The 72,089-nt window shown below is 31.4% G+C and overlaps 3 protein-coding genes, 1 long non-coding RNA gene and 1 pseudogene across 4 annotated transcripts; 3 read left to right on the plus strand and 2 right to left on the minus strand.

The window, feature by feature from the left end:
- The first annotated feature begins 12,548 nt into the window (after positions 1-12,548).
- Positions 12,549-17,522, plus strand: LOC142221329 (UDP-glucosyltransferase 2-like). Its single transcript, XM_075291037.1, has 2 exons — positions 12,549-12,830; positions 16,191-17,522. Exons 1-2 carry the CDS (start codon positions 12,587-12,589, stop codon positions 17,507-17,509), a joined length of 1,563 nt encoding a protein of 520 aa, XP_075147152.1. The 5' UTR covers positions 12,549-12,586; the 3' UTR covers positions 17,510-17,522.
- Positions 17,523-21,099: 3,577 nt separating this feature from the next.
- Positions 21,100-22,839, plus strand: LOC142221336 (UDP-glycosyltransferase UGT5-like). The gene is made up of 2 exons (XM_075291048.1): positions 21,100-21,435; positions 21,507-22,839. Exons 1-2 carry the CDS (start codon positions 21,192-21,194, stop codon positions 22,823-22,825), a joined length of 1,563 nt encoding a protein of 520 aa, XP_075147163.1. The 5' UTR covers positions 21,100-21,191; the 3' UTR covers positions 22,826-22,839.
- Positions 22,840-30,721: 7,882 nt separating this feature from the next.
- On the minus strand, positions 30,722-32,959 carry LOC142235977 (UDP-glucosyltransferase 2-like). Its single transcript, XM_075307231.1, has 3 exons — positions 32,605-32,959; positions 31,337-32,548; positions 30,722-30,942 (listed from the first exon to the last, which is right to left on the minus strand). Exons 1-3 carry the CDS (start codon positions 32,852-32,854, stop codon positions 30,722-30,724), a joined length of 1,683 nt encoding a protein of 560 aa, XP_075163346.1. The 5' UTR covers positions 32,855-32,959.
- A 5,256-nt stretch (positions 32,960-38,215) lies between these two features.
- On the plus strand, positions 38,216-47,051 carry LOC142235984 (UDP-glucosyltransferase 2-like; annotated as a pseudogene).
- Positions 47,052-48,368: 1,317 nt separating this feature from the next.
- Positions 48,369-48,826, minus strand: LOC142219673 (uncharacterized). Its single transcript, XR_012717698.1, has 2 exons — positions 48,743-48,826; positions 48,369-48,672 (listed from the first exon to the last, which is right to left on the minus strand). It is a non-coding gene; the product is annotated as an uncharacterized LOC142219673 (long non-coding RNA).
- Between the last annotated feature and the right edge of the window lie 23,263 nt (positions 48,827-72,089).

A 72,089-nucleotide genomic window follows, 5' to 3' on the forward strand; every position in this document is an offset into this window, starting at 1 on the left:
ACATTTTGTCTAAATTTTATTTATATAGAAAATGTTGTTAAAATTTTATTTCTATAGAAAATTTAGTCAACATTTTATTTCTATAGAATGTTTTGTTAAAATTTTATTTCTTTAGAACATTTTGTCAAAATTTTATTTCTATAGAAAATTTTGCCAAAAATTTATTTCTATAGAAAATTTTCTCAAAATTTAATTTCTATAGCAAATTTTGTCAAAATTTTATTTCTATAGAAAGTTTTGTCAAAATTTTACTTCTATAGAAAAGTTTGTCAAAATTTTATTTTGTCCAAATCTATAGAAAATTTTCTCAAAATTTTATTTCTATAGAAAAGTTTGTCAAAATTTTATTTCTACAGAAAATTTCGTCAAAATTTTATTTCTATATAAAATTTTGTCAAAATTTTATTTCTATATAAAATTTTGTCAAAATTTTATTTCCATAGAAAATTTTGTCAACATTTTTTTCTAAATAAAGTTTTGTCAAAATTTTATTTCCATAGAAAATTTTTTCAACATTTTTTTCTATAGAAAATTTTCTCAAAATTTTATTTCTTTGGAAAATTTTGTCAAATTTTCATTTCTATAGAAAATTTTCTCAAAATGTTATTTCTATAGAAAATGTTCTCAAAAGTTTATTTCCATAGACATTTTTTTCAAAATTTTATTTCTATAGAAAATTTTATCAAAACTTTTTTTCTATATAAAATTTTGTCAAAATTTTATTTGCATAGAAAATTATGTCAACATTTTTTTCTATAGAAAATTTTGTCAAATTTTTATATCTATGGAAAATTTTGTCAAAATTTTATTTCTATGGAAAATTTTGTCAAAATTTTATTTCTATAGAATGTTTTGTTAAAATTTTATTTCTTTAGAACATTTTGTCAAAATTTTATTTCTATAGAAAATTTTGCCAAAAATTTATTTCTATAGAAAATTTTCTCAAAATTTAATTTCTATAGCAAATTTTGTCAAAATTTTATTTCTATAGAAAGTTTTGTCAAAATTTTACTTCTATAGAAAAGTTTGTCAAAATTTTATTTTGTCCAAATCTATAGAAAATTTTGTCAAAATTTTATTTCTATAGAAAAGTTTGTCAAAATTTTATTTCTACAGAAAATTTCGTCAAAATTTTATTTCTATATAAAATTTTGTCAAAATTTTATTTCTATATAAAATTTTGTCAAAATTTTATTTCCATAGAAAATTTTGTCAACATTTTTTTCTAAATAAAGTTTTGTCAAAATTTTATTTCCATAGAAAATTTTTTCAACATTTTTATACCCTTCACCACTACTGTGGTACAGGGTATAATAAGTTTGTGCATTTGTATGTAACGCCAAGAAAGAAAAGTCTGAGACCCATCGTTTAGCATACCGATCGTCTTAGAATTAAATTCTGAGTCGATTTAGCGATGTCCGTCTGTCTGTCTGTCCGTCTGTCTGTCTGTTGATGTATTTTTGTGTGCAAAGTACAGCTCGCAATTTTAGTCCGATTGTCCTAAAATTTGGTATCGGGTCCTGTTTCGGCTCAAAGACGATCCCTATTGATTTTGCAAAAAAATCGGTTCGGATTTAGATATAGCTGCCATATATATTTTTCACCGATCTGGTCATAATTGGCGTGTATATCAACCGATCTTCCTCAAATTCCGTACATCCGAATATTTTATGAGTCTCGAAAAACTTGCAAAATATCAGCCAAATCGGTTCAGATTTAGATATAGCTCCCATATATAGCTTTCGCCCGATTTACACTCATTTGCCCACAGAGGCCAATTTTTTGCTCCGATTTAGTTGAAATTTTGCACAGGGAGTAGAATTAGTATTATAGCTATGCGTGCCAAATTTGGTTGAATTCGGTTCAGATTTAGATATAGCTCCCATATATAGCTTTCGCCCGATTTACACTCATATGACCACAGAGGCCAATTTTTTGCTCCGATTTAGTTGAAATTTTACACAGGGAGTGGAATTAGCATTGTAGCTATGCGTGCCAAATTTGGTTGAAATCGGTTCAGATTTAGATATATCTCCCATATATAGCTTTCGCCCGATTTACACTCATATGACCACAGAGGCCAATTTTTAACTCCGATTTAGTTGAAATTTTGCACAGAGAGTATAATTAGCATTGTTGCTATGCGTGCCAAATTTGGTTGAAATCGGTTCAGATTTAGATATAGCTCCCATATATATGTTTTTCTGGTTTCGACAAAAATGGTCAAAATACCAACAATTTCCTTGTAAAATCGCCACTGCTTAGTCGCAAAGTTGTAAAAATGACTCTAATTTTCCTAAGCTTCTAATACATATATATCGAGCGATAAATCATAAATAAACTTTTGCAAAGTTTCCTTAAAATTGCTTCAGATTTAAATGTTTACCATATTTTTTACTAACATTGTGTTCACCCTAGTGCATTAGCCGACTTAAATTTTGAGTCTATAGGTTTTGTAGAAGTCTATCAAATTCTGTCCAGATCGAGTGATATTTAAATGTATGTATTTGGGACAAACCTTTATATATAGCCCCAACGTATTTGACGGATGTGATATGGTATCGAAAATTTAGATCTACAAAGTGGTGCAGGGTATAATATAGTCGGCCCCGCCCGACTTTAGACTTTCCTTACTTGTTTTCTATAGAAAATTTTCTCAAAATTTTATTTCTTTGGAAAATTTTGTCAAATTTTCATTTCTATAGAAAATTTTCTCAAAATAGAAAATGTTCTCAAAAGTTTATTTCCATAGACATTTTTTTCAAAATTTTATTTCTATAGAAAATTTTATCAAAACTTTTTTTCTATATAAAATTTTGTCAAAATTTTATTTGCATAGAAAATTGTGTCAACATTTTTTTCTATAGAAAATTTTGTCAAATTTTTATATCTATGGAAAATTTTGTCAAAATTTTATTTCTATGGAAAATTTTGTCTATATTTTATTTATATAGAATGTTTTGTTAAAATTTTATTTCTATAGAAATTCCATAGAAAATTTTGTTTCTTTAAAATGTTTTTGTTAAAATTTTATTTCTTTAGAACATATTGTCATAATTTTATTTCTATTGAAAATTTTGCCAAAAATTTATTTCTATAGAAAATTTTGTCAAAATTTGTTTCTACAGAAAAATATCTCAAAATTGTATTTTTATGTTATAGATGTATCAGGAACACTTAGACTATTCAGTCCATTGTGATACCACATTGGTGAACTTCTCTCTTATCACTGAGTGCTGCCCGATTCCATGTTAAGCTCAATGACAAGGGGCCTCCTTTTTATAGCCGAGTCCGAACGGCGTTTCACATTGCAGTGAAACCACTTAGAGAAGCTTTGAAACCCTCAGAAATGTCACCAGCATTACTGAGGTGGGAAATCCACCGCTGAAAAACTTTTTGGTGTTCGGTCGTAGCAAAAATTTTGTCAATTTTTTTTTCAATCGAAAATTTTCTCAAAATTTAATTTTTATAGAAAATTTTGTCAAAATTGTACTTCTATAAAAAATTTTAAAGTACCTCTTGAGAGGAATTATTATAAAAATCTACCAAAGCATCAAGAATTCTACTATTCTGCCAAACAATAAAAAATCTACCATTTTTTGTAGAATTCTACCAACCGTGGTATGAGGTTTTCGTGGGTTTCTAGAAACCGTATTTTCTATCCACTTTGTCTGAAATTGGAAATCTAGGGGTTTTTAGAACCGCAAATAGGTATGTCGAAAATGGTGCTTATCGGTTCATGTTTTGGTATAGCCCCCATATTGATTGATCTTATGATTTTACTTCTTGGGCTTCTAGAAACCTACACGCTCACAAAAAATCGCTTCTGTAACATATACTCCCAAACATATTTTGCTTCAAGCATATATATTTTTGGGTATTGCCCAAACATTTATATGTTTGATTCTTTCCAATATATAATATGTTTGAAAGCATATTGGTCTAAACAATATATGTTTGGGTAGTCTAAGTTCCAAACATTTTGTATTTTTGCATCCAAATTCAATAATGTTGTCTTCCAAAAAACAATATGTAATTATGTGAACATATAATATGTTTGGAAGCATTTTGCACCCAAAAATATTATATGCTTAAAAAAATTCTCCCAAACAATATTGTGCTCAAAATTTTATTTATTTATTTATATATTTACAATCATAATGAATTATGAAAATAAACAGGTAATATAGGTGCTAACAACATAGGTTTTCGACCTGAATGCTCAAAATTTTGTTTCTGCCCAATTGTATATTCCCCCACATCTTTCTCACTTCCACGCGATTCTTTAGTTCTTAGCACCTTTTTCTGTAATACAAACATTGTAGAAGAAATTATTCAATTGTATGATTTTTTTATTTTAATTTTACCTTTTGCCGGACGGGGATTCGAACAGCGGACCACACAGTTTGTAAGGATCAAAGAAGTAGCTGATCAATTGCCCAAGGAAAAATAAAATTTTAATTTTGTAATAACAAGCAACAACCACCAACTTAATTCAATATCGCTCCCTGTTAAATAGCGCTCCAAGCTACTAAACACATATATGTTTATAGGCTATTTCTAAATTAATATATGTTTGCATCCAAGCATATTATATTTACAAAAATTTTATGTCCCAAACATAATATGTTCTAACATATTAACATATATGTCCCAAACATGTTATGCTAGTTTATGAACATTATATGCTTGCACTCAAAAATATTGTGTTTAAAAATTTGTGTTCCAAACATATAATGTTTATAGCCAAACATATGAAAAACAGTCTTTTTCATCCGTGTATATTCTCTATCCGATTTGCCTGAAAGTGGAAATCTGGAAGTATTTTAGAACTATAAATTGGTGTGCTGAATATGGAGTGCATCGGTCCATGTCTTATATGGTATAGGCCCCATATAGACTGATCTCCTGATTTTGTTCTTGGGCTTCTAGAAACCGTAGTTTTTATTCAATTTCCCTGAAATTTGAAATCTAGAGGTTTTTAGGACCAGAAATAGGTTTGCCGAAAATGGTCCATATCGGTCCATGTTTTGATATAGTATCTATACGCTTTCCTTGAAATTGAAAATCTAGAGGTAATTGAGGACCATAAATAGGCGAAATTAGGAATATGGTGAGTATCGGGCCGTGTTTTGGTTCTTGGGCTTCGAATTTACTTCGTGGGCTTCTAGAAAACGTAGTTTCTATCCAATTCTCCTGAAATTTGAAATCTAGAGGTTTTTTTAGGACCACACCATTTGGTCTAGATTATGTAGAATTAGGTGTGTAACGGTGCATGGTTTTGGCATAGCACTAGGGTTTTTTTCCCGGACTTTTTCCATTCCCGGGAAAGCGGGATTTTTTTTTTCGAATTTCCCGGCTTCCCTGTCAAGGGGAAACTTGCTTCGATGTGGAATATAGTTAGACATTTAAATAAATTGGAAATTAAAGCTACGGTTATAACATATATTGGTTGTGTTCCTTTACGTACTACTAGTTACTACTTTTACTAGAAACCGTTCCTCAACCCCAAAAAATAGTAAAAGTTGTAAACAATTTTAAGAGAACAATGTCAAAATGCATGTCTCTTTTAAAATTTTTTTACTACAAGTTACTCGACAAATTCTTTCGAGTAAAAGTTGTAGATATGTCATGGCAAAAATAATTATTTGTTTTCAAATTTTCCAAACTAAAGTAGTTCCAAATCGCTTGTTTTTGGAAATAAATCTGTAACTTTTTAATGGATTAAGATATCATCATAATTTTTTATTTGTGCCAAAGCTGAAATGTTTTTCTCTATATTTAGAGGTTTGTAGGTCCCTAGTGGATTCACGGGCTGGTCTATAGACGTTGGAAGTTGGACACATTTGCGAGATAGGGCCTTACAATTTATTTTTTTTTTTGCAAAATTTGAACAAAGTGGGGTCTGCATTTTGAGTCTAGAAGGAAAATTTTGGAGGAGAATTTTGTGCACCTTTGTGCTTTAGATTTAACGTGTAGACTCCACAATTTGGAATTTCAAAACAATGCCGAACCAATACCACTTGTTTCGAAAAAAGTACCAAAACATTGACCGACTCACACCAAATTCGGCACACCCTTTAATGGACTAAAAGTACCTCTACGTTTTGAATTTCATCCAAATCGGATGAAAGTTTTAATGTCTATGTCATGAAGACCCCAATTCGGGGGTCGGTTCATATGGAAGCAAAATCGAAACTTAGGCCGAAGTAGTCCCATCTTCAAAATTGACCTGCATGTAGAAAAAAGGTGTCTGTTAAAATTTCAGCACTATAGGTTCATTATTGAAGGAAGTAGCCTGATTACAACAGATAGCCAGACAGAGAGACATCGTCTTATAATTTCTCCCTGATCAAGACTATATATACTTTCTATAGTCAGAATTCGTTATTTGTATGTGTTACAAACGGAATGAAAAACCCCACCTTATAAGATACTGATAATATGCGCTATTACTCTACTTTATGGCCCAGAGTCTTACTTTGATTAAAAATTTTGCAAAAGGAGTACTTTTTATAACAAAGTAAAAACCATAGCTTCTTTCCATCGTAATAAGGATTTCAAAGTTTCCTGCAAAAAATCTGCCATTTGTCAAAAACAAATTTCGATATAAAAGTATTTAATTTACCTACATGTTTTGAAAATATTTATTCAAATCACAATGTTTCTTTTGTTTTTTATTTGACATTTTTACAATTTTTACTATATTTTCGTTCCTGTACATTTAACAAATATAGAAATCTGAGAGGATTTTCAATATTTCTCTCTTTTACTACTTTTTACAACGAGTAAAGTAAAGGAACACACCTATTATGTATATTATAAAGGGTGGTTAAAATTTCAAGGGCCGATGTTGATTTTGAATAAAACACAAACTATTTAGGAAATTATTGTAATTTTATTTTATTGTGATATATTGGTATTACTCAATTATGTATGGAACAAAATATAGGCCAAATGGGCTGCGCGACCTCGGTGGTACACCTTCATCCAAATTTTCGATGACGCTGAGGCATAATGGAGGTTCTATGCCGTTAATATGCCGAATTATCTCAACGTTTAGCTCTTGAATTGTTGCTGGCTTATTGACGTACACCTATTCTTTCAAATAACCCCAAAGAAAAAAGTCCAACGGTGTCAAATCACATGATCTTGGCGGCCAATTGACATCGCCATTACGTGAGATAACACGGCCATTGAATTTGTTGCGCAAAAGAGCCATTGTTTCGTTAGCTGAGTGGCAAGTGGCACCGTCCTGCTGAAACCACATATCGTCCACATCCATATCTTCCAATTCGGGCAATAAAAAGTTCGTTATCATCTCACGATAGCGAACACCATTCACAGTAACTGCCTGACCGGCCTCATTTTGGAAAAAATACGATGATGCCGCCAGCCCATAAACCGCACCAAACACTCACTCTTTGTGGGTGTATTGGTTTTTCGATAATCACTCTTGGATTCTCATTCGCCCAAATGCGGCACCTCTGTTTATTGACGAATCCACTGAGGTGAAAATGTGCCTCATCACTGAAGATGATTTTCTTCGAAACTTGATCATCCACCGTTGCCATTTCTTGGAACCATTCTGCCCATTCACGACGTCCATGGTTCAAATTGAGTAAGTCTGAAATAGAGAAATGTCAAATAAAATTCGGAAAAAAAACTTGGCGTTTAGGTGTGGTTCACATTCAACATCTTACAATTACAATTCACATTCAACACCTTACAATTTAACCACCCTTTACTAAAATAAGAAATATTTTGTAATAACAAAATGCAAAAAGCTTTTACAATGGTCACAATGGACAATCTCTTCCGATATAGGGGGATTTTTTTGTAACTTGTATGGAAATGAAAGAAACTTATTTTCATATCACAATCGTAGAACCGAGTCACTATATGCACATTTTCGGTCAACATTCACAGAAGGATTACACCATCTATATTTATATAAATTAAAGTAACTATTATAATAAAAGTTGCCATTTTACTATTTCGTAAACACAAGTTATATTTTCTTCTCTACTTAGCCTAAATTATACCCCATTCACATGAGCCTCAAAATCTACTCAAAATGGACTTGATGTCCTTATCTATAAAGAAAATGACAGTTGAAGATAGTTAAAGAAGATTTTGAAAGTGTAATGAGAATGATGATTTACCCAATGGTACTAAAAATAATGTTTTTGTAGTATTTACCCCTCAATTTTATATAAAGTGCTGCAATGAAAATTTCCCGGGAATTCCCGCACTTAATTCCGGGAAAAGCAGGAGCGAAAAAATAGGAATTTTCCGGGAATTCCCGGAAACCCTACAAAGCAACTAACAGCTTGGCTGATAAGTCCCCGGTCTAAAGGGTGATACGGTCAAAATTTGGTCAATATAAACTTGACGTATTTCTTTCAATTTTGCATTTAAAAAACCTGAACATCCCTCATTTTGAAGGTGTGTGTGTGTAGAATGTTGTTCCTATTTTGATTTTGGAATTCACTCTTCAGTTGTCAAAATGCCGTCCAAGCAAGAAGAGCAGCGTATCAAAATTTTGCTCGCGCATCGCGAAAATTCGAGCTACTCGCACGCAAAGCTGGCAAAATCGCAAAAAGTTGCCAAATCAACCGTTACAAATGTAATTAAAGTGTTTGGGGAACGTTTGTCGACAGCCAGGAAGTCTGGATCGGAGGGAAATCGAAAACCGGAAGTCGCTGAGACGACAAAGAGAGTTGCCGGTAGTTTCAAGCGAAACCCTAACCTCTCTCTTCGAGATGCCGCAAATAAGCTGGGTGTATAGTCTACAACCGTGCATCGAACCAAAAAACGAGCCGGACTATCGACTTATAAGAAGGTAGTGACTCCAAATCGCGATGATAAACAAAATACGACGGCCAAAGCGCGATCCCGGAGGCTGTACACGACGATGCTGACGAAGTTTGACTGCGTGGTAGTGGACGACGACACTTACATCAAAGCCGACTACAAGCAGCTTCCGGGACAGGAGTTTTATACGGCAAAAGGAAGGGGAAAGGTAGCAGATATTTTCAAGCACATAAAACTCTCAAAGTTCGCAAAGAAATATCTGGTTTGGCAAGCCATCTGTACCTGTGGCTTTAAAAGCAGCATTTTCATAGCTTCCGGGACTGTCAACCAAGAAATTTACGTGAAAGAGTGTTTGAATAAACGTCTGCTGCCTTTCCTGAAGAAACACGCTTGTTCCGTACTGTTTTGGCCGGATTTGGCATCTTGCCATTACGGTAAAAAGGCCATGGAGTGGTACGCCGCCAACAACGTGCAGGTGGTTCCCAAGGACAAGAACCCTCCCAACACGCCAGAGCTCTGCCCAATTGAGAAATACTGGGCTATTGTCAAGCGGAACCTAAAGAAGACCAAAAAAAAAACTGCTAAGGACGAGCAGCAGTTCAAGGCAAACTGGCTTTCTGCAGCGAAGAAGGTGGACAAGGTGGCTGTACAAAATCTGATGGCAGGTGTCAAGCGTGAGGCCCGGCAATTCGAAAACCTAACTGAATATTTTTCCTGAATTTTATACTAATTGAACTTGAAAAAGAAATTTAATTTGATTTTTTTAATAAACGATTTCACCGATTTACACGCGTTTTCCCTTGACCAAATTTTGACCGTATCACCCTTTAACATAGAAAAACACATTTTTTTTATTCAACATAGTTCCCTTCAAGAGCGATACAACGATTATAACGACCTTCCAATTTTTTGATACCATTTTAGTAGTACTCCTTCGGTTTTGCCTAAAAATAGCCTCAGTTTCGGCGAACACCTCTTCATTGCAACCAAATTTTGTTCCCTGCGAGCATACTTTTGAGGTCTGAGAACAAGAAAAAGTCGCTGGGGGCCAGATCTGGAGAAAACGTTGGGTGGGGAAGCAATTCGAAGACCAATTCATGAATTTTTGCCATCGTTCTCAATGACTTGTGGCACGGTGCGTTGTCTTGGTGGAACAACACTTTTTTCTTCTTCATATGGGGCCGTTTTGCCGCGATTTCGACCTTCAAACGCTCCAATAACGCCATATAATAGTCATTGTTGATGGTTTTTCCCTTCTCAAGATAATCGATAAAAATTATTCCATGCGCATCCCAAAAAACAGAGGCCATTACTTTGCCAGCGGACTTTTGAGTCTTTCCACGCTTCGGAGACGGTTCACCGGTCGCTGTCCACTCAGCCGACTGTCGATTGGACTCAGGAGTGTAGTGATGGAGCCATGTTTCATCCATTGTCACATATCGACAGAAAAACTCGGGTGTATTACGAGTTAACAGCTGCAAACACCGTTCAGAATCATCAACACGTTGTTGTTTTTAGTCAAATGTGAGCTCGCACAGAGCTTCCGAATATCCAAATATTGATGTATGATATGACCAACACGTTCCTTTGATATCTGTAAGGCCTCTGCTATCTCGATCAACTTAATTTTACGGTCATTCAAAATCATTTGGTGGATTTTTTTGATGTTTTCATCGGTAACCACCTCCTTCGGGCGTCCACTGCATTCACCGTCCTCCGTGCTCATTTCACCACGCTTGAATTTTGCATACCAATCAATTATTGTTGATTTCCCTGGGGCAGAGTCCGGAAACTCATTATCAAGCCAAGTTTTTGCTTTCACCGTATTTTTTTCCCTTCAGAAAACAGTATTTTATCAAAACACGAAATTCCTTTTTTACCATTTTTTCACAATAACAAAAGTTGATTCACAAAAGACGCTCTATCTCACAAACTAATTGACTTACAGACGTCAAATTTTGACACGAATTATTTGAAGGTTGGTACTATATAAAAATAATATGCATTTAATACTAGCGACGCCATCTATGTCAGACCGGGAACTTATCAGCCTACCTGTTATATAGACTGATCTCCCAAATTTAACTTCTTTGGCTTATATAAACCGTAGTTTTTATCCAATTTGCCTGCAAATGTAATGGGTTTAGTTTTTACTTCTTCTAATGGGGGTAAAAATCTACAGATTTTAGATTTCACATCAAGACGTTATTTCATAATTTTCTTGCACACTTACACGAGATATTTATGATTTTATAAATCCAGAATCTGATCTAATCTTCATAGGTAGAATCTTTTAATTTATCTCCGGGAAGCGTACTGGTTGAATTTGATCTGCTTGGGAGAATATCTATCACCAAACCTCCCTGAAATTCTATGTAATATCTAGTAACTCGCTACGACGAGGAGTTTTCAAAGGAAACTATTATCTTTGATTCATGGTAGTGGGTATTTATGGGCCGAATATACTTGTTAGTACACTTTTTGGAATCGACGCATAAATGCCAGTATTACGGTAATGAACAATAGCACGAGAATCAAACTATTTATTCACATTTGAATGCTGATAAGCTGTTGTCATTTGTTAGACGAGCGGACTAGAAATAATACCCAAAACAAGTGGGTTGCAATACATATCAGCCACACTGTAATATTGTTTTATGGGGTAATGACTATAGTGTAGACTACTATAAAGTCTGTTAATTTTTCATTTGTTTAAGAATCCCCCATTGCACCCCACATTATTAATATTGACATCCTCTGAGTGACAGTTTTTAATAACGCAACAATATTTTGTCCATATTAAAATCATTTTCATATTTCCTTTTATAAATTTACATCACATTTTAAAATCAAACATAAATTATGCCATGTTAAAAATTGAATTTCAAACCAATAACGTTGTAATGTTCTGAATATTTTGATGTACGTATGTATGTTATATGGAAAATAAATATTATGAACAGTTTTATTGAGGCTGAATAATTTTTGTCAGCCATAAGCCTTCGATGTATTTCCAATCAAAATGCTTTTATAATATATGACATAAAATTCATATTTATTGATATGTAAATCGAATATTAAAATAAATCCGACATTGGAATATGATGGGAATGTGGTCAGTGTGTAGTAATTTTAATCTTTAGGAAAATACGTTTCATTTTTAAGTATTATAAAAAAAACAATAATATTGAAAAATTGTATTTCTTAAAATTTCTCACAATTCAACTTGTTATTCAATATTGAGAATGTCCATTTAAGTTTATTTAATTTGTAGCCTAATATAAATTTTTTATTGACAACTTGATAAGATTTAATATATTTCATATCTTCTTAATCGTTTGAAATACTATTTGATTTCAATTTATTACAAACGTGTAGCCATAGTCAATATGCCACCCAAATGCCAAATTATGTAGTTTAACATTTTCATACCATTTTCAGAGAGATCGCATTACTATTTAATGCAATAACAATTCTCATCGTTTCAGAGAGTAATGCGATAAGAGTTACAAACTTTTGGCCTCTTTTTTTCTTGTTATGATAATAAAAGCTGTTAGTTGTTGTAATTCATTTTCAGTTTTATCTTTATCAATAGAAACAAATCTATCAATAGTACTCAAACAATATTAAAACCATAAATCTCTCTCTCTCTTTCTTGCTCTCTCCAAGAGATAAGTAATAACAGTGAGTACACAAAACAATTGCAATGGAGAATAGTTTAACAGAAGCAGTTGAACTCTAAGCACATAGCAGTATAGTTATCTCCACAATGAAATTAACTGTTATTCAGTTACTTGTTGCTGTAGTTACTATTGCATGCTCTACACAGGGAGCAAAAATTCTTTCTGTATTCCCCTTTCCCGGTCCATCACAATACATTTTTATTTCACCACTTCTGAAGGCTTTGGCAGAAAGAGGTCATGAAGTTACTTCAGTTTCGACATTTCCACAAACGAAGCCCTTGAAAAACTTTCGTGATGTTGCGGTTATGGAAAATAGTCATGTTTTAGAAGGTAAGTTAAGCAAGAAGTGAAATGAAGAGATCGGCTATAAGACGATTGTACCAAACCATAGACAGCTATATATCATATTCGGCACTCATCAGTGTATAGGATAGAAGCATAAGACAGGTAATTACAATTTTTGTTTTTATTTTATCATCCACACAAACACAAGCAACCAATTTTTTTATGATTTTTAATGCATTCTAACGCTTGACCTAAACTATTTTGGAAATTCGCAATATTTTTTTTTATTGAATTTAGCCTTTTTTGTCAAAATTTAAATTCTTTGTACAATTCTATTAATTCTTACTATATCCTAGCAAACACATTTGGAAGTTGTTCCACAAGTATTTCTTTAAAGCGTATCCCGGGACTCCCTTTCGATTTTTTCCACTTCAGAAGCAGTTCTTTTTGACAAGTCCATCCCATCCCAGGATGCGCTTTAACCTGGGATCCCATATCGATTTTTTCCACCTCAGATGCAGTCCTTTTGGACAGGTACAAGCTATTTGATGTGAAAATTTTTGTCAATTAAATGCCACAAAAAAAGATAAATTAATAAAGTAAAAAAATAACAATATTATAAAAAATTAAATTTGACTCCCGTTGGAATTTGAACCTGTGCCATTTGACTTTTTCACTTCCATGGAAGTTCTTTTGAGAAGATTTTGCAAATTACGATAATTTTTAATTTTTGGTTAATTTTTGAAGGAAAAAATATATTTATACAAAAATATGTGCCGAAAATAACAAAATAAAAACGATGTATAACATCAAAAATTAATTTTTTAGAAAAATATTTAATAAAAAATTGCCGCTGGCGAGATTTTAGAGAGAGATTTATGATAATAAAAAGCATCTCAGCAAGTAGTCAGAATGTCATGCCGTGGTGTCATATTACGATCATATTAAAAACAGCGTTTTGTTATGGTGCCAACAGACCCAGATTCAACCCCTAGTGGAAGCGAAGAAATTTTTCAATTTGCAAAAATTAAATAATAAGAAAATAAAAGTTTAACAACAAATACTGCTAAAAATAAAAAGTGAAATTGGAGAAAATAGAGAGAGAGAGAAAACCAAAAGTTTTTAGTTTTTTTTTTTTTTAATTTCTTCATCCAAATGAATTTTCAGGACACAACTTCTAAGGCAATGCAAAAGACCTACAAATGGAGTACTTCCGTCCATGACAAACCCATGTAAAATTCATTAGAGATGATTCAAGTTATAAACAAGTATATACGGCCGTAAGTTCGGCCAGGCCGAGTCTTATGTACCCTCTACCATGGATAGAAACTAGTACTAAATACTGTCATCCACAATCGAAGCCAAAGTAGGGTTGCGGTAATACTTGCCGATGCCAAGGTATTTTAAAACTTCTTAACACCGTCTTCTCAATTGTAAGTTAGTCCATACGGGGTATATATTAAACAAAACAAGTATATACGGCCGTAAGTTCGGTCAGGCCGAATCTTATGTACCCTCCACCATGGATTGCATAGAAACTTCTACGAAAAAAGACTTTTGGCATGACTGTTAAATATCATACACTACCACCACGTACCAAATTTCAACCAGATCGGATGAATTTTGCTTCTCCAAACGGTTTATGTGGGGGCTATATATAATTGTGGCCTGATATGAACTAATTCATGTATGGTTGTTGGATACCATATACTAACATCACGTACCGAATTTCAACCGATTTGGATGAATTTTGCTCTTCCAAGGGGCTCCGGAAGTCAAATCTGGGGATCGGTTTATATGGGGCCTATATATAATTAGGGACCGATTTCGACCAATTTTTGCATGGGTGTTTGAAGCCATATATTAACACCACGTACCAAATTTCAACAGAATCAGATGAATGTTGGTCTTCCAAGAGGCTCCGGAGTTCAAATCTGCCGATCGGTTTATATGGGGGCTATATATAATTATGGACCTATGTGGACCATTTTTTGCATGGTCATTAGAGACCATATACTAACACTATGTACCAAATTTCAGTCGGGTTGGATGAAATTTGCTCTCTTAGAGGCTCCGCATGCCAAATCGGGGAATCGGTTTATATGGGGGCTATATATAATTATTGACCGATGTAGACCAATTTTTGCATAGTTGTTAGGGACCATATTCTTACACCATGTATCAAATTTTATCGGGGTCGGATGAAATTTGCTTTTCATAGAGCCTCCGCAAGCCAAATCGGGGGATCGGTTTATATGGGGGCTATATATAATTATGGACCGATGTGGACCAATTTTTGCACAGTTGTTAGAGATCATATGCTGACACAATGTACCAAATTTCACTCGGATCGGATAAAATTTGCTTCTCTTAGAGTCCCCGCAAGCCAAATTGGGGGCTATACGTAAAAGTGGACCGATATGGCCCATTTGCAATACCATCAACGACAACTACTTGTGCCAAGTTTCAAGCCGATAGTTTGTTTCGTTCGGAAGTTAGCGTGATTTCAACAGACGGACGGACGGACATGCTCAGATCGACTCAGAACGACCCAGAATATATATACTTTATGGGGTCTTAGAGCAATATTTCGATGTGTTACAAACGGTATGACAAAGTTAATATACCCCCATCCTATGGTGGAGGGTATAAAACCTTATTTATAACTGTAGCCCCCATATAGACCGGTGTCATAGTTTAACTTCTTCGGCTTTTAGGCCCCTTATATTCCCTCCGATATATCTAAAATGGAAGCCGCAAGTTTTGTTTGATTTGCTTCAAATTTGAAATCTACAGATATTCTAGGCCTCTGAAGAGATATGCCAAATTTGGTATATATCGGTTCAAGTTTTGAAAGAGACTCTATGTCTCTGTCTGTTGAAGACGCAGTTTTAATAAAGCCCTCATATAGACCAAACTCCCGATTTGACATTTTCAAGGCATGGAAGGCATGGACTTTTGAACTTTAGAGATATTTTGGATCCATAAAGAGATATGCTAAATTTGGTATATGTCGTTACATGTTTTGGAAGAGCCTCCATATAGACCGATCTCCCGATCCCCATATGGAATGATCGATTTAGTTCAATATTTCTACTGAATTTAGATTTAGAATCTGAAGACAATTTACGATTCATAAGATTTTCTTGGACGCTTAGATGGTAATTTAATATGTAAAATCTTCGAGGAATTTTCAAAAAATTTATTTATTTGCATATTTATTATAATTAAAAATTACCATAAAAAAAGATTTAAGCACTAGCAATTGAAGCTGTCGGCTATAAACAAAATTATATGCATTTCACGGTGGTGGAATGTTCCCACTATGGACTGAATATATTTTATGAATTTTATATATATTTTATATTATAACTAATTATTTTTCTTTAAATTATTTATTTTCAGATATATTGGGTGAAGCCAATGCAGGTAAATCGTTATCGTTTTTCGAGGAAATCACAGCATTTGCCAATATCGGAAAAACCTTAATGCCAAACGTTTTCACGAATAAGGAATTTAAGAAAATTATGGAGACGGAAAAATTCGATTTACTGATTGTGGAAATTCTTGGTACTGAGGCTTTTTTGGGTTTGGGTGAATATTTCAAGGTTCCCATAATTGGAGTCTCAACTTTTGGAACTGCAAATTTCATAGACTATCTTGTGGGTAATCCTTTGCCCGTATCCTATATACCACACATGAGTTTATCTTATGGAAATCATATGACACTGAAAGAACGAACGATCAATGTCTTGACGGAAATTTTGGATAGGCTATGCTTTAATTATATCGTATTGCCCGAGCAAGAGAATCTCTATAGAAAGTATTTTCCAAGAGCCCAATTGAGTTTGGATGAGGCTCGTAAAAATGTCTCTTTGGTGTTGTTGAATGATCACTTCACATTGCGAGCTCCCCGACCATATGTTCCCAATATGATTGAAGTGGGTGGTTTACATATCAAACAGAAACCGGATGCCTTGTCTGAAGATTTGCAAGAATATTTGGATAATGCCAAAGATGGAGCTATTTACTTTTCAATGGGTTCCAATTTGAAGAGTAAAGATTTACCAGAGGAAACTTTAAAAACGATTTTGAAGACCTTCAGAGGACTGAAAATGAAAATTCTTTGGAAATTTGAAACTGACGATCTGCCCAATAAGCCTTATAATGTTCTTATACGCAAATGGTTTAATCAGCCTTCAATTTTGGCTCATCCCAATGTTAAACTTTTTATAACACATGGTGGTTATTTGAGTACCACAGAAACCATATTCCATGGAAAACCTATTCTGGGTATACCGGTAATCGGTGATCAACATATGAATGTTAAAAATGCCGTAAAATCTGGTTATGCTTTAGCCCTTGCCCTAAAGGATGTTACAGAGGACAATTTCAAATTATCGATTGAAGAGCTATGGAATAATCCCAAGTATACAGTAACTGCCAAGCGATTATCCAAACGTTTCAGAGATCAACCTTTGACACCACTTGAGACGGCCTTGTATTGGGTGGAATATGTTTTGAGTCATGATGGTGCACCGCATATGCGAAATGCTGGCCAATATCTAACTTTTGTGGAATATCATAATTTAGATGTTTTGCTTTTACTTGCAGTGGGAGTAATCTTTTTGTTTATACTTGTGATTGGAATTGCATGTTTGTTGAAGAAGCTAATTTGTAAATCTACAAAATCACTCAAACATTCAAAAATAAAGAAACATTAAATTGTGAAGCTAATTTTTTGTAATTTTTGTATTGGAAAAGCAGCGAAAGTGAAAGGAGAAAGATACTCGTATATTAGGTAATCGAAAAATTATTTTCGTGGCTAATATCTAATACATAAAAGTAAAGAGTATGTTTTTATACCCTCCACCATATGATGGGAGGTATATTACTTTGTCATTCCGTTTGTAACACATCAAAATATTGCTCTAAGACCCCATAAAGTATATACATATTGTGGGTCGTGGTGATATTCTGAGTCGATCTAAGCATGTCCGTCCGTCCGTTCGTCTTTTGAAATCACGCTAACTTCCGAACGAAACAAGTTATCGACTTGAAACTTGGCAAGTAGTTGTTATTGATGTAGGTCGGATGGTATTGCAAATGGGCCATATCGGAACACTTTTACGTATAGCTCCCATATAAAACGACGCTCTGATTTGCAGCCTCTTGGAGGACCAAAATTCATCCGATCCGGTTGAAATTTGGTACATTATGTCAGTATATGGTCTCTCACAACCATGCAAAAATTGGTCCATATCGGTCCATAATTATATTTAGGCCCCATATAAATCGATCCCCAGATTTGGCTTTTGGTCTTTATAAATCGATCCCCCCATAAATCGGCCCCATATAAATCGATCCCCAGATTTGGCTTTTGGTCTTTAAAAAACATGCAAAAATTGGTCCACATCGGTCCATAATTATATAAAGGGTGATACGGTCAAAATTTGGTCTATATAAACTTGACGCATTTCTTTCAATTTTGCATTTAAAAAACCTGAACACCCCTCATTTTGAAGGTGTGTGTGTAGAATGTTGCTCCTATTTTGATTTTGGAATTCACTCTTCAGTTGTCAAAATGCCGTCCAAGCAAGAAGAGCAGCGTATCAAAATTTTGCTCGCGCATCGCGAAAATCCGAGCTACTCGCACGCAAAGCTGGAAAAATCGCTAAAAGTTGCCAAATCAACCGTTGCAAATATAATTAAAGTGTTTGGGGAACGTTTGTCGACAGCCAGGAAGTCTGGATCGGGGGGAAATCGAAAACCGGAAGCCGCTGAGACGACAAAGAGAGTTGCCGGTAGTTTCAAGCGAAACCCTAACCTCTCTCTCCGAGATGCCGCAAATAAGCTGGGTGTATCGTCTACAACCGTGCATCGAGCCAAAAAACGAGCCGGACTATCGACTTACAAGAAGGTAGTGACTCCAAATCGCGATGATAAACAAAATACGACGGCCAAAGCGCGATCCCGGAGGCTGTACACGACGATGCTGACGAAGTTTGACTGCGTGGTAATGGACGACGAAACCTACGTCAAAGCCGACTACAAGCAGCTTCCGGGACAGGAGTTTTATACGGCAAAAGGAAGGGGAAAGGTAGCAGATATTTTCAAGCACATAAAACTGTCAAAGTTCGCAAAGAAATATCTGGTTTGGCAAGCCATCTGTACCTGTGGCTTGAGGAGCAGCATTTCCATAGCTTCCGGGACTGTCAACCAAGAAATTTACGTGAAAGAGTGTTTGAATAAACGTCTGCTGGCTTTCCTGAAGAAACACGCTTGTTCCGTACTGTTTTGGACGGATTTGGCATCTTGCCATTACGGTAAAAAGGTCATGGAGTGGTACACCGCCAACAACGTGCAGGTGGTTCCCAAGGACAAGAACCCTCCCAACACCCTAGAGCTCCGCCTAATTGAGAAATGCTGGGCTATTGTCAAGCGGAACCTAAAGAAGACAAAAAAAAAAAACTGCTAAGGACGAGCAGCAGTTCAAGGCAAACTGGCTTTCTGCGGCGAAGAAGGTGGACAAGGTGGCTGTACAAAATCTGATGGCAGGTGTCAAGCGTGAGGCCCGGCAATTCGGAATTGGAAAAGCGAAAACCTAACTGAATATTTTTCCTTAATTTTATACTAATTGAACTTGAAAAAGAAATTTAATTTGATTTTTTAAATAAACGATTTCACCGATTTACACGCGTTTTCCCTTGACCGTATCACCCTTTAAGTGTGATATATACATAAATATATGAAATATGTGACATACTTACATATCTATGATTAATAATAATGGAAAGTTTTGCTTCGCACATAACTGAGCAATACTTGTGGTACCACGTGAAGTGAAGAGAATCCATGTTGTACTTTTTCTCAAGTACTTAAATTTGTATTGTTCCTTTTTTTCGAACACACATATTGTTTCGGATAAGTACTTGGTGGTATTTGACAATCAAGTGTTTTCTTCACTTCACTACTTGCGCTCTGAGAGAAAGACAACGTATGTACTATATTCGACAGCGAATTGCATACATGTAGTGAAAAGTCATTCGTTGCAGACCTCTAATCCTTACTTGTATTCTCAGCTTCTTTGGCTCGGAATCAATACCAAAATTGTTAAAGTAAAGACAAAATCTTTGGAACCGAGCATGCTTTTTTTCAGTGCACGTAGGTGAGAAACTTTCAAAAACGTTCTTATGAATATATGGAGCTTAATTCCCGTAGATTTGACGAAAACCCTAACCCACTCAATGCCAAATAGACTCCAAGCTGTAGAAAATGTTTAGAGCTATCATACAAAATATTAAAAATTTTTAATATTTAGCGTTTAAACCAATATTTTTAGTGTACAAGTTTTTTTTTGGCCAAGCGAAATTAACACTTTTTTTATTTCCCCTAAAAAGATTTAAATCTGAATTTATTTTCTTTCTATATTGTAGGCCGGATCTCAAGATTTAATTTAAGGTATAATACATATATATTTAGTTCGTATTTGTCTTTTTTATTTCAATTTTTTTTATTTCACAATTTATTTTAAATTGATAGGTGTACAACTTTGTTTTTTTTTTTTTGCTGACTGTACATGCCCCAATAAGTTTGGTGTGGGGTTTAATGCAATAGACTCCATGCCACATGGGCTCTTTATCATTTTGTAATGATGCAAACATTACTTATCAAAGAATATAATAATAAGTTATCAGAACAAATTACATAGCAATGCTTGCCGCTATCTTCTCAGAGAGAGAGAGAGAAAGAGAGAGAGGGATAAGCATTACCCAATTGATTTACCCCATTAGCTGCGAAGAGACAATTTCGCACAATGAAATCAATTGGACTTAAGAAATTTATCGTAATATAAGTAAATGTTCCAATAATATTTGTGCAGTGTTTAATTCAGCTGGAAATGTGCGATATGGGCTCTAGGCTCTATATGATTGTTTTATTGATGCAAACCATTCATTATCAAAGAAATTTGACTTGAATTACATAGCACCAAAAACTGTTTTATTGTCTCTCAGAGAAAGAGAGAGAGAGAGAAAGGTATAAGCAATGTCTAAATGGATATTCAATGTAGCTCACACAATGAAATCAAGTGGACTCAAAACCATAATCGTAATATGTTGTAAATGTCCCAATAAGTTTGTTGCAGTGTTTAATGCAATCGACTCCATCCGAAAATGGTTTTTTGTAATTTTTTAATGATTCAAATATTATTTTTCAAAAAATGATAACCTATCAGATTAAATTTGACACCAATTACTTAGCAACAATTGTCTTTATCTTTTATTATAGAGAGAGAGAGAGAACGAGAGCGGGAGAGAACAACCAAATAAACGTACAAATGACGATCAATTTTCTTAACTCGTAGAGTATTAGCTATTAAAAACTCAATTCAATGCATTTCGCACAATGAAACCAATTGGACTTAAAAGCTTTGTTGTGTTAGCAGCTATTCTCTGTAGCGTTGAAGGAGCCAAAATTCTTTCATTATTCCAATATCCGGGAAAATCACAATATATCTTTATATCGCCTCTCCTTAAAGCCTTGGCAGAAAAAGGCCATGAAGTAACATCGGTATCAACATTCCCTCAAACAAAGCCTTTGAAAAATTTTCGAGATGTAGTAGTTATGGAAAATTTTCGAGTAATTGAAGGTGAGCATGATTGAAAAAATTTCCTATGGGCCGAATGAAAAATTATCATTTATTTTTTTTTATCTTCACAGATGAATTGGTTGAAATTGCCGAGGGTAAATCATTATCGTTTTTCGATCACCTATTAGGATTTGCCCTAACGGGAAAAACGTTAGTAGCTAATGTTTTTGCCAATGAGGAATTTAAGAAAATTATGGAAAGCGAAAAGTTCGATTTGATCATTATTGAAGTTCTAGGTTCCGAAGCATTTTTCGGTTTGGGTGAATATTTTCAAGCTCCCATAATAGGAGTTTCTACATTTGGGACAGCAAATTTCTTAGACTATGTTGTGGGTAATCCCTTGCCCTTGTCCTATATACCACATTTGACTCTATCCTATGATAATCATATGACTCTGAAGCAACGAATCGTCAATGTATTGATTGAAGCATTTGATAGATTTTGCTTTAATTTTATTGTTCTACCAAATCAAGAGAAACTCTATAGGATGCAATTTCCCAAAGCCCAAATAAGTTTGGATGAGGCTCGTAAAAATGTCTCTTTGGTGTTGTTGAATGATCATTTCACATTGAGATCACCAAGACCCTATGTTCCCAATATGATTGAAGTTGGTGGTTTACATATCAAACAGACAGCGGAAGCTTTACCCGAGGATTTGCAAGAATATTTGGATAATGCCAAAGAGGGAGCCATTTACTTTTCCATGGGCTCCAATCTGAAAAGTAAAGATTTGCCACAAGATAAACTGAAAGTCATTTTGGAGACTTTCCGTAGTTTGAAAATGAAAGTTCTTTGGAAATTTGAAGCTGAAAATCTAGCAAATCAACCTGAAAATCTCCTCATCAGAAAATGGTTCAATCAGTCTTCTATATTGGCTCATCCCAACGTAAAATTATTTATATCTCATGGTGGTTACTTAAGTATGACGGAAACTATATTCCATGGCAAACCAATTTTAGGTATTCCTATTGTGTCGGATCAACATATGAATGTCAAAAATGCTGTAAATGCTGGCTATGCTTTAACGCTGGTACTGAAAGAAATCACAATGGAATCTTTTAAATCGGCTATTGAAGAACTTTGGACCAATCCAAAATATACACAAACAGTTCAGCGTTTATCAAAACGTTTCAGAGACCAACCTTTGACGCCTCTCGATAAGGCCTTATATTGGGTGGAATATGTTCTACGCCACGAGGGAGCACCACATATGCGTAATGCTGGTCAAGATTTGTCTTTTATCGAATATCATAATTTGGATGTTTTTCTCTTATTAGCAATGGCTGTAATTATATTTATTACAATTCTTATAGGAATTATATATTTTTTAAAGATGTTAATGTGCAAATCCATGAAATTTTCTAAGCAATCAAAAATAAAGAAAAATTAAATGAGTAAAAAAAATGCATTACTATTGAATGACAAAGAGATATGAAGGACATTTTTGTGCCAAATATAAAGAAAGTGAACCAAACATATGACCAGATCGGGGATAAATATATATGATAGCTATATCTAAATCTGAACCGATTTTTTCCAAAATCAATAGCGATTGTCTTTGTTCCAAAAAACGACCCTATGCCAAATTTGAGGACGATCGGACATAAACTGTGAGCTGTACTTTGCGCACAAAAATACATGAACAGACAGACAGACAGACAAACGGACGGACAGACAGCCAGGCGGACATCGCTAAATCGACTCAGAATTTAATTCTAAGACAATCGGTATACTAAACGATGGGTCTCAGACTTTTCCTTCTTGGCGTTACATACAAGGGCACAAACTTATTATACTCTGTACCACAGTAGTGATGAAGGGTATAAAAAGTGGCCACACTGAAAAAACAGTGAACCCACCAGGAAAGATAACTTTCGATTAATTTTAGAAAACTTGGAACTTTTTTTAGAAAATTTTAACTAAACGGTGTTACAAGCGCTGGCATCACTCCGATATGGCAAAAATAAGTAAATATTTTTAGACAAATTCAAAAAAATTTATTAGACATAACTAAATTTTTTCAGTAGTTAAAGAAAATTTTGTAGTTTTAAGAGAAATCTTGGAGTTCAAAATTGCAAGAATGTCTTTCGTGACATACGAAGTTCACGATGGACACATTTTTGGTAAAATTTACAAATTTAAAGAAATAATGAACTATTTTGTAAGAAATACGAAATTAGGAAATCTTTATGCTTTATTTGTGTATAACCTTTTCCCGTTTTTTAGTTCATTTAACTAACATACGCAAAAAATTATTTGACTAAAATAAACTTTTTCCAAACATAATGATTCTATGAACTAATATAATGTTAATGTGGCTTTAGTGAAATAGAGAGTTCACTTTTTTTTTGAGTGCAAAGATTATCATGATTGACAGTTTAAATTTTAATTTTAAAGATTAAAAAAAAAATGTTTAAAAAAATCTATTTTAAGCCCTTTTTTTGCTTTGTAGTATAGATACAAAAAATCCACAAATTTAAAGACGATTTCAACAATTTTAAGAATTTTTCAGAATTATTAAAGACAAGTTGAACTTAGTAAAACAAAATTTTCTTCCATTTTAGGATATCCAATTTTAAGGACTATAACCACAAAACGATTTCATTGAAAAGTTTATCGAATTTTGGGACAAGGAAATAATCTTGATATCAGGGAAATGCGTCTTCTAAGCTAAGCAAAATTCACGTTCGTATTTTAAGGACATGAAGCCTTTAGCATCACGACAATATTTCTTTCAGTGTAAAAAAAACTAGATTTGTAATTTTAGGTAATTTAGATAAAAGTTGTGGTGTTTCGGAACTCAAGAAATCTTGGAATTTCTTCCTGATCTAGAATATAAATCCTTTATACTGTTGAAAATTGATATTTTACAAGCAAAATGGAAATTTTATTTTCCACATAACCTCCTATTGTGTATAAAACATATATTTATATAAGGGTAGCATATCTAGCATCGAGTTTACCTTATATACGTTTGGAATATGGTAACAGAATAGAAATATTATCGCACATAATTGATAATTTCCATTACCGATAGGTGTCATAAAATACTTTTCTTTTAGCCAACCCCCTTGGACAAGAAATCAAAACAACGTCAATCCCATAGTCTCAGTAGCAACAGTATTTAGTACATTTCATTTCTTATGCTTATTTATATATTCATACAATGCCATGCATTTTTATTATGATCATCATTAGCATGCAAGAGACTATCAAATATAAATATTCATGGTGTAATGGTTGTTTGTCCCTAAAGAGATGATGATATATTGAAAGATGACAATGAAGATGTATTTGGTGTTTCTCTTTCCATTGAGAGTTGTGTTTCTGTGTATCTATATAGTTAAAACAATTACTCTTATAGCTCACCATCATTTAACAGCCACAAGTGAAGGCCAGATTTCATTGGTAGACTACTTTGCGTGAGCTGAGCCTATTACGAGAACAGATGTAACACTAATCGAAAAATGAGCTCACCGATAAACAAAAATAGTTAGACTCAGAAGTGGCAAAAAGTTTCTTCGCTTGCACAAAAGTGCCCAATTATAACATTTAATTGATTCTCCAATGAGAAGCCATCCAAAATTGAGCAAATTGATTGGATTTTCTTTCCAAGGAGGTCAACAAGCACCGTCAAACGATTCGCCACAAAGCACCGTCAATGGTAATGGTATATGGGCCATTGTAACAGACAATGGTCAATCTTCTCACGAATTCGTCGACCGTGTGGTCAAAATATTATCAAAAAAAAAGTTACCAAAAAATTACCAAACAAAAAAAAAAAAAAAATAATTTTCAAAATTTTATTTCTATAGCAAGGTTAAGATGACAGCCCGATTTATTTTCAGGTTCACTTTTTGTTCAATTCAGTCCTATGCAAATTTTACTAACAAAAAATTTCTATACAAAATTTTATTTCTATAGAAAATTTTGTCAAAATTTTATGTTTATAGAAAATTTCGTCAACAATTTATTTCTACAGAAAATTTTGTCAACATTTTATTTCTGTAACAGAATTTTGTCAAAATTTTATTTCTATAGAAAATATTGTCAAAATTTTTTCTATACAAAATTTTGTCAAAATTTTATTTCTATAGAAAATTTTGTCAAAATTTTGTTTCTATAGAAAATTTTGTCAAAAATTTTTCTCTATAGAAAATTTTGTCAAAATTTTTTGTCTATAGAAAATTTTGTCAAAATTGTGATTTTTATAGAAAATTTTGTCAAAATTTTATATCTATAGAAAATTTTGTCAAAATTTTGTTTGCACAGAAAAATTTGTCAACATTTTATTTTTTTAGAAAATTTTGCCAAAATTGTGATTTTTATAGAAAATTTTGTCAAAATTGTGATTTTTATAGAAAATTTTGTCAAAATTTTATTTTTATAGAAAATTTTGTCAAAATTTTATTTTTATAGAAAATTTTGCAAAATTGTGATTTTTATGGAAAATTTTGTCAAAATTTTATTTCTATAGAAAATTTTGTCAACATGTTATTTCTATAGAAAATTTTGTCAAAATTTTATTCCTATAGAAAACTGTGTCAAAATTTTATTTTTAAAAAGTTTTGTCAACATTTTTTCTCTGTAGGAAAGTTTATCAAAATTTTATTTCTGTAGCAAATTTTGTCAAAATCTTATTTCTATAGAAAATTTCGTCAAAATTTTTATTTCTATAGAAAATTTTGTCAACATTTTGTTTCTATAGTCAATTTTATCAATATTTTAGTTTTATAGCAAATTTTGTTTGTACAGAAAATTTTTCAACATTTTATTTTTATAGAAAATTGTGTCAAAATTTTATTTCTAAAAGATTTTTGTCAAAATTTTATTTGTATAGAAAATTTTGTCAAAATTTCATTTCTATAGAAAATGTTGTCAAAATTTTATTTCTATAGAACATTTTGTAGAAGTTTTATTTCTATAGAAAATTTTGTCAACATTTTATTTCTGTAGAAAATTTTGTAGAAATGTTATTTCTATAGAAAATTGTGTTAAAATTTTATTTCAATAGAAAAATTTCTCAACATTTTATTTGTATAGAAAAGTTTGTCAAAATTGTGATTTTTATAGAAAAATTTGTCAAAATTGTGGTTTTTATAGAAAATTTTGTCAAAATTTTGTTTCTATAGAAAATTTTGTCAAATTTTTTTCTCTATAAAAAAATTGTGTCACAATATTATTTCTATAGTAAATTTTTCCTTTATAGAAAATTGTGTCAAGATTTTATTTCTATAGAAAAAATGTTCAACATATTGATTTTTGTAGAATATTTTGTCAAAATTTTATATCTACAGAAAATTTTGTCAAAATTTTATTTCTCTAGAAAATTTAGTCAAAATTTTATTCTTATAGAGAATTTCTTTAATTTTATTTCTGTAGAAAATTTTGTCCAAATATTATTTTTTATAGAAAATTTTGTTAAAATTGTATTTCTATAGAAAATTTTGTCAAAATTTTATTTTTTATAGAAAATTTTGTCCAAATATAATTTTTTATAGAAAATTTTGTTAAAATTGTATTTCTATAAAAATTTTATTTCTATCGAAAATTTTGTCAAAATTTTAGTTCTATAGAAAATTTTGTCAAAATTTTATTTCTACAGAAAATTTTGTCAAAATTTTATTTCTATAGAAAATTTTGTCAACAATTTTTAGAAATTTTATGACTTTAGAAAATTTTGTAGAAATTTAATTTCTGTAGCAAATTTTGTAGAAATTTTATTTCTATAGAAAATTTTGTCAAAATTTCATTTCTATAGAAAATGTTGTGAAATTTTATTTCTATAGAAAATTTTGTAGAAATTTTATTTCTATAGAAATTTTTTTAGAAATTTTATTTCTATAGAAAATTGAGTTAACATTTAGTTCTATAGAAAAATTTCCCAACATTTTATTTCTATAGAAAAGATTGTCAAAATTGTGATTTTTATAGAAAAGTTTGTCAAAATTGCTATTTTTAGAAAATGTTGTCAAAATTTTGTTTCTATAGAAAATTTTGTCAAAATTTTTTCTCTATAAAATTAAAAAAAATAAAAGATTTTATTTCTATAGAAAAAATTTTCAACATATTGATTTTTGTAGAATATTTGGTCAAAATTTTATATCTATAGAAAATTTTGTCAAAATTTTTTCTCTATAGGAAATTTTATCAAAATTTTATTTTTGTAGCAATTTTTGTCAAAATATTATTTTTATAGAAAATGTTGTCAATATTTTATTTCTATAGAAATTTTTATCAAAATTTTAGTTTTATAGCAAATTTTGTTTGTACAGAAAATTTTGTCAACATTTTATTTTTATAGAAAATTTTGTCAAAATTTTATTTCTATAGAAAATTTTGTCAACAATTTATTTCTATAGAAAATTTTGTCAAAATTTTATATCTATAGAAAATTTTGTCAAAATTTTATTTCTCTAGAAAATTTAGTCAAAATTTTATTCTTATAGAGAATTTCGTTAATTTTATTTCTGTAGAAAATTTTGTCCAAATTTTATTTTTTATAGAAAATTTTGTTAAAATTGTATTTCTAGAGAAAATTGTTGTCAAAATTTTATTTCTATAGAAAATTTTTTCAGAATTTTATTTCTACAGAACATTTTGTCAAAATTTTATTTCTATAGAAAATTTTGTCAGGATTTTATTTCTACAGAACATTTTGTCAAAATTTTATTTCTACAGAACATTTTGTCAATATTTTATTTCTATAGAAAATTTTGTCAACATTTTATTTCTATAGAAAATTTTGTCAAAATTTTATTTCTACAGAAAATTTTGTCAACAATTTATTTCTATAGATAATTTTGTAGAAATTTTATTTCTTTAGAAAATTTTGTAGAAATTTTATTTCTATTGAAAATTTTGTAGAAATTTTATTTCTATAGAAAATTTTGTAGAAATTTTATTTCTATAGAAAATTGTGTTAAACTTTTATTTCTATAGAAAAATTTCGCAATGTTTTATTTCTATAGAAAAGTTTGTCAAAATTGTGTTTTTATAGAAAATTTTGTCATAATTGTGATTTTTATAGAAAATTTTGTCAAAATTTTGTTTCTATAGAAAATTTTGTCAAAATTTTTTCTCTATAAAAAAATTGTGTCACAATATTATTTCCATAGTAAATTTTTCCTTTATAGAAAATTGTGTCAAGATTTTATTTCTATAGAAAAAATTGTCAAAATTTTGATTTTTGTAGAATATTTTGTCAAAATTTTATTTCTCTAGAAAATTTAGTAAAAATTTTAATTCTTATAGAGAATTTCGTCAAAATTTTATTTCTGTAGAAAATTTTGTCCAAATTGTATTTCTATCGAAAATTTTGTCAAAATTTTATTTCTATAGAAAATTTTGTCAGAATTTTATTTCTATAGAAAATTTTGTCAGAATTTTATTTCTATAGAACATATTGTCAAAATTTTATTTCATTAGAAAATTTTTTCAAAATTTTATTGCTGTAGAAAATTTGTTACAATTTTATTTCTATAGAAAATTTTGTTACAATTTTATTTCTATAGAAAGTTTTGTTAAAGTTTTATTTTTTTAGAAAATTTTGCCTAAATTTTATTTCTATAGAAAATTTTGTCAAAATTTTATTTCTATAGAAAATTTTGTCAACAATTTATTTCTATAGAAAAGTTTGCCAAAATTTTATTTCTATCAATTTTTTTTCAAGATTATTTTGTTTATCGACCTTATTCTAATTATAAACTTGTCGGAATATATTTTCTCTGGGCTTTCAAGGTCATTTTTGAATGCGAATAAAACAAATATTGAATTATTCCATTATGTTCATCTAACATTTCGCTGGGATTATTTCCAGCTTCATCAGGGTATGATTTTTTGTTGGATCTGGCAACAATATAATGTGGAAATACATTACATCTTAGCATATATTCTATTGCTTTCCGTGCAAGCTTCACTTAAATTCAATTTATCGTCAATTACATTTGCAAACAAATACGTCCATTATTACGATATTACTACAATTCGACATAAACCACATAAAGGGTGATACGGTCGTTTATTTAAAAAATCAAATTAAATTTCTTTTTCAAGTTAAATTAGTATAAAATTCAGGAAAAATATTCAGTTAGGCTTTCGCTTTTCCAAATCCGAATTGCCGGGCCTCACGCTTGACACCTGCCATCAGATTTTGTACAGCCACCTTGTCCACCTTCTTCGCCGCAGAAAGCCAGTTTGCCTTGAAGTGCTGCTCGTCCTTAGCAGTTTTTTGGTCTTCTTTAGGTTCCGCTTGATAATAGCCCAGTATTTCTCAATTGGGCGGAGCTCTGGCGTGTTGGGAGGGTTCTTGTCCTTGGGAACCACCTGCACGTTGTGGGCGGCGTACCACTCCATGGCCTTTTTACCGTAATGGCAAGATGCCAAATCCGGCCAAAACAGTACGGAACAACCGTGTTTCTTCAGGAAAGGCAGCTGACGTTTATTCAAACACTCTTTCACGTAAATTTCTTGGTTGACAGTCCCAGAAGATATGAAAATGCTGCTTTTCAAGCCACAGGTACAGATGGCTTGCCAAACCAGATATTTCTTTGCGAACTTTGACAGTTTTATGTGCTTGAAAATATCTGCTACCTTTCCCCTTCCTTTTGCCGTATAAAACTCCTGTCCCGGAAGCTGCTTGTAGTCGGCTTTGACGTAGGTTTCGTCGTCCATTACCACGCAGTCAAACTTCGTCAGCATCGTCGTGTACAGCCTCCGGGATCGCGATTTGGAGTCACTACCTTCTTGTAAGTCGATAGTCCGGCTCGTTTTTTGCACGGTTGTAGACGATACACCCAGCTTAGTTGCGGCATCTCGGAGAGAGAGGTTAGGGTTTCGCTTGAAACTACCGGCAACTCTCTTTGTCGTCTCAGCGGCTTCCGGTTTTCAATTTCGCCCCGATCCAGACTTCCTGGCTGTCGACAAACGTTCCCCAAACACTTTAATTACATTTGTAACGGTTGATTTGGCAACTTTTAGCGATTTTGCCAGCTTTGCGTGCGAGTAGCTCGGATTTTCGCGATGCGCGAGCAAAATTTTGATACGCTGCTCTTCTTGCTTGGACGGCATTTTGACAACTGAAGAGTGGAACAACATTCTACACACACACACCTTCAAAATGAGGGGTGTTCAGGTTTTTTAAATGCAAAATTGAAAGAAATACGCCAAGTTTATATTGACCAAATTTTGACCGTATCAGCCTTTATTTAATAATTGCAAAAGTAATTAACTTAAACTAATATCGCAGTAAAGCTTATGTTGATATCACAAATGGTAATCGACTAAACTATAATAATACAATACTGTAGTTGACGTTAGTATTGTGTTTGTCTTCTTTTCTGTTGTTTTTTGTTTGTACACGTAAACTCTCCAAAGTATATCTCTTATTCTCTCTTCGCTCTTTGTGAAATATTTGTACGTTTTGTAGATCTGCATTATGTTTGTTCTCAATGCAGTGTTGAGCCAATGCTGTTTTCATCTTTTCTTTCTTTATATATCCTTCGTGCTCTGCAGTTCATATGGCTAAGCTGCGCTTTGTTGTGCCAATATAAGATTTCTATAAAAATTTTGTCAAAATTTTATTTCTATAGAGAATTATGTCAAAATTTTATTTCTGTAGAAAATTTTGTCAAAATTTTATAATCTATAGAATATTTTGTCAAAATTTTATTTTTATAGAGAATTTTGCCAACAAATTTTTTCTTTAAAAAATTTTGACAAAATTATATCAAAAACAAAATAAATAAATAAAAAATAGGAAAAATAAAAAAAAAAAATATTTAATTATAATTTTTTTAGTTTTTCTTTATTTTCGATTTTTTGCTTTTATTTTTTCTACTACAAAATAATTTCTTCACCAAAGAAATAAATCCAATAATTGTGGCGCATATGACCAACATACCCATAGACAAAAGTAAAAACACATCGACATTATGATATTCCATGAAAGACAAATCTTGACCAGCATTACGCATAAATGGAGCACCCTCATGACGCAGAACATATTCTACCCAATAGATGGCAGTCTCTAGCGGTGTAAGAGGTTGATCCTTAAAACGTTTTGATTGTTGTTGGACAGCTTTCATATATTTGGGATTTTGCCATAATTCCAGAATACTGTCTTTGAAGGTTTCCTTGGACATTTCCCTTATCTGCAGTGCCAAGGCATAGCCAGCTTTGACGGCATTTTTGATATTCATAAATTGATCGGCAATAATGGGTAAACCCAATACAGGTTTACCATAATATATGGTCTCTATGGTACTCATATAGCCACCATGACTAATAAAAAGCTTGCAATTGGGATGGGCCAATATGGCAGGTTGATTAAACCATTTGCGAATGAGAACATTATCTGGCCTATTGGCTAAATTGTCTGCTTCAAATTTCCATAGAACTTTTATTTTTAATTCACGAAAGCCTTCCAAGAGCACTTCTAAGACATCTGATGATAAATCTTTACTTTGAATATTTGAACCTAGAGAAAAGTAAATTACTCCCTCTGACGCATTATCCAAATATTGCTGCAGATCTTCGGAAAGAGGCTCAGGATTTTCTTTTATATGTAGACCACCAACTTCAATCATATTGGGGACATAAGGTCGAGGAAAACGTAGGGTAAAGTGATCATTTACCAAAACCAAAGAAACATTTTTGCGAGCTTGATCCAAACTCATTAGGGCATTGGGAAAATGTTTGCGATAAGTTTCCTCTTGATATGGCAAGACGAAATAGTCAATGCATAATTGTTCTAAAAATTCAGATAAAACATTCACAGTACGCTCTTTCAGAGACATATGATTGTCATAGGGAACACTGATATGGGGTATATACGATAGCGGTGAGCTATTGCCTACCAAGTAATCGATGAAGTTTATGGTGCCAAAGGTCGACACAGCAATAATGGGAGCTTTGAAATATTCTCCAAAACCCAATAAGGCTTCGGTCACCAAAACTTCCAATATAATCAAATCGAATTTTTCCTCTTTCATAAGTTTCTTCACTTCATCATTTTCCAGAACATTTGTAGCCACCAGTTTTCCAGGTTCTGCAAGTTCAAGATATTCTTGGAAATATGATTTTTCCTCCGCCGCAGCTGCTTCCTCTATGTAATCTGAAAAAAATTGTTTGATGTATTAAAAAACAAAAATAAAAGAAATTTATATTTACCTTCAAACAAATGAATATTTTCTGTTACAATAATATCACGAAAATTCTTCAGCGGTTCCTTTTGCGGATAAGTGGATATTGATGTCACCTCATGACCTCTATCTGCCAATGCTTTCAACAAAGCCGATATATAAATATATTGTGATGGTCCTGGATAAGGGAATATCGAAAGAATTTTTGCCCCTTGCCCAAAACCCATGAAAGCTAGGCTAATAGCCATAGCTATAATGCAGATTCTTGGTACACTCATTATATAGAAAGCGTTAACGACATGCTAACTCTTATGAGATCTCGTTGCAACTGTTTTGGAAAAAGAATTAAATGTGCTCTCATTTTTTGGCCATTTCTTATCTAAATACAATCGAAATTTTGTTATCAATGACCTTTTGTATGTATGAAGCAGATGATGGGAGGTATAATAAGTTGGAAATATTGGTTTGCCACCTTCTGAAGAGACCTTATTTCGAACACTTGGAAACAAATTATTTCGATGCTAAAATTTCCGCCTTTATTTAAAGATTATGCCGACTCATAGAAGCATTTTAATTACGTTACAGTTTTTGATTTGTCAAAATTTTATTTCTATACAAAATTTTGTCAAAATTTTATTTTTATTGAAAATTTGGTCAACATTTTATTTCTATCACAAATTTTGTCAAAATTTTATTTCTATAGAAAATTTGGTCAAAATTTAATTTCTATAAAAAAAATTTTGTCAAAAATTTATTTCTGTAGAAAATTTTGTAAACATTTTATTTCTATCGAAACTTTTGTCAAAATTTTATTTATATAAAAAATATTTTCAAAATTGTATTTCTATAGACAATTTTGTCAAAATTCCATTTCTACAAAATATTTTTTATTCTGTGGAAAATTTTGTCAAAATTTTATTTCTACAGAAAATTTTAGAAAAATGTCATTCAAATAAAAATGTGTTTCATTATTTTAAGTAAATGAAATTTTTGTCAAAATTTTATTTCTATACAAAATTTTGTCAAAATTTTATTTTTATTGAAAATTTGGTCAACATTTTATTTCTATCACAAATTTTGTCAAAATTTTATTTCTATAGAAAATTTGGTCAAAATTTAATTTCTATAAAAAAAATTTTGTCAAAAATTTATTTCTGTAGAAAATTTTGTAAACATTTTATTTATATAAAAAATATTTTCAAAATTGTATTTCTATAGACAATTTTGTCAAAATTCCATTTCTACAAAATATTTTGCCAAATTTTATTTCTATAGAAAATACTTGTCAACATTTTATTTCAAAAATTTTGTCAAAATTGTATTTATGTAGAACATTTTGTAAAACTTTTATTCTTATCAAAAATTTTGTGAAATTGTATTTCTATAGAAAATGAAATTTTTATCAAAATTTTATTTCTATAGAAAATTTTGGAAAAATTTCATTCATATAAAAATGTATTTCGTTATTTTAAGTAAATGAAATTTTTGTCAAAATTTTATTTTTATTGAAAATTTTGTCAAAACTTTATTTCTGTCGTAAATTTTGAAAAAATTGTATTTCTATAAAAAATTTTGTCAAAATTTTATTTCTAAAAAAATTGTCAAAAATTAATTTTTACAGAAAATTTTGTAAACATTTTATTTTCATCGAAACTTTTGTCAAAATTTTATTTCTATAAAAAATATTTTAAAAATTGTATTTCTATAGAAAATTTTGTCAAATTTTTTTTATATAGAAAATTTTGTCAAAATTTTATTTCTATCATAAATTTTGTCAATATTGTATTTCTGTAGAAAATTTTGTCAAAATGTTATTTCTATCGAAAATTTTGAGAAATTGTGTTTCTATAAAAAATGTTGTCAAAATTTTATTTCTATAGAAAATTTTGTCAATATTTTATTTCCATAAGAAATTTTGTCAAAATGTAATTTCTATAAAAAATTTTTTAAAGTATTTCTATAAAAAAATTTGTCCCAATTTTATTTCTACAAAAAATTTTGTCAAAATTTTATTTCTATAAAAACTATTATCAAAATTGTATTTCTATAAAAAATTTTGTCAAAATTTTATTTCTAAAAAAAATTTTGTCTAATTTTATTTCTATAGAAAATACTTGTCAACATTTTATTTCTATCAAAAATTTTGTCAAAATTGTATTTCTGTAGAAAATTTTGTCAAAATTTTATTCTTATCGAAAATTTTGTGAAATTGTATTTCTATAGAAAATGATGTCAAAATTTTATTTCTATAAGAAATTTTGTTAAAAATTTATTTCTATAAGAAATCTTGTCAAAATTTTATTTCCATATAAAATTTTGTCAAAATTATATTTCTATAAGAAATTTTGTCAAAATTTTATTTCTTTAAGAAATTTTGTCAAAATTGTATTTCATATTTGTTGTTTTGATATCAGCTTTAAAACCATTGCGTTGACTAAACTACAAGAGTAGCTTTACCAACAGAAGAAAAGAATGTTTGTAAAATTTTCGAGTGTGGTTCACTTTGGGTTTAGTTAACCCGAATTTATTCTGATAGTTGGTTGATAGTTTTGCTGCAAGTAGAGGATGCTGATGAGGAATGTGGTAATTCCGAATCGTGCGTCCATCCAACAATCCAGCAGTCTATAGGGCTTTGCCCAAATAAATTTGACAAACATTATTTTCCCCTGTTGGTTCAGCTACTCTTGTAGTTTAGTCGCCGCAATGTATTTAAAGCTGCGATCAAAACAAAAATATGGTTGAAGTACAAACCAACAATTAAAAACAAAACAAAAAAAAATATTTCTATAAAAAAATTTTGTAAAAATTTTATTTCCACAAAAAAAATGTTGTCAAAATTTAATTCTATAGAAAATTGTGGCAAAATTTTATTTCTATAGAAAATTTTGTCAATATTTTAGTTCTATAGAAAAATTTCGTCAAAATTTTTGTTTCATTTCAAAAAAGACACGGAAGAATGCGCGAGAATGTATCGACACATCATAAACAAGCATCGACACAAACGAAGCTTAGTGTACGGTGACTTGCAGAACGAATAGCATCACACGAACTCACGTTAGTTATTTTCAATATATTATATCTAAAATAATATTGTGATTTGTGAACATTAAAAGTAATTTAATTTTTGTATTTTATGTAGATACAAAATCCCAGAAAATGGTTAGTGGCACTAACCGAAATATTGTAAATAAATATTAAAACAAATCAATAATCGATTGTTTCTATGACCTCAAGCCGAACAAAATTAATAATCACAATAAAAATTTTATTTCTTTTCAAAATTTTATTTCTCTACCAAAATTTCTTAAAAGTTTATTTCAACGAAAAATTTTGTCAATTTTATTTCTATAGAAATTGTTGCCAAATTTGTTTCTCTGGAAAATGTCAAAATTTTATTTCTTCGGCAAAATTTTGTCAAATTTTGTTTAATTCTATAGAAAATTTTGTCAATATTTTATTTCTATAGAAAATTTTGTCAAAATGTTATTTCTATAGCAAAACTTTGTCAAAATGTTATTCCTTTAGTAGCTTTTTTGAAAAATTTCTCAAAAGTTTATTTCAACGAAAAATTTTGTCAATTTTATTTCTATTGAAATTGTTGCCAAATTTATTTCGAAAGAAAATCTCAACATTTTATTTTTTATCAAACTTTTTTCAAAAGTTTATTTGAGTTGAATTTTTTTCAATATTTTATTTCTCTAGAAAATGTTGACAAAATTTTATTTCTATAGAAAATTTTGACAAAATGTTATTTCTATAGAACATACTTGTCAAATTTTTATTTCAATAGCAAATAATTGCCGAAATTTTATTCACATTGAAAATTTTGTCAACATTTTATTTCTTTGGAAAATTTTGTCAAAATTTTATTTCTATAGAAAATTTAGTCAACATCTTATTTCTATAGAAAATTTTTGAAAAATTCCATTAATATAAAAATGGTTTTCAAAATTTTATTTAAATGGAATTTTTGTCAAAATTTTTTTTCTATAGAAAATTTTGTCAAAATGTTCTTTCTATACAAAATTGTGCCAAATTGTATTTCTATAGAAAATTTTGTCAAACTTTTAATTTGTATACAAAATTGTGTCAAAATTTTATTTCTATAGAAAATTTTGTCGAAAAATTTTTTATATAGACAATTTTGTCAAAATTTTATTTCCATAGAAAATTTTAAAAAATTTTATTTCTGTAGAAAATTTTGACAAAATTTTATTTCTATAGAAAATTTTGACAAAATTTTATTTCTATAGAAAATTTTGACAAAATTTTATTTCTAAGAAAATTTTGACAAAATTTTATTTCTTAGAAAATTTTGACAAAATTTTATTTCTATAGAAAATTTTGACAAAATTTTATTTCTATAGAAAATTTTCTCAAAATTTTTTTTCTATAGAACATTTTGGTAAAGTTTCATTTCAAGAAAATTTAATTTCTATAGAAATTTTCTGAACATTTTATTTTTATAGAAGATTTTGTCAAAATTTTATTTCTATAAAAAATTTTGTCAACATTTTATTTGTATAGAATATTTTATTAAAATTTTATTTTCTTAAAATTTGATTTCTATAGTAAATTTTGTCAACATTTTTTTATAGAAAATTTTGTCAAAATTTTATTTTGATAGAAATTTTATCAATTTTTTTCTATAGAAAATTTTGTCAAAATTTTATTTCTATTGAAAACTTTGTCAACATTTTATTTCATTTAAAAATTTTGTCAATATTCAATGAAAATTTTGCCAATTTGATTGATGTCAATGGAAAATTTGCTCAAAATTTTATTTCTATAGAAAACTTTGTCAAATTGAAATTGAAATACCTCTTAATTGTAGTGGAATATTGTGCAAAGTCTACCAAAACTTCTAGAATTCTACCAATCTACCAAACAGTAAAATACCTACCACTTTTGATAGAATTCTACCAACTGTAGCAACCGTGCCCATGTTTCAAAAGCATAATTCGACAAATGTCAAGCCTTCTTCAAATCATTTTTTATTTTTGTGGTGTTCCCACACGGCTACCCAGAGCTGTTTTGTACATTATGTAGTATTCATCTCAACCAACGGCTAAAAATTTTAAAAAGACTTAACTCGTACCACTGTGTAACACTTCGGACTAAGAGCATTGACTTCTTCGCTCGCTTCAACTCTTTGAATTAGCTAGCCAAAGTGTGGTCAGTAAACTGTCGATACGTGAACTTGAAATAGATGACCTGCAAAGAAACCGGTACATATAACAGGGTGTAATGAATAAATTTCAAGCAGTGTTAGTATATCGAGAGAGATAACTGAAGAGAGAGATAATCTGAAACATCATTGTTCGTTAAGTAATAAGCGACTTGAATATGTTTCCGTTAACTAAATGATATAATATTTACCAAAACAAATACAAATACAATCGCCTAAGTCGCTGTAGATGTGTTTGGGCAAGGTATAGATAGCAATTAACAAATTGTACGAGCCACCCTAATCATATATTAAAGCTATGACAAACCAGAAATTTCAAACAAATCTTGGAAATAGACAAAAAAATCATCATCATTCTTGATTCGCATAGCAATTCTTACTTTATTTCCATAGTTTCGTGGGGCTATAATCAACTTCAAAACTTTAGTATTATTGCGACTTCTGGCTTATATTCATCGATGTTAAACTTCGAAAAACATTTGGCTGCATCAATTATTGTTTGTGCCATTTTTCTTACATTTGTACATGGAGCTAAAATTCTATCTGTATTTCCCTTTCCGGGACCATCGCAATATATTCTCATTTCTCCACTGCTAGAAGCATTGGTGGAGAAAGGTCACGAGGTAACTTCGATTTCTACATTTCCCCGAAAGGAACCTTTGAAGAATTTTCGTGATATTATTGTAATGGAAAATGCAAATCTTTATGATGGTGAGTCTTGAAAGGAATATGAATTGCAAAGAAATTAACAAAATTATAGACACATTTTTTCTAAAATGAGCCAAATGTGACAGCTAATGACTGACAAGGGAGAGTATCGAACAAAAGTTGCTCCAAAAGAATAAAATATTGAGAAAATTTTCTATAGAAATAAAATTTTGACAAAATTTTTTATAGAAATAAAATTTTGACAAAATTTTCTGTAGACATAAAATTTGACAAAATTCTCTATAGAAATAAAATTTGAAATTTTCTTAATACAATTTTGAGAAAATTTTCTATAGAAATAAAATTTTGAGATAATTTTCTATAGAAATAAAATTTTGAGAAGATTTCCTATAGAAATAAAATTTTGACATTTTCTATATAAATACAATTTTGAGAAAATTTTCTATAGATATAAAATTTTGACAAAATTTTCTATAGAAATAAAATTTTGACAAAATTTTCTATTGAAATAAAATTTTGACAAACTTTTCTATAGAAATAAAATTTTGACACAATTTTCTATAGAAATAAAATTTTGACAAAATTTTCTATAGAAATAAAATGTTGACAAAGAATTTCTATAGAAATAAAACTTTGAGAAATTTGCTATAGCAATAAAATTTTCAGAAAATTTTCTATCGAAATAAAATTTTGAGAAAATTTTCTATAGAAATAAAATTTTGAGATAACTTTCTATAGAAATAAAATTTTGACATTTTCTATATAAACAAAATTTTGAGAAGATATTCTATAGAAATAAAATTTTGAAAAAATTGTCTATAGAAATAAAATTTTGGCAACATTTTCTATATAAATAAAATTTTGAGAAAATTTTGACAAAATTTTGTATAGAAATAAAATTTTGACAAAATTTTCTATAGAAATAAAACTTTGACAAAATTTTCTATAGAAATAAATTTTTTACAAAATTTTCTATAGAAATAAATATTTGCGAAAATTTTCTATAGAAATAAAATTTGACAAATTTTTTGTAGAAATAAAATTTTTAGACAAAATTTTCTATAGGAAGAAGATTTGACAACATTTTCTGTATAAATAAAATTTTGAGAAAATTTTCTATATAAATACAATTTTGACAAAATTTCAATAGGAATAAAATTTTGGCAATTATTTGCTATAGAAATAAAATTTTGACAAGATTTTCTATAGAAATAAATTTTTGGCATTTTCTATATAAATAAAATTTTGAGAAAATTTTCTATAGAAATAAAATTTTGACAAAATTTTCTATAGAAAAAAAATTGGACAAAATTTTCTATAGAAAGAAAATTTGACAAAATTTTATATAGAAATAAAATTTTGCCAATATATTATATATAAATAAAGTATTGAGAATGTTTTCTATAGAAATAAATTTTTGACAAGATTTTCTATAGAAATAAAGTTTTGACAAAATTTTCTATTGAAATAAAATTTTGACAAAATTTTCTATAGAAATAAAATTTTGACACAATTTTTTATAGAAATAAAATTTTGACAAAATTTTCTATAGAAATAAAATGTTGACAAAGAATTTCTATAGAAATAAAACTTTGAGAAATTTCCTATAGAAATAAAATTTTGAGAAAATTTTCTATCGAAATAAAATTTTGAAAATATTTTCTATAGAAATAAAATTTTGAGATAATTTTGTATAGAAATAAAATTTTGCCAATATATTATATATAAAAAAAGTATTGAGAATGTTTTCTATAGAAATAAAATTTTGACAATATTTTCTATAGGAATAAAAATTTGACAAAATTTTCTATTGAAATAAAATTTTGACAAAATTTTCTATAGAAATAAAATTTTGACACAATTTTTTATAGAAATAAAAATTTTCTATCGAAATAAAATTTTGAGAATATTTTCTATAGAAATAAAATTTTGACATTTTCTATATAAATAAAATTTTGAGTAGATTTTCTATAGAAATAAAATTTTGAAAAAAATTTCTATAGAAATAAAATTTTGACAAAATTTTCTATAAAAATAAAATTTTGTTGTTGTTGTTATTGCAGCTTAAAACCATACATTGACTAAACTACAAGTGTAGCTTAACCAACAGAGGAAAAGAATGTTTGTCAAATTTATTTGGGCAAAGCCCTATAGACGGCAAGATGGTTGGATGGACGCACGTTTTGGAATTACCACATTCCTCATCAGCATCCTCTACTTGCAGCCAAACTATCAACCAATTATCAGAACAAATTCAGGCAGTTCATTAAACCCAACAATAAACCACACTTGAACCTCCCGAAAAAAGGTTTTGTATGATAGCCGGCTTATGCCGAAATAAATTCAAAACAAACATATCTCTTTTCCTATGCCACTGTCAAATCATCGATTTGAATTCAGTTGGCTGGGTTTATTTTGAGCGTGCTTCCTCTTCTTTTTCCATTCTTTTTGCTTTGTTATTGTTGGTTTTTTTTCTTTAAGCATTGTTGTTGTTTTTATTGCAGGTTAAAACCATACATTGACTAAACTACTAGTGGAAAAGAATGTTTGTCAAATTTATTAGGGCAAAGCCCTATAGACTGCAAGATGGTTGGCCCTATAGACTGTTGGTTAAGCTACACTTGTAGTTTAGTCAATGTATGGTTTTAAGCTGCAATAAAAACAATAACAATGCTTAAAGAAAAAAACCAACAATAACAAAGCAAAAAGAATGAAATAAAATTTTGACAAAATTTTGTATAGAAATACAATTTTGATAAAATTTTGACAAAATTTTCTATAGAAATAAAATTTTGACAAAATTTTCTATAGAAATAAAACTTTGACAAAATTTTCTATAGAAATAAAATTTTTACAAAATTTTCTACAGAAATAAATATTTGCGAAAATGTTCTATAGAAATAAAATTTGACAAATTTTTTTATAGAAATAAAATTTTTAGACAGCATTTTCTATAGGAAGAAGATTTGACAACATTTTCTGTATGAATAAAATTTTGAGAAAATTTTCTATATAAAAAAATTTTTAGAAAATTTTCTATATAAATAAAATGTTGACAAAATTTCAATAGGTATACAATTTTGGCAATTATTTGCTATAGAAATAAAATTTTGACAAGATTTTCTATATAAATAAAATTTTGAGAAAATTTTCTATAGAAATAAAATTTTGAAAAAATTTTCTATAGAAATAAAATTGGACAAAATTTTCTATAGAAAGAAAATTTGACAAAATTTTATATAGAAATAAAATTTTGCCAATATATTATATATAAATAAAGTATTGAGAATGTTTTCTATAGAAATTAAATTTTGACAACATTTTCTATAGAAATTAAATTTTGACAACATTTTCTATAGAAATAACATTTTGACCGAATTTTCTATAGAAATAAAATTTGCTCAAATTTTTTTCAATTTTTGGTAGAGTATTTATGGCACGATCGGCAACCGTGATCAAAATACAATTGTGGCCTGCATAAGAATTTGTAAATTTGCACTGAAAAAACAGTGAACCGACCAGGAAAGGAAAATTTTAGAAAATTTAGATTATTTTTAAAAAGTTTTAACTAAACTGTATTACAATCGCTGACATCACACCGATATCACAAAAATAAGTAACTATTTTTTGACAAATTCATAAATAATAAGACATAATTATTTTTTTTTTCACTTTTTAAAAAAGTTTTTGAAGTTTGAATGAAAAAATTGGAGTTAAAAATTGCAAGAATGTCTTTAGTGCTATACGAAATTAAGATGACTAAATTGTAGTAAAATTTACAAATTTTAGGAAATTCTCAACTGTTAGAAATAAGAATTTAGTAAATGTTTTTGTTTCATTTGTGTATAATTGTTATCCCATTTTTAGTTACTTTAACTAACATACACAAACAATTATTATAGTGTAGAAAAATTGAGAAAACTTTCTCAAAACATAATAATTCCATGAACTAAAATACAGTTAAATTGGCTTTACTGCCATATAGAGTTCACTTAAAAAAAAAAAATGTTGTTGATGTATAGATTTAAAAAATTCTCATAACATGTCATGGCAACCCTATTATACTCCCATCACCTATTGTGGTCTGTGTACACATTAGATAGGGTCACGGCCTAAAGGAAAAAAAGTTGATGCGGTCACCACCCAGTTTTGTAACATATTCGAAGACAATTTCAGAACACCAAAACTTTTTTTTTTCGTGCACCCTACGACCCCCCGAAATACAATTTATTGTGCTGTGTCGTCATTTGAAGTCCGATCGAAAAAAATGCATATCGTTGTTCGTGGTTGATCAGGGGCTATATTTCGTGCATTGGTCATTTTTGACTCCGAAGTCAAATTTGATTTTTAATTTTTTTATTTCGCTTCGTATACCCCTATGATGCCCATTTCTTATAACCATTATAAAGATCTTAACAAAATATGAAACTTTTGTTTTTGAAGTATTTACTTATATTCATAAACAAACAAGTGAGGAAAGTCTAAAGTCGGGCCGACTATATTATACCTTGCACCACTTTGTAGATCTAAATTTTCGATACCATATCACGTCCGTTAAATGTGTTGGAGGCTATATATAAAGGTTTGTCCCAAATACATACATTTAAATATCACTCGATCTGGACAGAATTTGATAGACTTCTACAAAATCTATAGACTCAAAATTTAAGTCGGCTAATGGACTAGGGTGGAACACAATGTTAGTAAAAAAATATGGGAAACATTTAAATCTGAAGCAATTTTAAGGAAACTTCGAAAAAGTTTATTTATGGTTTATCTCTCGATATATATGTATTAGAAGTTTAGGAAAATTAAAATCATTTTTACAACTTTTCGACTAAGCACTGGCGATTTTAGAAGGAATATGTTGGTATTTTTGTCGAAATCAGAAAAACATATATATGGGAGCTATATAGAAATCTGAACCGATTTCAATCAAATTTGGCACATATGACTATATTACTAATTGTACTCCTAGTGCAAAATTTCAAATTGGGCCAAAACTCTGGCTTCTGGGGCCATATAAGTCCATATCGGGCGAAAACTATATATGGAAGCTATATCTACATCTGAACCTATTTCAACCAAATTTGGCACGCATAGCTACAGTGCTAATTCTACTCTCTGTGCAAAATTTCAATTATATCGGAGTAAAAGATTGGCCACTGTGGTCATATGAGTGTAAATCGGGCGAAAGCTATATATGGAAGATATATCTAAATCTGAACCGATTTCAACCAAATTTGGCACGCATAGCTACTATGCTAATTCTACTCTCTGTGCAAAATTTCAATTAAATCGGAGTAAAAGATTGGCCTCTGTGGTCATTTGAGTGTAAATCGGGCAAAACCAAATTATGGGAGCTATATCTAAATCTCAACCTATTTCCACCAAATATGACACGCATAACTATAATGCTAATTCTACTCCCTGTGCAAAATTTCAACTAAATCGGAGCAAAAAATTGGCTTCTGTGGGCAAATGAGTGTAAATCGGGCGAAAGCTATATATGGGAGATATATCTAAATCTGAACCGATTTTGCTGATATTTTGCAAGTTTTTCGAAACTCATAAAATATTCGGATGTACGGAATTTGAGGAAGATCGGTTGATATACACGCCAATTATGACCAGATCGGTGAAAAATATATATGGCAGCTATATCTAAATCTTAACCGATTTTTTCCAAAATCAATAGGGATCTTCTTTGAGCCGAAACAGGACCCTATACCAAATTTTAGGACAATCGGACTAAAACTGCGAGCTGTACTTTGCACACAAAAATACATCAACAGACAGACAGTTAGACAGACGGACAGACAGACGGACAGACGGACAGACAGACAGACAGACAGACAGACAGACATCGCTAAATCGACTCAGGATTTAATTCTAAGACGATCGGTATACTAAACGATGGGTCTCAGACTTTTCCTTCTTGGCGTTACATACAAATGCACAAACTTATTATACCCTGTACCACAGTAGTGGTCATATGAGTGTAAATCGGGCGAAAGCTATATATGGGAGCTATACCTAAATCTGAACCGATTTCAACCAAATTTGGCACGCATAGCTTCAATGCTAATTCTACTCCCTGTGCAAAATTTCAACTAAATCGGAGCAAAAAATTGGCCTCTGTGGTCATATGAGTGTAAATCGGGCGAACGATACATATGGGAGCTATATCTAAATCTGAACCGATTTCAATAAAATTTGGCATACTTGACTACACTACTAATTGAACTCCTAGTGCAAAATTTCAACCAAATTGGGGTAAAACTCTGGCTTCTGGGACCGTATTAGTCCATATCGGGCGAAAGATATATATGGGAGCTATATCTAAATCTGAACCGATTTCTTCCAAAATCAATAGGTATCTATTCTGAGCCAAAACACATACTTGTGCTAAATTTGAAGTCGATTGGAATAAAACTGCTACCTAGACTTTGATTACAAAAATGTGTTCACGGACAGACGGACGTGGCTATATCGACTCAGGAACCCACCCTGAGCATTTTTGCCAAAGACACCATGTGTCTATCTCGTCTTCTCCTGGGTGTTGCAAACATATGCACTAACTTATTATAAGCTGTTCCACAGTGTGGCGCAGGGTATAAAAACGGAACACAAAAACCACAACAGTAGCTACTTAAATTAATTTGAGTACCTCTACAGCGGCATATTTAAAAATGCGAATAACTCAGCTAAAATTACTCTATAGCGGAATACTTAAGAATGCAAATAACTAAGCTAAAATGTTATCAAATTAGGAAATAAAACAATTCACTATAGTGTTTTATTCAGATATATAGAAAATTCCCTCCCATTAACCCTCTAATGCCCAAGCCCGCATTTAGGCGGTATTCATTTAATAAGGAATCTTTTAATAAAACACACCTTAAGGCAACAAAAATGGGCAAAATAAAAAGAAAGCTTATTTGAAACTATTCAAGAGGCTTTGCAGCATATGCTGAATTTTACCGTATAAATTTTTCTTGCTTAGTTTTTTTGCTTTTGTGTCGTTAACATTGAAAATTTAATCAGCTGGGGAAAAAATTGGGGTTAATCTCATTTTCATATATCTCACTTCTCCCTATAAATAGCCTCTCAGTGTTTTTCAAACTGTTCCCCCCATGGTATCATTACAAAAATTGAGCACAAAACCCACAATAACAGCTACGGAAAGTAATTTGGGTACCTCTACAACGGCATATTTAAAAATGCTATTAACTCAGCTAAAATGTTATCAAATTAGAAAATTAAAGCACTATTTTAACGAAAATAATTTTTTCGTCAAAATAGATTATAAATAATATTTATAATGTAAAATCTCCATATACGACTATATCCATCTCATGTTTGCGTTTTACATAAACAGATTAAAAACAATTTCTCACAGCAATTTTATTGTTTCTTTTCAGATTACATGGTCAATGCTGCCGAAGGCCGTTTAACAAATCCGGTTAAAGTTTTTATGGGTATTGCCAATTGTGGTAAAACTGTGGTGTCCAATACCTTCGAAAATAACGAAGTGAAAGCGATGATGGAAAATGAAAAATTCGATGTGGTTATCATTGATGTATTCTTCTCTGAAGCTTTGCTGGCCCTGGGAGAGGTATTTGAGGCCCCCGTCATAGCTATAGCATCATTTGGAGCAATCAATTTCATCGATTATCTAACAGGAAATCCAACACCATTGTCCTATATTCCACATCTTAGTTTGTCCTATGCAAATCGCATGTCGGTACTACAGAGAGCTGCAAATATTCTTATGCAAGCCATTGATGATATCTCCTTCAATTATTTCATGTTGCCCGTTCAGCAAGAGGTTTACGCGAAATATTTTCCCCATGCTAAAATGACATTAAATGAAGCTCGTCGCAATGTTTCTTTGGTTTTATTAAATGATCATTTTACATTAAGGGCACCTAGACCATATGTCCCAAATATGATTGAAGTTGGGGGCATGCATATAAAAGCAAAGCCAGATCCTTTATCTCCCGATTTACAAGAATTTATGGATAAGGCAACAGAAGGGGTCATCTATTTCTCTTTGGGCTCTAATATAAAAAGTAAAGATTTACCCCAGGAGATACTTGAGATCATTTTGGCAACTTTCAAAGAATTAAAATTCAAAATCATATGGAAATTTGAAGCTGATAATTTACCAGAAGCTGATAATTTTTGCCAAGCCAATATTGGGTCTGCCTTTTATTGGCGATCAACCCATGAATATGAAAAATGCTGTTCAAGGTGGTTATGGTCTAACTTTGAATATTCGACAAATATCAAAGGAATCATTTACGGAGACAATTCTAGAACTTTTATTAAATCCAAAATACACAAAGACAATTCAATTGTTGTCTCAACGTTTCAGAGATCAACCTTTAAGTCCCCTGGAAACAGCAATATTTTGGTCAGAATATGTTATAAGGCATAAAGGAGCACCACATTTGCAAAATGCTGGTCAGGATTTATCATTTGTGGAATATCATAATATCGATGCTTACTTAGTATTGTTTGTTGGGTTGTTGACCATTGCGGCTGTTATGAGAGGATTTTATTGTGCAATGAAGAGATTGTGTTGCCACGGTATTAAAGAAAAAATAAATTAATATGAAAAAAAAGAAAAGTATTTTTTTGTTTTTGTTTTAACAATTGGGCAATATATAAAACAAGTAAGGAAAGTTTAAAGTCAGGTGGGCCCGACTATTATATACCCTGCACCACTTTGTATATCTACATTTTTGAAACCATCTCAAATCATAAATTCCATTCTTAATTTGCAAAAGATGAAATTTTATTAAACTTCAGAAAACTTATTATTTTTAGTAAATTTAATTAATGTGACATAAATTGCATGGTGTTGCAATTACTAAAATATTTTAATTGAATTTTTTTTAATATAAACGGACATATTCTTTCATTGTGGGTTCAATTTTCTGGCCATGTATAGCAATAAATTGCCTTAAATCTTTGAAATGTGGTTTGTTGGTGAAAACAAATCTTATTCATGGCAACACTGAAATAGGCTCATGGTCAGTTCTTTAGAACTTAGAAATTTAGAAATTGGGCTAGTCTAACTAGAACCAATTTTCAAACTAGTTTCCTAGTCCTTTATTGGTAGAGCATAAGGGGTCAAAAGGTATCATTGAATGACAAATCTACTCGAGCAAAAAACAAGTATGTACGGCCGTAAGTTCGGCCAGGCCGAAGCTTATGTACCCTCCACCATGGATTGCCTAGAAATTTCTTCTAAACACTGCCATCCACAATCGAATTACTTAAGTTGCGGTAACGCTTGCCGATGGCAAGGTATCTTAAAACCTCCTAACACCGTCTTCTAAATTGTATGTAAGTCCATACGTGGTTATATTAAATCAAAAAAGATCGATCAAATACGTATATGATTCAGTTTGACAAAATTTTCTATAGACATAAAAAAATTTTAACAAAATTTTCTATAGAAACAAAATTTTCACAAAATTTTCTATAGAAAGAAAATTTTGATAAAATTTCCTACGGAAGTATAATTTTAACAAACTTTTTCTATAGAAATAAAATTTTTACACCGAAAAAAAAGTTTACTATTGTTTACGAAAAATGAACTAACCCATAGTAAGAATGACCATGATTTGGCGCCAAAGATTTTTTTCATCTAGAGAAGTTCATGATTTTCTTATAAATAAGTTTATGTATTGCATCGTATTTTAGTTCATTCTTACTACGCTGAGGGAAGAATGTACTTACACTCATTCAAAATATTCCTACTATCCGGAAAAATGAACAAGTTTTTGGGAATCCTATATTTAGAAATTGGTTTCAAATAAACTATTTATCAGTATAATTTTCAAAGAAGTAAATAAATTTAGGAATTAAAGGTACAACAAGCCTGTATACAACTAAGAAATTTTTCGTACAATATAAGACAATTTTTCATAACTACCAGTATTTTATTTCAAAAAATTATTATTATATTACATAAAACTATGGCTTATGATATACAATAAAAGAAATGTTTTTATTTGTACGCTGTATGTTGTTACTTTTCCGTAGTTAGTAATTGCTTCTTCAAAAGAGTAATATTCTATGTTAGTAGAATGAAACTAATTAATATCAATTTCCATTTTCTATCCATATGAAAGATATATGCCATAAGTTGCTATTTTCATTTCATTTTTGTCCAATTTCACCGATTTCGCTAGTTTTTGTTGTGTGGATTTGCGTCATAAGCCTCTGAAGTTAAAAAGGTATATGAAATATAAAAATATTATCAAATTCTATGGTATTTTGATCTTTAACTTACAAGAGAATTTTCTTAGAGCCAATAGGGATATCAGCTTAGATAGCATTAAACAGTAAGAAGATTCCAAAAAATACCATTAGATTTTCTGTCATCCTGCAAATGAAAATTATTTTTAATAAATAGAAATTTTGGCTTTATTACAAATGGACGAAAAACTTACCACATTGAAAAAAATCATCCAATTACTACATTAGTGGAATCATATCCATGCACAAATGGGACATTTTTGAAATCCTTCTCAGAATATAAATGAAATAAAAATATTATAAAATTAGATATAATTTCCACTTGTCAATATAGCATTTAGTATTTATGGTGGATATTAAGTTCGAGTTTAGTGGCTAAAATCCCAATTTTTCATGATTAGTTTTCTTTAGAAATACATGGGAACAAAATTGAACCGTTTTTGTGTTCATTTAAAATTTATATCAAATTTTTAGTAATTTGAGGTTGCTGAATCCAAATTTACACTTGTTTTTTTAAGAGCTCGACTTTTTGAGATATACGGTTATGTTCAAAATTAAGGGACTTCCGCTATATATATTGGAATAACTTGAAAACAATTCATCATATTAAATTAAAAAACAGCGTTCTACATAAGCTTAAAAACGATTTTCTGTTCTTAATCGTGTAATCCATTTAAAGAATATAAACTTTATAAAAAACTTGTTTCGAGCTATTCTCCATCAAGTTATATTTAAATTTGCATCGAAGGCGTATAATTTTATACTTTTCTTACTGATTTATTTCTGATTTTAGCACCTAAACTCGAACTTAGTACACACCTTAAGGACTCGCTATAACATAAAAATATAGACTCAAAAAATTGTACTGTGATCCAGATGTAGAGTAAATATAGATCATTTTATTACCACTCATTATGAATATTTTTATGTAAACCAATTTAAAACCGCACTAATTTTAAATTATTAATAGAAATATACAGTTTCTTAATATGTGATTTATTTTAGAGTTATTTATTTTTTATCAATATAAAGTGTTTTTGTTTTCTCTAACATCACACCATTCACTTATCAGTTTCTAAAATGTTACGAAATAAATGTATTTTTATTAATAAACACAAATACCGCACGCAAGCGCACCACGTGTGCGCTTCATAAATGCATCAACAGAACTGAATGCACCAATAAAACTCAAAGACACAAATAGTCATAAAGGACACATATGTAAAGAAAAACAACTCCACACACACATGATCCCTTTCTGATCTCGCTATTGCAACAAAACAACTATCACCACAAAAGATACCAACAACACACATTCCATAACATCATCGCAATAACAAACACAAACAAAAAAAAAAAAAAGATGATGCAATAATTTCATAATTTCTTTTCACTTCAATTTCCAGTATCACGTTTATTGATTAGTTGGTATTCTATCTATAGGATAAGGTAAAATATATTCAAAATTTACGAGGAATCCATAAAAAATTATATACACCCGTCAAGGATTAAATTAACTACTTTTTATTCTACTTTATCTAAAATTTTCAATGTGAGGAAATATACTCCAACTTATAGTAAAAACCGAAATAAGCTGTAGGAAGCCGCCATACGAATCGGTACTGTGGTTAAGTTAATTTTTACTATAAAATTTTTTTTCCATACAAAAATTTTTCTTAGTAAATTGTCCACATTTCGTAGTAAGATTTTTATATTGCCTATGTCTTTTTATAATACAATCAACGATGCATTAACTATTGTATAGGAAATTTATTTAAGGAAAAATCCGTCCCATTTCGTAGTTAGTGAACTAAAAAACATTTACTGAATTTTTATAAGTTTTCCTTTAGCTAAGTTAATTTTCGCAGTGGTTACGAAAAATGAACTATATTACAGTAAATTTTTTGAACTATGTGGAAGTTAAACTGGTCCTAAAATTAACAAGACACCTTTTTTTCTGTGTACAAGATTTTCTATAGAAATAAAATTTTGACTAAATTTTCTATAGAAATAAAATTTTGACAAGATTTTCTATAGAAATAAAATTTTTACAAGATTTTCTATAGAAATAAAATTTTAACAAAAATTTTCTATAGAAGTAAAATTTGGAACAAAAAAATCTATAGAAATAAAATTTTAACAAAATTTTCTATAGCAATAAAATTTTGGTAAATTATTTTTGGCTCGAGTGGCAACCATGATAATGAACCGATATCATATGCTGACACCACGTACCAGATTTCAACCGGATCGGATGAAATTTGCATCTCTTAGAGGCTCCGCAAGCCCAATCTGGGGATCGATTTATATGGGGGCTATATAAAGGGTGATTCTTTTGAGGTTAGGATTTTCATGCATTAGTATTTGACAGATCACGTGGGATTTCAGACATGGTGTCAAAGAGAAAGATGCTCAGTATGCTTTGACATTTCATCATGAATAGACTTACTAACGAGCAACGCTTGCAAATCATTGAATTTTATTACCAAAATCAGTGGCAGAAAATCCGCTTTTTTATCGACAAATTTTGTTCAGCGATGAGGCTCATTTCTGGTTGAATGGCTACGTAAATAAGCAAAATTGCCGCATTTGGAGTGAAGAGCAACCAGAAGCCGTTCAAGAACTGCCCATGCATCCCGAAAAATGCACTGTTTGGTGTGGTTTGTACGCTGGTGGAATCATTGGACCGTATTTTTTCAAAGATGCTGTTGGACGCAACGTTACGGTGAATGGCGATCGCTATCGTTCGATGCTAACAAACTTTTTGTTGCCAAAAATGGAAGAACTGAACTTGGTTGACATGTGGTTTCAACAAGATGGCGCTACATGCCACACAGCTCGCGATTCTATGGCCATTTTGAGGGAAAACTTCGGAGAACAATTCATCTCAAGAAATGGACCGGTAAGTTGGCCACCAAGATCATGCGATTTGACGCCTTTAGACTATTTTTTGTGGGGCTACGTCAAGTCTAAAGTCTACAGAAATAAGCCAGCAACTATTCCAGCTTTGGAAGACAACATTTCCGAAGAAATTCGGGCTATTCCGGCCGAAATGCTCGAAAAAGTTGCCCAAAATTGGACTTTCCGAATGGACCACCTAAGACGCAGCCGCGGTCAACATTTAAATGAAATTATCTTCAAAAAGTAAATGTCATGGACCAATCTAACGTTTCAAATAAAGAACCGATGAGATTTTGCAAATTTTATGCGTTTTTTAAAAAAAAAAAGTTATCAAGCTCTTAACAAATCACCCTTTAATTATGGACCGATGTGGACCAATTTTTTGCGTGGTTGTTAAATACCATATACTAACACCATGTACAAAATTTCAGCCGGATCGGATGAAATTTGCTTCTCTTAGAGGATCCGCAAGCCAAATTTGGGGGTTCGTTTATATGGGGCTATACGTAAAAGTGGCCCGATGTGGCCCATTTGCAATACCATCCGACATATATCAGTAACAACTACTTGTGCCAAGTTTCAAGTCGATAGCTTGTTTCGTTCGGAAGTTAGCGTGATTTCAACAGACGGACGGACGTCTTTTGTTTGCACATAGGCCAAGTTCGAAGATGGTCTATATCGGTCCATGTTTTAATATAGCTCCCATATAAACCGATTCCCCGATTTGGGGTCTTGGGCTTCTAGAAACTGTAGTTTATATACGATTTGTCTACAATTGCAAATTTAGAGGTATTTTAGGACCACAAATAAGTGTGTCGAAAATGGGGTGGATCGGTCCATGTTTTGGTATAGCTCGATATCCTGATTTGACTTCTTGGGCTTCTAGACACCGCAATTTTTATCCGATTTACCCGAAATTAAAAAAATCTAGAGGTAGTTTGGGTCCATAAAATGGTGTGACAAATATGGTGTGTATCGGTCCAAGGTTTAGTTTAGATTCCATATAGCCCTATCTCCCGATCTTCCTTCTTGAGCGTCTAAACATCCGAACTTTTATCCGATCTGCCTGAAATTCAAAATCTAGAGGTATTTTGGATTCATAAATAAGTGTGTCGAATATGGTGTGCCGCGGTCTACGGTTTGATATAGCCCCCATATCCAGATCTCCCGATTTGACTTCTTGGGCTTGTACACATTACTTGAAATTCAAAATATCCCATTTACTTGAAATTCAAAATATGGAGATATTTTGAGTCTATAGGTGCCCGAATATGGTGTGTATCGGTTCATATGGTGTGTATCGGTTCATATTCAAAATCCAGTGCTATTTTGGGTCCACACATAAGTAAGCCGAATATGGGGCGTATCATTCGAATTTGATATACCCCATATATACACCGATCTTCGATTTAAAGGGTGATACGGTCAAAATTTGGTCAATATAAACTTGACGTATTTCTTTCAATTTTGCATTTAAAAACCTGAACACACTTCATTTTGAAGGTGTGTGTGTGTAGAATGTTGCTCCTATTTTGATTTTGGAATTCACTCTTCAGTTGTCAAAATGCCGTCCAAGCAAGAAGAGCAGCGTATCAAAATTTTGCTCTCGCATCGCGAAAATCCGAGCTACTCGCACGCAAAGCTGGCAAAATCGCTAAAAGTTGCCAAACCAACCGTTACAAATATAATTAAAGTGTTTGGGGAACGTTTGTCGACAGCCAGGAAGTCTGGATCGGGGGGAAGTCGAAAACCGGAAGCCACTGAGACGACAAAGTGAGTTGCCGGTAGTTTCAAGCGAAACCCTTACCTCTCTCTCTCCGAGATGCCGCAAATAAGCTGAGTGTATCGTCTACAACCGTGCATCGAGCCAAAAAACGAGCCAGACTATCGACTTACAAGAAGGTAGTGACTCCAAATCGCGATGATAAACAAAATACGACGACCAAAGGGCGATCCCGGAGGCTGTACACGACGATGCTGACGAAGTTTGACTGCGTGGTAATGGACGACGAAACCTACGTCAAAGCCGACTACAAGCAGCTTCCGGGACAGGAGTTTTATACGGCAAAAGGAAGGGGAAAGGTAGCAGATATTTTCAAGCACATAAAACTGTCAAAGTTCGCAAAGAAATATCTGGTTTGGCAAGCCATCTGTACCTGTGGCTTGAAAAGCAGCATTTTCATAGCTTCCGGGACTGTCAACCAAGAAATTTACGTCAAAGAGTGTTTGAATAAACGTCTGCTGCCTTTCCTGAAGAAACACGGTTGTTCCGTACTGTTTTGGCCGGATTTGGCATCTTGCCATTACGGTAAAAAGGCCATGGAGTGGTACGCCGCCAACAACGTACAAGTGGTTCCCAAGGACAAGAACCCTCCCAACACGCCAGAGCTCCGCCCAATTGAGAAATACTGGGCTATTGACAAGCGGAACCTAAAGAAGACCAAAAAACTGCTAAGGACGAGCGGCAGTTCAAGGCAAACTGGCTTTCTGCGGCGAAGAAGGTGGACAAGGTGGCTGTACAAAATCTGATGGCAGGTGTCAAGCGTGAGGCCCGGCAATTCGGATTTGGAAAAGCGAAAGCCTAACTGAATATATTCCCTGAATTTTATACTAATTGAACTTGAAAAAGAAATTTAATTTGATTTTTTTTTAAATAAACGATTTCACCGATTTACACGCGTTTTCCATTGACCAAATTTTGACCGTATCACCCTTTATTTGAAATATATTGAATATTTCAATAGGTTTCATATTCACCAAAAAAAAAAACAACTTTTATTCACTCCATTTTCCACAACCGTAACAATTTTGTTTTTTTATGAGTACCTTCAGTCAATATTCTCCATATCTTATCGCCCAGTCGGCAATCGACAATCAAATACCGAACTATAGCCGTCACTGAATATGACGATTTCAAGTTCGTCATCACAATTTGTTTTACCGTTCAGTAATTTCAATTTTATTAAATTGCTATTTGAACGAACCAAACAAACGAACGCATTGGTGATCCATCCGTCTGTCTCCATGTATTAATTGCTAAAAATAAATAAGTATTGATTCTCTCCAATAAATGTATGGTATATACGTGTACATTATTTATATATGTACGTATGTGTATGTATATAAAATGTAAACCACTAGAATACACGAGGTAATTTTCACTTCATCACACACGTCGAAATGGCTCATAGCAGAGGAGTTGGTATTTGTGGGTCATGCAAAAAAAAAATCTAATATTAAATAATTTTTCAATAGATTTTTTGTCGAACGATATGCAATGCTGTAGAACATTTCTATTGCAGAATGGATATATTTCTAAGGATCGAAAATCCAATATAAGCTACATGGAATTTTATCCAAACATATATTACAACTTTTTTTGAACATTATCAGCTTGTTGACAATGAAATAATCAACTCTGGGACACATATAACTTGTATAATTTGATGCCTAATAATAGGGGACATTTCATACAAAAGTTTTCGTTCGTATTTCTAACATAAGAATCTGAATTTTGGCTCTTCTATTTCGAAAGACAAATCAATTCATATTTTACTGTCGAAGGTATACAATCAAGGTATATTTGGGTTTTTATACCCTAAACCACATAGTGGTTTGGGTATAATAAGTTTGATCGGCCAAAAAATGTGCCTACCAGAAATATTGATTTTAGACCCCATAATTTACATAAATTGGCCGCTATGTGGCTTCAAATTACATAATGAAAATAAAATAAATAAATAAAATAAAATATATACCGATCGACTCAGAATCACCTCCGTGTATTTGTTGTTCACAGGATTCCGGTCGCAATTATTAACCGATTTGGATGAAATTTGGCACAGGGTGTTTTTTGGGCACAAGGACAAACGCTATTGAATTTGGATCAGATCAGAAATCGGATCAAATTTAGATATAGCTCCCATATATATGTATCGTCCGATTTCGACAATTGGAGTCACGTTGCGCTTTTTTACAAACCCATCGTCATCAAATTTTGCACATAGTAAATTTTTTTATCACCCTTTAAGTCTTCAAAATTTCATCGAAATCGGTTCAGATTTAGATATAGCTCCCATATATATGTATCGCCAGATTTTCCCAAATTTGGCCATAAATACCTTATTTATTAAGCGATCTTACTCAAACTCTGCTTACTATAATATTTTATGGTACTGACAATATGTGTTAAAAATAGTCGAAATCGGTTCAGATTTAGATATAGCTCCCATATATATGTATCGCCCGATTTTGTCAAAATTTTATTTCTTAGAAAATTTTGTTAAATTTTATATTTTTATTTCTATAGAAAATTTTGTTAAATTTTATATTTTTGTTTCTATAAAAAATTTTGTCAAAATTTTATTTCTATGAACATTTTTTATCTATAAAAAATTTTGCCAAAATTTTATTTCTATGGAGAATTTTGTTAAAATTTTATTTCTATAAAGAAAATTTTGTCAAAATGTTATTTCTATAAAAAAAATATCAAAATTTTATTTCTATAAAAAATTTAGTCAAAATTTTATTTCTATAGAAAATTTTGTTAAATTTTATTTCTATAGAAAATGTTGTCAAAATTTTATTTCTATAGAAAATGTTGTCAACATTTTATTTCTATGAATATTTATACCCTTCACCACTACTGTGGTACAGGGTATAATAAGTTTGTACAATTGTATGTAACGCCAAGAAGGAGTAATCATAGACCAACCTTTTAGAATACGGATCGGCTTAGAATTAAATTCTGAGTCGATTTAGCGATGTCCGTCTGTCTGTTGATGTATTTTTGTGTGCAAAGTACAGCTCGCAGTTTTAGTCCCATTGTTTTAAAATTTGCTATAGGGTCCTGTTTCGGCTCAAAGACGATCCCTATTGATTTTCGAAAAAATCGGTTCAGATTTAGATATAGCTGCCATATATATTTTTCACCGATCTGGTCATAATTGGCGTGTATATCAACCGATCTTCCTCAAATTCCGTACATCCGAATATTTTATGAGTCCCGAAAAACTTGCAAAATATCAGCCAAATCGGTTCAGAAACTATATGGGAGCTATATCTAAGCTCCCATATATAGTTTCGCCCGATTTACACTCATTTGCCCACAGAGGCCAATTTTTTGCTCCGATTTAATTGAAATATTGCATAGGGAGTAGAATTAGCATTGTAACTATGCGTGCCAAATTTGGTTGATATCGGTTCAGATTTGGATATATCTCCCATATATAGCTTTCGCCCGATTTACACTCATATGACCACAGAGGCCAATTTTTGACTGCGATTTAGTTGAAATTTTGCACAGGGAGTGGAATTAGAATTGTAGCTATGCGTGCCAAATTTGACTGACATCGGTTCAGATTTAGATATAGCTCCCATATATATGTTTTTCTGATTTCGACAAAAATGGTCAAAATACCAACATTTTCCTTGTAAAATCGCCACTGCTTAGTCGAAAAGTTGTAAACATGACTCTAATTTTCCTAAACTTCTAATACATATATATCGAGTGATAAATTATAAATATACTTTTGCGAAGTTTTCTTAAAATTGCTTCAGATTTAAATGTTTCCCATACTTTTTTACTAGAATTGTGTTCCACCTTAGTGTATTAGCCAACTTAAATTTTGAGTCTATAGATTTTGTAAAACTCTATCAAATTCTGTCCAAATCGAGTGATATTTAAATGTATGTATTTGGGACAAACCTTTATATATAGCACCCAACACATTTGAGGGATGTGATATGGTATCGAAAATTTAGATCTACAAAGTGGTGCAGGGTACAATATAGTCGGCCCGGCCCGACTTTAGACTTTCCTTACTTGTTTTTATCTATGACAATTTTTTGCCAATTTTTTTTTCTATAAAAAATTTTGTTAAAATTTTATTTCTATAATTTTTTTTTGGCCAAAATGTTATTTTTGTGAAAATTTTTGCCAAAATTTTATTTCTGTAGAAAATTTTGTCAACATTTTATTTCTATAAAAAATTTTGTCAAAATGTTATTTCTATAAAGGATTTTGTCAAAATGTTCTACAAAAAATATTGTCAAAATTCTATTTCTATGAAAATTTTTGCCAAACCGTTATTTCTGTAAAAATTTTTACCAAAATTTTATTTTATTTCTATAGAAAATTTTGTTAAAATTTATTTCTAAAAAAATTTTGTCACAATTTTATTTCTAAGTAAATTTTTGCCACTATTTTATTTCTATGAAAACTTTGCCAAAATTTTTTTGCCAAAATTTTATTTCTATGATAATTTTTGCCAAAAATGTTATTTCTATAAAAAATTTTATCAAAATGTTATTTCTATTAAAAAGTTTTGTTAAAATTTTATTTCGATAGAAAATGTTGTCAAAATGTTATTTCTATAAAAATTTTTGCCAAAATTTTATTTTATTTCAATAGAAAATTTTGTTAAATGTTATTTCTATAAAAAATTTTGTCAAAATTTTATGTTATATACAAAATGTTGTCAAAACTTTGTATCTATGCAAATTTTTGCCAAATTTTATTCCTATAGAAAATTATGTAAAAATTTTATTTCTATAAAAATGTTTTAAAAATGTTATTTTTATAAACAAAATTTTCAAAATGTTCTACAGAAAATGTTGTCAAAATTTTATTTCTATGAAAATTTTTGACAAAATTTAATTTCTATAGAAAATTTTGTTAAAATGATTTCTATAGAAAATTTTGTTAAAATGATTTCTATAGAAAATTTTGTTAAAATGTATTTCTATAGATAATTTTGTTAAATTTTATTTCTATAGAAAATGTTGTCAAAATGTCATTTCTATGAATATTTTTTATCTATAGAAATTTTTGACAAAATTTTATTTTGTTTCTATGAACATTTTTGCCAAAATTTTATTTCTATAAAAATTTTTGTCAAAATTTTTTTTTATTTTATTTCTATAAAAAATTTTGTCAAAATGTTATTTCTATAAAAAATGTTGTCAAAATTGTATTACTATGAACATTTTTGCCAAAATTTTATTTCTGTAAAAATTATTACCAAAATTTTATTTTATTTCTATAGAAAATTTTGTTAAATTTTATTTCTATAAAAAATTTTGTCAAAATTGTATTTATGAAAATTTTTTCCAAAATTTAATTTCTATAGAAAATTTTTTCAAATACTTTCTTCTATAAAAAAATTTTGTCAAAATGTTATTTCCATAAAAAAAACTTTTGTCAAAATGATATTTGTATAAAAAATGTTGTCAAAATTTTATTTCTATGAATTTTTTTGCCAAATTCCTCATAGCGGTGAAAGCACTTAGTGGGATAATCCACCTTATTGATGTGGGATAATACACCGTTGAAAAACTGTTTGAAGTTTGGTCGAAACAAGGGAGCCACCGTGGTGCAATGGTTAGCATGCCCGCCTTGCATACATAAGGTCGTGGGTTCGATTCCTGCTTCGACCGAACACCAAAAGTTTTTCAGCGGCTATAAAAAGGAGGTCCCTTGTCATTGAGCTTAACATGGAATCGGGCAGCACTCAGTGATAAGAGAGAAGTTCACCACTGTGGTATCACAATGGACTGAATAGTCTAAGTGAGCCTGATACATCGGGCTGCCACCTAACCTAACCTAACCTTGGTCGAAACAAGGTTTGAACCCACAACCCTGTATATGCAAAGCGACCATGCTAACCATTGCATCGCGGTGGCTCAACCTTTTTAAGGTTTATATGTATTCTTCCATCTCGTCGAATTCACTCCCTTTCTTATTTTATCTACAATGTCTTTGTTTCTATCGTTTTCCACTAACACTCAATTGCTATTTTATCTTAATTCGCATCTGTAGCACATCAAGTGACAAATTAGATGCACAAGACCAAAATTTATTCCATCACTCTGCAAAACTAATTATCTATGGCCAAAATATCACAGTAATGAAATACCAAAATTCCGAAGGCATATTCTTCATTATTAGTTATAGTCTGGCAATTAATGTTTTGGAAATTATCACAACCTTGAACTTGACTTCTGTTCTATTCTCTGGCTATGGATGGTCCCTCAAGTGTCAAGTGTGACATTGTTGCCATGAAAAATGATACGAATGGCACTTGAAATTAATGGCATAATTCTGATTTAACGACATTATCATGATTGCAGATTCCCATATTGCAAATAAAAACCACAGACAATTATTTATGGGTGTTGTTTGCTAATACGCATCGTTATGGGCTACATAATCCGGATTATATGATCCATATCCCATACAAAAACATAAACTGATGAGAATAAAATAAAAAAAATCCAATAATGCACTCGGTATTAACGGAAATTGCTACATAAAATCAATATGTACACATGGGTTAGGTCAGGAGAAGTGTGACATTAAGGGGGTAGAGATTTTGAACTTGCGTCAGTATATCAAAGGGTTACGCGAATATATATAACATTTTGTCAAAAATTAAAAAAAAAATTATACCAATAATGTATTACCGTACCGAAAATCGAATAAATATTGCTCTGTAGAAACCCAAGTCAAATCGGGGGACTTATAGGAGGTACACATAGCAGGGATGAAAAATGCAGTATCATAGTTATTTTTTCAATACTTTTTCATACTGGTCAGTACCGTAGGGCCCACGCGCATGATTTAGTAGCGGTTTTGGGCCGATATCAGATTTATGGAACAATAGTTTTTACAAAATATTTTAATATTTAAAAGTCTTTAATAAACTTATTTGATAACGGCCTTTTACAAATTTGGCAAAACAGAAATGTTCATGCGGAAAGAAATTCTCGATTTCGTGTTAAAAACACGATTTTCTTGAATTTTAAGAATGTTTTGGTGGGATTCTATATTACGCTTCCACACAAACACTTTCTAGATAAGAAGTTATAGATCAACTTTTTTCTTTTGAAAAAGTTTTCAATTTTTTTTATAGAAAATTTTGTCAAAATGTTACTTCCATAGAAAATTTTGTCAAAATTTTATTTCTATACAAAATTTTGTCAAAATTTTATTTCTATACAAAATTTGTCAAAATTTCATTTCTATAGAAAATTTGTCAAAATTTTATTTCTTTAGAAAATTTTGTCAAAAGTTTATTTCTATAGAAAACTTTTAACAAAATTTTATTTCTATAGAAAACTTTAAAAAAAATTGTATTTCTGTAGAAATCTTTACCAATGTTTTGTTTCTATAGAAAATGTTGTCAACATTGTATTCCTATTGAAAACTTTTAACAAAATTTTATTTCTATAGAAAATTTTACCAAAGTTTTATTTCTATAGAATTTTTTTTTCAAAATTTTATGTCTATAGAAAATTTTGCTAATATTGTATTTCTATAGAAAATTTTGTCAAAATATTATTTCATTAGTTTTATTTGTTATTGTTGGTTTCTCTTCAATCATTATTGTTGTTTCTGATTTTAGCTTAAAACCATGCATTGACTAAAATGTTCCTCTGTTGGTTAAGCTACACTTGTAAATTAGTCAATGAATGGTTTTAAGCTGAGATCAAAAACAACAATAAATATTATTTCTATAAAAAATTTTGTCAAAAAACTATTTCTATAGCAAATTTTATCAAAATGTTATTTCTATAGAAAATTTTGTCAATATCTTAGTTCTATAGAAATTTTTGTAAAATATTTATTTTTTTAGAAAATTTTGTCAATCTTTTATTTCTATAGAAAATGTTGTCAAAATTTGATTTCTATAGAAAATTTTGTCAAAATGTTATTTCTATAGAATAATTTGTCAAAATTTTATTTCCATAGACAATTTTGTCAAAATTTTGATTCCATAGAAAATTTTGTCAACATTTTATTTTTATAGAAAATTTTGTCAAAATTTTATTTATATAGAAAATTTTGTCAAAGTTTTATTCCTGTAGAAAATGTTGTCAAAGTTTTATTCCTGTAGAAAATTTTGTCAAAATTTTATTTCTGTAGAAAATTTTGCCAAATTTTCTATAGAAAATTTTGTCAAAATTTTATTTCTATAGAAAATTTTGTCAAAATATTATTTCTATAAAAAATTTTGTCAAAATGCTATTTCTCTGCTGTTTCTCTAGCAATTTTTATCAAAATAATATTTATATAGAAATTTTTGTAAATATTTTATTTCTATAGAAAATTTTTTCAATCTTTTATTTCTATAGAAAATTTTCTCAAAATTTTATTTTTATAGAAAACTATTAACAAAATTTTATTTTATTCTATAGAAAATTTTACCAATGTTTTATTTCTATAAAAATTTTTATCAAAATGTTATTTCTATAGAAAATTTTGTCAATATTTTAGTTCTATAGACATTTTTTTTTTCAAAATTTTATATGTGTAGAAAATTTTGTCAACATTTTATTTCTATAGAAATTTTTGTAAAAATTTTATTTCTATAGAAAATTTTGCTAATCTTTTATTTCTATAGAAAATTTTGTCAACATTTTATTTCTATAGAAAATTTTAGCAATGTTTTATTTCTATAAAAAATTTTGTCAAAATTGTATTCCTATAGAAAATTTTGCCAATATTGTATTTCGATAGATAATGTTGTCAAAATATTATTTTTATAAAAAATTTTGTCAAATCGCTATTTTTCTAGCAAATTTTATCAAAATGCTATTTATATAGAAAATTTTGCCAATATCTTAGTTCTATAGAAATTTTTGTCAAAATTTTATTTCTATAGAAATTTTTGTAAAAATTTTATTTCTATAGAAAATTTTGTCAATCTTTTATTTCTATAGAACATTTTAGCAATTATTTATTTCTATAAAAAATTTGTCGAGATTTTATATTTATAAAAAATTTTGCCAATATTGTATCGCTCAAAAAAATACTTTCATTGTACTCTCCTAAAAATTTTATTTTCGATCCCTAACAAAAGCTGGACCGATGTTTCCCATTTTCAAACTTGATCTGCGTGACAAAAAACGATGCCATTATTGAGGATAGTATCAAGATTACAACAGACAGGCAGACGACAAGAAAGACATGGTTAATATCGTCTTAGAATTTCTCCCCGATCACGGATATTTCAATTACTTAATATTAGAGGTGTGCGCGTGACACGAAATTCTCGTGACACGCGTGATTCACGCGTGAATCACGTGAGTCGTGAACAAAATCCAAAGCAAGTCTCGTGAATGTGCGTGAATGGGACTAAAATAAATATGTCGTGCGTGAGCGTGCGTGAGAAATAAAATCGGTTCGTGAATGTGCGTGAATAAAATTTCCGCAAAATCACGCTCACGAAAAAAATCAAGATTTAATTCATACTCGTATTTTAACTGAAATTAATTTAGCTTTCGAACTATATTCTATTTTTGAAGTTTGTTACCTTCGCAGATTTCCGTTTGGAAAATGTCGTGAGGTTCATGAATTTGTCGTGAATCACGAGAATTGTCGTGAATCGTGCGTGAACGTGAGTCTTTAAAAGTAGTTCGTGCGTGAGCGTGCGTGAGTACTGGTTTTCATTTCGTGAATGTGCGTAAGTGGGATTGGCTACAACACGTATCATGCGTGAGCGTGCGTGAATAAACATGTTGTTTCGTGAATGTGCGTGAGTGTGAGTGAAATTTCAGTCACGCGCACACCTCTACTTAATATAGTCAGAAATCGATATTGTGATGTGTTACTTACGGAATGACAAACTTATTCTACCCCAGCACCCTTCTATGGTGGTGAGTATAAAACAAGTATATACGGCCGTAAGTTCGGCCAGGCCGAATCTTATGTACCCTCCACCATGGATTGAGTAGGAACATCTACTAAAGGCTGTCATCCACAATCGAATTACTTGGGTTGCGATAACACTTGCCGATGGCAAGGTATCGTAAAACTTTTTAACACTGTCTTCTAAATTGTAAGTTAGTCCATAAGGGGTATATATTAAACAAAAAAAAAAGGCCGATTAAATACGTATATAATTCAGTTTGACAAAATTTTCTATAGAAATAAAATTTTGACAAAATTTTCTATAGAAATAAAAACTTGACAAAATTTTCTATAGAAATAAAAACTTGACAAAATTTTCTATAGAAATAAAATGTTGACAAAATTTTCTATAGAAATAAAATGTTGACAAAATGTTCTATAGAAATAAAATGTTGACAAAATTGACTATAGAAATAAAATGTTGACAAAATTTTCTACAGAAATAAATTTTTTACAAAATTTTCTATGGAAATAAAATGTTGACAAACATTTCTATAGAAATAAACTTTTTACAAAACTTTCTATAGAAATGAAATTTTGACAAAACTTTCTATAGTAATAAAATTTGACAATTTTTACATGGCTGTTAGAGGCCATATACTAACGAAATGTACCAAATTTCAACCGCATCGGATGACTTTTGCTCCTCCAAGAGGCTCCGGAGGTCAAATCTGGGGATCGGTTTATATGGGAGCTATATATAATTATGGACCGATATGGACCAGTTTTTGCATGGTTGTTAGAGACCATATACTAACACCACGTACCAAATTTCAATCGGGTAGGATGAAGTTTGCTCCTCCAAGAGGCTCCGGAGGTCAAATCTGGGGATCGGTTTATATGGGAGCTATATATATTTATGGACCGATATGGACCAATTTTTGCATGGTTGTTAGAGACCGTATACTAACATCAGGTACCAAATTTCAATCGGATCGGATGAATTTTGCCCCTCCAAGAGGCTCCGGAGGTCAAATCTGGGGATCGGTTTATATGGGGGCTATATATAATTATGGACCGATATGGACCAATTTTTGCATGGTTGTTAGAGACCGTCTACGTAGACCACGTACCAAATTTCAACCGGATCGGATGAATTTTGCTGCTCCGGAAGGCTCCGCAAGCCAAATTTGGGGATCGGTTTATATGGGGGCTATACGTAAACGTGGGCCGATATGGCCCATTTTCAATACCATCCGACCTACATCAATAACAACTACTAGTGCCAAGTTTCAAGTCGATAGCTAGTTTCGTTCGGAAGTTAGCGTGATTTCCACAGACGGACGGACAGCCGGACAGACGGACAGACGGACAGACGGACGGACGGACGGACATGCTTAGATCGACTCAGAATTTCACCACGACCCAGAATATATATACTTTATGGGGTCTTAGAGCAATATTTCGATGTGTTACAAACGGAATGACAAAGTTAATATACCCCCATCCTATGGTGGAGGGTATAAAAACGTATGCTATTAATTTAAATCGTATTTATACAGTTTTATTGAAATTTATTTAACAATCTACCATTTACCCCCATTTTCATGAAGCTCCGTTAGTGCTCCGTTAGTTAACAAACTTTTAAACCGTACCATGGACATATTTGTCATCTTGCCTATATATTCCACATGCCAGTTAGAAATTTAATTGCTGAAAATTTTTCAGTTAAAGTTAACCGGAGACAAGATATTTGCAATTTACTTTCTGTTAACTGGCAGTTAAAGCCTAACGGAGCTACAAGAAAGTGGCCGTTAGGAGGATGCAGTATTTAAACAAAAACAAAATGAACATTTTAATTTCAAACTCTTATTAATGGTTGTTTAAAATGAAATCCACTTTTGATGTGTTTTTCTCCCAAGTAAAAACAAAACGAATTTCATGTACAAAATGAATATTGAGCATAGAGAGAAACACAACCACATGTAAGAGAGGCATGTGCAATTCAGCAATTCACATGAAATTTCCATACTAGGATGTGACGAAGGAAAATCTATAAACTTCTCGCCATGGTAAGTGCGTTCAAAATATATTTTCCCCTTCATAGAGAATCACTCCACTATATACGAGTACTTATGGAATACTTTTGCCAGCTATGAATACATAAAAGCGTGACAAGGTCATATATTTTTTTGTACATTGTTCTTGTTAACGGAAGTATTTAGTCCAGCAGTTGTAAATTCCACTACGAGTACAAATATAAAATGAATAGGAATATACAAAAGGATGACATTTTAAAAAATATTCTAAATAACATAGTTGTAATATTGCGTGAAGGGAAATGCTAACATTTTTAGCAAGGTTTTTCATTGTTTGACTATTGGAGTATAATGCAGGAGGATAATATTCAATGTCTTTAAAAAGAAATTATAACGCAGTAAAATGTCATGACACATAGAAACTTAATATTTTTCACATAGTGCACTCAGTTTACAATGCCTTTTACATTATATATAATACGTAGTGGAACAGAAATTTATAAACATTTTATATTTATATGACTGAAGTCGACTTCGGCAATGTCAATATAGCATATACAAAAAACAAACTATTTTTGGATCAAAGGATGGAAGTTATTATTTTATGCATTTATGAAAAATAAGAAAAACTTTACTAAAATTTGATTTTTTATACCCATTGCCATAGAATGGTGATGGGGGTATAATAAGTTTGTCATTCCATATGTAACACATCGAAATATCGATTTCCGACTGTATAAAGTATTGAAGAGGGGGGGGGGGGGGGTGAGATTTCAAAGCAGAGAAGTGGAGCAACCAGGTGATGTGTTGTTTGGTGAGATACCCCTGTAGAAAGCAAGTGGACTGTATGAGCGGGTTTTGTTGATTATTTCTCAGAGCAATGAGAAACAATCAACAATGTTATGAGGAAGTAACCACCGGAAAGAAAATAAATGATAACACAGGAATGTTTTAGTTTAGATGGTAATACAATGGTTTATTTAAAATATAGAAGAAAGTAAAGGAGAGGAGAAATGGTTTTGATGCTCACCGTTTGAAAGTTGGAGGGAAAGTGAATACAAAAGAAAGCGTCTTAAACCAATGATAGCTTTGTGTACTAAATCGAGTTAGGAAAAATTCACAATAGATTTTTATCGATAATTCAGTAAGATTTTAATAAAAGTTATTGAAAATAATTCACATTTATGATTCCAAGCACGATAAAGAGTATAATTTAATTCACAATTCTCTTAAGTGGTAAAAGTTTAAATTCAAAATCATAAATTCATAAAAAAGTTAAATTCAGAAATAAATAGCAAAAATTCAGATTCATAACAATTTGGACAAACGTGAAGTTTGTCCAAGTATATATTTATATTTTTGATCAGGGAGAAATTGTAAAACGATATAAGCATATCCGTCTGACCGTCTGTCTGTTGTAATCACGCTATAGTCTTCAATAACACAGATTCGTCTTTTGTCTGCACACAGGTAAAGTTCGAAGATGGTCTATATTGGTTCAGGTTTTGACATAGTTCTCATATAAACCGATCCCCCAATTTTAGAACTTGGGTTTCTAGAAACCGTAGTTTTTATTCGATTTGCCTGAAATTCGTAATATAAAAAACCACAAATACGCGTGTCGAAAATGGTGGGTATCGGTTCATGTTTTGGTATAGCCCCCATATAAACTGATCCCCCGATGTACGGTATTGGGCTTCTAGAAACCGTAGTTTTTATTCGATTTGCCTCAAATTGGAAATCTAAAATTATTTTTGGACCACAAATAGGTGTATCGAAAATGGTGGGTATCGGTTCATATTCTGGTATAGCCCCCATATAGCCCGATCTCCTGATTTGACTTCTTGGGCTTCTAGACACCGCAATTTTTATCCGATTTACCCGAAATTAAACGAGTATTTAGGGCCGTATGTTCGGCCAGGCCGAATCTTATGTACCCTCCACCATGGATTGTGTAGAAACTTCTACGAAAGACTGTCATCCACAATCGAATTACTTGGGTTGTGGTATCTTAAAACTTCTTAACATCGTTTTCTAAATTGTGAGTTAGTCCATACGTGGTATATATTAGACAAAACAAGTATATACGGCCGTAAGTTCGGCCAGGCCGAAGCTTATGTACCCACCATCATGGATTGCGTAGAAACTTTTTCTAAACACTGCCATCCACAATCGAATTACTTAAGTTGCGGTAACGCTTGCCGATGGCAAGGTATCTTAAAACCTCCTAACACCATCTTCTAAATTGTATGTAAGTCCATACGTGGTATATATTAAATCAAAAAAGATCGATCCAATACGTATATAATTCAGTTTGACAAAGTAGACATAAAATTTTGACAAAATTTTCTACAGAAATAAAATTTTAACAAAATTTTTTATAGAAATAAAATTTTCAACCAAATTTCAGCCGGATCGGATGCAATTTGCTTCTCTTTGGGGCTTCGCAAGCCAAATCTGGAGATCGGTTTATATGGGGTCCATATATAATTCTGGACCGATGTGGACCAATTTTTGCATGGTTATTAGAGACCATATACCAACATCATGTACCAAATTTCAGCCAGATCGGATGAAATTTGCTTCTCTTTGAGGCTCCGCAAGCCAAATCTGGGGATCGGTTTATATGGGGGCCATATATAATTATGGACCGATGTGCACCAATTTTTGCATGATTGTTAGAGACCATCTACCAACACCATGTACCAAATTTCAGCCGGATCGGATGAAATATGCTTCTCTTTGAGGCTCCACAACCCAAATCTGGGGATCGGTTTATATGGGGGCTATATATAATAATGGACCGATGTGGACCAATTTTTGCACGATTGTTAGAGACCATCTACCAACACCATGTACCAAATTTCAGCCGGATCGGATGAAATATGCTTCTCTTAGAGGCTCCACAAGCCAAATCTGGGGATCGGTTTATATGGGGGCTATATATAATTATGGACCGATGTGGACCAATTTTTGCCTGATTGTTAGAGACCATCTACCAACACCATGTACCAAATTTCAGCCGGATCGGACGAAATATGCTTCTCTTAGAGGCTCCACAAGCCAAATCTGGGGATCGGTTTATATGGGGGCTATATATAATTATGGACCGATGTGGACCAATTTTTGCATGGTTGTTAGAGACCATATACCAACACTATATACCAAATTTCAGCCGGATCGGATGAAATATGCTTCTGTTAGAGGCTCCACAAGCCAAATCTGAGGGTCCCTTTATATGGGGGCTATACGTAAAAGTGGACCGATATGGCCCATTTTCAATACCATCCGACCTACATCGATAACAACTACTTGTGCCAAGTTTCAAGTCGATAGCTTGTTTCGTTCGGAAATTAGCGTGATTTCAACAGACGGACGGACGGACGGACGGACGGACATGCTTAGATCGACTCAGAATTTCACCACGACCCAGAATATATATACTTTATGGGGTCTTAGAGCAATATTTCGATGTGTTACAAACGGAATGACAAAGTTAATATACCCCCATCCTATGATGGAGGGTATAAAAATCATGTATAGGTAAATCTACAAATAATTACGAATCGATATGGACTTTTGCACGGTACGTAGAGAGCCAGAATTGAAATATGGGGGACGCTTTTATGGGGGCTATATATAGAATATGAACTTGATATGGACCAATTTTTGTGTGATTGGGGAACGATTTATCTGAGGGCTATATATAACTATAGACCTCGTTAGACATGGTTGTTAACGGCCATATACTAGCACAATGTATCAAATTTCAACTGACTCGGATGAAATTTGCTCCTCTAAGAGGTTCCAAAACCAAATCTCGGGATCGGTTTATATGGGGGCTATATATGATTATGGACTGATACGGACCACTTTTGGCATGGTTGTAATTTATCATATACTACCATCACGTACCAAATTTTAACCAGATCGGATGAATTTTGCTTCTCCAAAAGGCACCGGAGGTCAAATCTGGGGATCGGTTTATATGGGGGCTATATATAATTATGGACTGATATGAACCAGTTCCTGCATGGTTGTTGGATACCATATACTAACATCACGTACCAAATTTCAACCGAATCGGATGAATTTTGCTCTTCCAAGGGGCACCGGAGGTCAAATCTGGGGATCGGTTTATATGGGGGCTATATATAAAGGGTGATTCTTTTGAGGTTAGGATTTTCATGCATTAGTATTTGACAGATCACGTGGGATTTCAGACATGGTGTCAAAGAGAAAGATGCTCAGTATGCTTTGACATTTCATCATGAATAGACTTACTAACGAGCAACGCTTGCAAATCATTGAATTTTATTACCAAAATCAGTGTTCGGTTCGAAATGTGTTTATCGACAAATTTTGTTCAGCGATGAGGCTCATTTCTGGTTGAATGGCTACGTAAATAAGCAAAATTGCCGCATTTGGAGTGAAGAGCAACCAGAAGCCGTTCAAGAACTGCCCATGCATCCCGAAAAATGCACTGTTTGGTGTGGTTTGTACGCTGGTGGAATCATTGGACCGTATTTTTTCAAAGATGCTGTTGGACGCAACGTTACGGTGAATGGCGATCGCTATCGTTCGATGCTAACAAACTTTTTGTTGCCAAAAATGGAAGAACTGAACTTGGTTGACATGTGGTTTCAACAAGATGGCGCTACATGCCACACAGCTCGCGATTCTATGGCCATTTTGAGGGAAAACTTCGGAGAACAATTCATCTCAAGAAATGGACCGGTAAGTTGGCCACCAAGATCATGCGATTTGACGCCTTTAGACTATTTTTTGTGGGGCTACGTCAAGTCTAAAGTCTACAGAAATAAGCCAGCAACTATTCCAGCTTTGGAAGACAACATTTCCGAAGAAATTCGGGCTATTCCGGCCGAAATGCTCGAAAAAGTTGCCCAAAATTGGACTTTCCGAATGGACCACCTAAGACGCAGCCGCGGTCAACATTTAAATGAAATTATCTTCAAAAAGTAAATGTCATGGACCAATCTAACGTTTCAAATAAAGAACCGATGAGATTTTGCAAATTTTATGCGTTTTTAAAAAAAAAAAAAGTTATCAAGCTCTTAACAAATCACCCTTTAATTATGGACCGATGTGGACCAATTTTTTGCGTGGTTGTTAAATACCATATACTAACACCATGTACAAAATTTCAGCCGGATCGGATGAAATTTGCTTCTCTTAGAGGATCCGCAAGCCAAATTTGGGGGTTCGTTTATATGGGGCTATACGTAAAAGTGGCCCGATGTGGCCCATTTGCAATACCATCCGACATATATCAGTAACAACTACTTGTGCCAAGTTTCAAGTCGATAGCTTGTTTCGTTCGGAAGTTAGCGTGATTTCAACAGACGGACGGACGTCTTTTGTTTGCACATAGGCCAAGTTCGAAGATGGTCTATATCGGTCCATGTTTTAATATAGCTCCCATATAAACCGATTCCCCGATTTGGGGTCTTGGGCTTCTAGAAACTGTAGTTTATATACGATTTGTCTACAATTGCAAATTTAGAGGTATTTTAGGACCACAAATAAGTGTGTCGAAAATGGGGTGGATCGGTCCATGTTTTGGTATAGCTCGATATCCTGATTTGACTTCTTGGGCTTCTAGACACCGCAATTTTTATCCGATTTACCCGAAATTAAAAAAATCTAGAGGTAGTTTGGGTCCATAAAATGGTGTGACAAATATGGTGTGTATCGGTCCAAGGTTTAGTTTAGATTCCATATAGCCCTATCTCCCGATCTTCCTTCTTGAGCGTCTAAACATCCGAACTTTTATCCGATCTGCCTGAAATTCAAAATCTAGAGGTATTTTGGATTCATAAATAAGTGTGTCGAATATGGTGTGCCGCGGTCTACGGTTTGATATAGCCCCCATATCCAGATCTCCCGATTTGACTTCTTGGGCTTGTACACATTACTTGAAATTCAAAATATCCCATTTACTTGAAATTCAAAATATGGAGATATTTTGAGTCTATAGGTGCCCGAATATGGTGTGTATCGGTTCATATGGTGTGTATCGGTTCATATTCAAAATCCAGTGCTATTTTGGGTCCACACATAAGTAAGCCGAATATGGGGCGTATCATTCGAATTTGATATACCCCATATATACACCGATCTTCGATTTAAAGGGTGATACGGTCAAAATTTGGTCAATATAAACTTGACGTATTTCTTTCAATTTTGCATTTAAAAACCTGAACACACTTCATTTTGAAGGTGTGTGTGTGTAGAATGTTGCTCCTATTTTGATTTTGGAATTCACTCTTCAGTTGTCAAAATGCCGTCCAAGCAAGAAGAGCAGCGTATCAAAATTTTGCTCTCGCATCGCGAAAATCCGAGCTACTCGCACGCAAAGCTGGCAAAATCGCTAAAAGTTGCCAAACCAACCGTTACAAATGTAATTAAAGTGTTTGGGGAACGTTTGTCGACAGCCAGGAAGTCTGGATGCCTTTCCTGAAGAAACACGGTTGTTCCGTACTGTTTTGGCCGGATTTGGCATCTTGCCATTACGGTAAAAAGGCCATGGAGTGGTACGCCGCCCACAACGTGCTGGTGGTTCCCAAGGACAAGAACCCTCCCAACACACCAGAGCTCCGCCCAATTGAGAAATACTGGGCTATTGTCAAGCGGAACCTAACGAAGACCAAAAAAACTGCTAAGGACGAGCAGCAGTTCAAGGCAAACTGGCTTTCTGCGGCGAAGAAGGTGGACAAGGTGGCTGTACAAAATCTGATGGCAGGCGTCAAGCGTGAGGCCCGGCAATTCGGATTTGGAAAAGCGAAAGC

This window comes from Haematobia irritans, chromosome 1 (genome assembly GCF_050003625.1).
Source record: "Haematobia irritans isolate KBUSLIRL chromosome 1, ASM5000362v1, whole genome shotgun sequence".
Taxonomy (NCBI): Eukaryota; Metazoa; Arthropoda; class Insecta; order Diptera; family Muscidae; genus Haematobia; species Haematobia irritans.

What these genes read in the sequence shown, in the direction of transcription:
- LOC142221329 (XM_075291037.1), top strand. Translation starts at nt 12,587, where the DNA reads ATGAAATTAACTGTTATTCAGTTACTTGTTGCTGTAGTTACTATTGCA. An exon ending in AAATAGTCATGTTTTAGAAG is followed by an intron (nt 12,831 to 16,190) that starts GTAAGTTAAGCA and finishes ATTTATTTTCAG; the next exon opens with ATATATTGGGTGAAGCCAAT.
- LOC142221336 (XM_075291048.1), top strand. Translation starts at nt 21,192, where the DNA reads ATGAAACCAATTGGACTTAAAAGCTTTGTTGTGTTAGCAGCTATTCTC. An exon ending in AAATTTTCGAGTAATTGAAG is followed by an intron (nt 21,436 to 21,506) that starts GTGAGCATGATT and finishes TTATCTTCACAG; the next exon opens with ATGAATTGGTTGAAATTGCC.
- LOC142235977 (XM_075307231.1), bottom strand. Translation starts at nt 32,854, where the DNA reads ATGAGTGTACCAAGAATCTGCATTATAGCTATGGCTATTAGCCTAGCT. An exon ending in AAATATTCATTTGTTTGAAG is followed by an intron (nt 32,549 to 32,604) that starts GTAAATATAAAT and finishes AATTTTTTTCAG; the next exon opens with ATTACATAGAGGAAGCAGCT. An exon ending in GTTTTTACTTTTGTCTATGG is followed by an intron (nt 30,943 to 31,336) that starts GTATGTTGGTCA and finishes TATGAACTGCAG; the next exon opens with AGCACGAAGGATATATAAAG.